The sequence below is a fragment of the Corythoichthys intestinalis genome, chromosome 14 (genome assembly GCF_030265065.1).
Source record: "Corythoichthys intestinalis isolate RoL2023-P3 chromosome 14, ASM3026506v1, whole genome shotgun sequence".
Taxonomy (NCBI): Eukaryota; Metazoa; Chordata; class Actinopteri; order Syngnathiformes; family Syngnathidae; genus Corythoichthys; species Corythoichthys intestinalis.
Genome location: NC_080408.1, coordinates 33,483,651 through 33,555,488, shown reverse-complemented (window position 1 = coordinate 33,555,488; position 71,838 = coordinate 33,483,651). Strand labels below are relative to the sequence as shown.

The following is a 71,838-nucleotide window of genomic DNA, read 5'->3' as shown; positions in this document are numbered from 1 at the left end:
CCACTAATTAAGTTCAGCCGCTTCGACAAGGTTTGAGCCGTTGTCACAGATGGTGATTGCGACTGTCGTTTTCGAATCCAAATATTTTTCCAGACATCCTACGTAGAGTTCTGTCTTGGCACCAAAACCACACAATGAGCGTCGACTAATGCTATACTTGAAATGCCTGTGGCCTGGCTTCCAGTAGCTGTTTCACTATTAACCGTCTCCATCTCGTTCACTTGTAGCGTTAGCCGCTAGCATTAGCGTACCGGGCTTCTGTTAATTTGATTTCTGATAGCCAGTGGACGTCACATGTCAGCACACTGGCTCCTTTCTTAGAGGGGAATGAGCATAGCCGAACAACACATGGTCAAAGCGAGCTAAAAAGACTATTATTCGTTTCATTAAAGAAACGAATTTACCCACATGGTCAAAATTACGTCGGTCATCATGAACCATCTGTGTCCTGGTAAATTTTTGGTAAACCGCCCGGCTGTACTCCGCAGGGAGAACGAAGTGGAAGAAGTCAAACCCGAAGGTCCACGAGAGATGACACTAGATGAGTGGAAGGCCATGCAAGACAAAGAGCGCACCAAGGTGGAATTCAACATCCGCAAGCCCAACGAGGGAGCGGACAGTCAGTGGAAAAAAGGATACGTTCTGCACAAGTCCAAGAGTGAAGATGTGAGTGTCTTGAAGCTTTTTCAAATATGATACAATATGACAAAGATATTGCAATGTGCATAGCAATAAATTGGCTTGTCAACCTTTTTTTATTTGTTTACAGATGAATGAAAAACTGAAAACAATACTATGTATTGCATGCTATTGCCAACAATTTTGCATAACGTTTAGCTTAGGCTGCATCTAACGATTATTTTTTAATTGGTTAATCGGACTATTAATTAATCGATTAATCAGATAAATATCCCTGTTTTTTTTTCAATTGAGTTCACAATTGAACTTAAAGTTGCTTTAGGCATATTGCAAGTAACAATGAAGACAAAATGGATGACTATTTCCCTCCAAAATAATATTTTATTACAGCTTCCTGACTTAACTATACTATTGTCTACAACTATACCGTTTTAAGTACATAAAACTTGTTAAAGTTTTTCATTAAGGTTCTGAGTATAAAACATGAAAATAATTTCTCAGTACACAAAAAAGACGTAATAATAAGCTTTTTTTTTTTTTTTTTTATAAAGTGCTGCTGATTGACATTTTATCTTGTGGGCAAAGCGCTGATAGAAATTGTATCAGTGACTCATTTATTTTCTTTAAACAAACTAAACAACAAAATCGAATAAGGAGGAGGCAGGCATTAATGAATCAGTTTCCTTTATCAACCAGTTGTTCAAGAACTACAATCCAAATCCAATTTCAAAGCACAATTTACAGTTTGAATGGGAGTTTGTGACTTGGACACTAAGAAACTGATTAGCATAATCGCTAACTAGCTAAGTAGTAAAATCTCATCCACAAACAATACAATTGGGTTCACCTCTGATAGAGGCACACTAGAGCTAACAACAAAACAGACAATCTAACTCAAGACTTCATAAAGTTATTGATTCAACAACCCAACCTGAATGTAGCAGAATAGCAGTGAACTCTCTCTTGCTTTTATCACTGGCGAGCTGCCTTACATTACACACAAACAAAAAGCCCAAACCAGGCTGCTAATAGCTGCCGGCAAAAATCTATTATCAAATTAATTAGCAACTAATTTATAAGAGTATATTGCACAACATCCGCACATTATTTCTTGGTACTCCCCAATCCCGGTGACGTGCTTTTAGTGCTGTATCGGTACATATACCAATCGGTGCAACTGTAATTTGTACTAGTTGTTCTTTGCCCTTTTAACTCGTTGGCTGCTATTGACAATTCAGTTTTTACATTGACCACACAGTAATTTTGGCATTACCCCACCTATATCATTGAAACTAAGGGAACGGCTCAACTATCTTCCTACTGTTGTAACTGCTTTTAAGTTATTTTTAAAATTATTTGGCTGGATTGGCAGTGATAGACATCCCATCTTTTCGTTCAGATGCGCTAAATTCACCCCAGAAGGATAAAAAGAGCCACAGCTTTGACTTTTACTATGATCAATGGAGTTCAATTATCCATGGATGTGAATTGTGAAACTGCATTAATATTTCCTGTCTTTTCAGAGGCCTGTCGGAGCTTTGATTGACACCACAGAAACTGAAGTAGACGCACAAACTCTGTACCAAAAGGTGATTTGTAAAAATGCTCATATTCATACATAGTGACTGTTGCTATGTTGTGAAATTAAAATTGTGTATAAACATTGATTTACTCTGAATGTGATCTTGAAATATTTTGCGCAAAGGGCACTCCGGACGAATCTTCCGACCACCACTTTCGCAAACCGGCCAATGATATCACATCTCAGCTAGAGATTAACTTCGGAGACCTAGGCCGCCCCGGTCGCGGACGCGGGGGCCCTCGCGGGGGCAGGGGAGGCCGCGGCGGGGGAGGCGGCAGACCGGCGCGTGGTGGAGGACGCTCTGAAAAGGTAAAGTTCACAAAGGTGAAAATGTGCTCACAACAGCATGATGATACTTAGCGAGTAGAAGCAACCATGTGGAAAAGCTGCTGTGGAACTGACCTTCCAATTCAAATGAATTAGACGTCTGTTCAATTACCTCTAAGGCTGCAGCTATCGATTATTTAGGTAATCAATCAATCTATTAATTAGTTAATTTGAATAATCGAGTAATCTGATCACGATCATTTAATGCGTTGCAGAGCAGAACAACTTTTACAATATGTAATATTTATTTTGGCTTGCTAAGATTACACTTTCAAAAGAGCATTAAATGTGAACACTCAATACAATTTCTGAGTGTTTGTTCAAACTGCAGAATTGCACTTTCATTTCACAAGAGCAATAAACGCATTTAGAAATAAAATACCTGAACTTAGCATCAAACGATATTAATAAATGAGGACCTATGTACAACAACAGAACAATTTGCTAACTTGCAAAGCAAAAATCCACTAGCTTTCATGCTATAAAATGCTAACTTTTTTTACAATGCTCTGAACAAATCGTTCAAAAACATATTCCCACAAAAAACTGATGGATATAAAACTGATGGATATACTTCTAAACTAAACAACGAATGCGTAAACAAACATATTAGCTCAAACTAAAACGTAGCTTATGTTAGTCTTAACACGGAGCAGCTGGATTCAGCCATTTAAGATGAGTTATCTCATATTCACTCTTGCCACTAGGGGGCAGTGTATCCACCCAAATAAATAAAACTTAATTCAACACTTTCAAAACAAACTATACAAGGTCACTCTAATTAAACAAATCCTCGAAGCAGAAAAAATTGACTCGAAGCTTTTTTGTAATTGAATTTCTCGAGTATACGATTAATTGTTCCAGCACTAATTAACTCATTGGCTGCCATTGACGGCGCTGGGCGTCCAAGCCGTTTTGACTGTGTCTACTGCCGTCAATGGCGCTGAAGTGAAAGCATTCACAGCAAGTCCTCCCAGTTTAAATGAATGGGACGTCTGTCGTTGTCAATGTGTGTTAATAAGTTAAGTCTTATAACATTTCGAAGGGAATTTTTGTTTTTCTCATTATTGGTAAACCAGAGTGTACAGTGGTATGAAAAAATATCTGAAAAAGTATCTGGACCTTTTGGAATTTCTCACATTTCTGCATAAAATCACCATCAAATGTGATCTGATCTTTGTCAAAATCACACAGATGTGGAAAACAGTGTCTGCTTTAACTAAAACCACCCAAAAGGTTTTCAACAATGACAGAAGGGGTAAACATAAGTAATGAACCTTCTGCCTAAGGAGACTTAAAGAGCAATTGAAACCAATTTTTACCAAACAATTTAAGTCAGGTGTGTGCCCAATCACTGATGAGTGGTTTAAAGCTGCTCTGCCCACTATAAAACACACACCTGGTAAGAATTGTCTTGATGAGAAGCATTGTCTGATGTGCATCATGGCTCGGTCAAAAGAGCTGTCTGAAGACCTGCAATCAAGGATTGTTGATTTGTATAAAGCTGGGAAAGGATAGAAAACCATCTCTAAAAGTCTGGATGTTCATCAATCGACAGTCAGAGAAGTTGCCTACAAATGGAGAGAGATTGGCAAGGTTGCTTCTCTCCCAAGGAGTGGCCACCCAACAAAGATGACACTAAGAGTTCAGCACAGAATACTCAGAGAGGTAAAACAGAACCCTAGAGCAGGAGTCTCCAACATTTTTTGCACCACGAACCAGTGTGATTTGGGTCTTTTTTTTTTTTTCACAGACGGGTATTCTGTCAAATTTTGCACCCTTATCAAATTTTGCTCCCAAAGCTTTTGCGGCGGTGAAAAAAGCTCTTTAATATTCAGTTGGAATCTCACTGTTATCCAACGGTGCTAAAAAACTATTTACATCATAAACATACATGTGCAACACGAAAATGGCGTAAATTAATGCTTAACGACACAGCAAAGTCGTTAAGTGAGAGAGCTGCGTGCAGTTGTTGTGTGCAACTAACATGGCAAACATAAGTTAATATTCCTTTCTTTAAAGAAAGTTTGTAGTGTGTACATTGGAATCGCTGCATTCACGGTCATTTTAAACGTTACGTGCATGCAAATTTGTCAGAACACCGGCAATGTGCGGCAGAAAAATACAGCAAATATAAAATAACATTTGTTTTTGGCCCCGTTGTGTTAAGTGCAGGGAAAATACAACTCACCCGCTGAATCAGTGCGAAGCCCGAGCTTGTTTCGTTGAGACGAGATGGTCCCTAGATGGGAGAGTGAGTGAAGCCCGCTTCACAAAGATACGATGTTGGAAATTGTAGCACAGTTTTCAGTGCTCTCCTTGCGATATCATGAAATTCCGAAATGACTTTAATCCAGAACCTCAGTAGAGTTGTTGTCTCAAATGTACGTTAAAGGTCGCAGTGATTTGCGATCTCTACAAGCTGATAAGCAGAATTAAAGACGCCATGACTTTTAACAACAAAATATCGCGCACTGACCTTGTTTCGATCCAAAAACTCCATGTAGCTTGTATCACTGAGTGTTAAGGCGCAGCTGTGAATGGACACAGCTGGATTTTGGGGGGATTTTATGGGTGAAACATGGTAATATAACAATGGTCACGACGCAGAAATCGCAGACATCAAGGAGTGGTTGAGATTTTCAAATATTTACCCTTTTAAACTTTTTTTTTTTTTCCCTAAAATTTTCTTTGTTTGGATCGATTATTTATCATCTAACATATCTGTGCACACAACAACTATATGTCAAACTATAGCCAAGAATGGTGTTCATAGGAGGACTCCACGGAAGAAGCCACTGCTGTCTAAAAAAAAAAAACATTGTCGCTCGTTTAATGTTCGCAAAAAGGCTCTTGGACACGCCACAGAACTTTTGGCAAGATATTTTGTGGACTGATGAAACCAAAATTGAATTGTTTGGGAGTAACACACAACGTCATGTTGGAAAAAATGGAACAGCTTACCAAACTCAACACCTCATCCCCACTGTGATGTATGGTGGAGGGAGCATCATGATTTGGGGGTGTTTTGCTTCCTCAGGGCCTGGACAACTTGAAATCATTAATGGAAGAATGAATTCAAAAGTTTACCAGGATGTTTTTCAGGAATACCTGAGGCCATCTGTCAAACAGTGGAAGCTAAAAAAGAGGATGGATGCTGCAACAAGGCAATGATCCAAAACACAGAAGTAATCAACTTCAGAGTGGTTTCAGAAGAACAAAATACGCGTTCTGAAGTGGCCAAGTCAAAGTCAAGACTTGAACCCCATTGAGATGCTGTGGCATGACCTAAAGACATCGATTCATTTCAGACATCCCAGGAATCTGACTGAACTACAGCAGTTTTCTAGAGAATAATGGGCCATGATTAGTCCTGATCGATGTGCCAGACTACTGCAGCTACAGGAAGCGTCTGGTTGAAGTTATTGCTGCCAAAGTGGGGGTTGGCACATATTAAATGTGATGGTTCACTTTAGGCATGTGCCGGTTACCGGTTTCACGGTTTACCATGGTGTGAAAACGTCGCGGTTTCAAAACCACTAAAATTTTCCGTCAGACCGTAGGACGGTATTCGCTATTTTTCTTGTGTCAAAAATGCAGCCAGAAGCGGCTTGGCGCAGCAGCGCTCACCCCCTCCCGTTTGTTGCTGTGTGTGAGAGTGATGCTATCGGCTACACAGCCAGCTAACCCAAAAACAATTACTCCAAACATGAGGCATACTGTTCTTCAATTTATTGAGCTCTCAAATCGTGGTAAGTTTAATATACAAAATGAATACATTTAAAATGTTGTACAATTAGATTTTTCCATGTGAGTAGCTTCCACAGATTAGCAACATGGAAAAAGTTCGCCAAAAACAAAACACACATTTTCCTTTCAAATTCAATATACAAACTAAGTAAAAGCTTACAAAGATGAATGTTAGCCTAGGCTCAGCTGGGAGAGCAACTTCGTTGAGTGTTACAGCCGCAGAGTGAGAAAACAAGCTTGATTCGCTTGAATGAAGGGGAAAAAGTGATAGCATCAAAGATCGCTAATTGCGAACGATGATCTTGCCCTAAGCACAAATCCACGTTCGCTGGATCAAGGTGAGGTCTCACTCCCAATGTGTGTTTTTTTTTTTTTTAGATGAAACCTTTCCACAACAATATTGACATTTTAACTAACTTATACATTTTTACCTAACTTATGAATTCCTTATGTTCTTTTTAACACAAAGGCATGACATCATGTAGACTAGAGTTGACACAGTGGCTGAAAATGGCGAAACTTCACTTAAGCTTTTCCACCCTCAAAAAAAAGTCATGCAGTATAAATTTTTTAAAATTTTATTCAGAAGTGTTTTTACTTTATAGAAATTATTTTGTTCTTGCTGTAATCTTGTGCAACTTGAGCTGTGGCTGTGAGTATAGTCTATAAGTTGTATTTATTTTATTTCAAATATTTTTTTATTGATAATTTATTTATTTTAACAATATATTCATGTTCCAATTTGCAACTATGGTCTGAAAAAAAAATCCTGTTCAATGGGGGAAAAAAAATTTTTTTTTTAACCTATACATCTCAAAATTTTGGGGAGCTATAATTGCAATACCGTGAAACCGCGGTATTTTTGCTCACGGTTATCGTACCGTCAAAATCTCATACCGGCACATGCCTAGTTCACTTACTTACTTATCTTACTAATGTTTGATTTTGACAAAGATCGGATCACATTTGATGGTGATTTTATGCAGAAATGTGAGAAATTCCAAAAGGTTCAGATACTTTTTCATACCACTGTATTTATTTATATTAATTCTATTAATTTAGTTTTTATTTAAAAATTTAATTGTAAAATTATTTACCGGTTTTCATGAAAACATTCTATGCAAATGATATAAAAATATGATGATGATGTATTATTATTATTATGATGATGATGGATAATTTTAAAATAAAATTTATTTTTTTGTCATGCAGGCCACTTCATACCAAAAATTAGCATTGTGGCCGACTTAACATATAATGCGATATCCACGTATGTGGATGACAGGCCTCAATGAGTTGTATTTTTTTTTTAATTAATATTATTATTATTATTCCAACAACATCTCGTTTTTCCACCAGGCAAGCGGCGTGTCTGTTCCCAACGTGGATGACCCCGAGGCCTTCCCCGCCCTGGCTTGAAGGCTACCCTTTCACCAACAACCCATTCATCAGCCCCCCCTCAAATTTACAAGGCCTGCATGTTTACCACCTTCTCATATTTAAGAAATTTCAAGAACAAAAAAAAAATTGCGACAAAAAAGACAGCCACTTGCACCACCAGAGGACTTAAATTTGAGCTCTTTTAAATATGATGAAGACAAAAAAAGTGGGAAAAGGACCTCTTGTTACAGTGACATTTTGTATTTTGAAACATGAAAACAAGGATGTTTTCATTCCTTTTTCTCCCCTAAAGATTATGCATAATTCACGGAGTTTGAAGTTTGTTTGTGCTGCTTGAAATTATGCCTTTTTGCGATTTTGAGGTTTCATGTGTGAGTATCTTGGCAACCAGTATCATGGGGTCCTAGAAGACTTTGACCTGGAGTGCTTTTCTTCCCTCCCAGTGTAACAACACACAACACGACACTACATATGAAACGTGTGTAGGATATCTGAAGTATGACTTCAGTTGCATTTGAAAAGTGTCATTATCCTGACGACCCATCTCCTTTTGAGAGGCACAAAATGAGGACGGGCAACTAGGAAACCAGGATATCCTAAAAAGAAAAAAACTTGGTATTTTTCTGCTCGTTGTGCAGTGAAAGTAAATGCCTCTTTTCCTTTTTTTTTTTTTTTTTTTTTTTTTTTTTTTGAAATTATTATTATTATTATTGTTACATTTTTTGGGGATAGTTTGCCTTTTTTGGGGTGGACCGGTGATTAGTCATGCTTTGTATCCTCTGATCCAGATGTGCCGCCTATTTGCGGGGTGTGTATCTTTAGGCTGGTCCTCTTAGCTCATACGGACTGTACTACTTGTAAATTCAGGACCACTAAGCAAATGCGTTTATTTTTATTTCAAATGTTAAGAATGTGTGACTGTATGTGTGATTTCTAGATACCTTGAAAGTATTTGTCTGCTACGCGTGGTCAAAACCGTCAGCAGTTCTCGCCTAAAGTAGTTAAAACTGTTAAGATGGCAACTTGGGAAAGTGTGTAATGTCCACCACATCTCAAAAATCCCACCCATTTCTAAAGACCATATTTTGTTGTGTATTTTATTATTATTTTATGAGTGCAGCAGCACTACTGCATGTCTGCTGTCGTTGTAGAACAATCTTGATCTACAGAATGTAAACTTGTTGAGCCACCTGTGTTAGCATTGTCAGCAAGTGTCTTATTTTAAATGAAGTGGGTCAATGGGAGAAGCTGAAGTGTAGCAAAGTTAAGAGTACTCTGTTGTACTTTTAAATGCAGTGCTCTGTTCCGACTTGCTGGGAAACACTGGTACAGGTGGCTGCTGAAGCTTTTTATTTTATTTTATTTTTTTTCTTCCCCCTTCCTCGTATGACTGTTTGAGCCACATGGCGGTTAAACTTTGTGCAAACATCCCTGTTCTAATAAATTGCTTTAGACTTGTAAAATACTCAAAATGAAAAATGGACTCTTATTAAGTCACATTTATCTATCTATAAAGCCCTCAATAGCGGCAAGGTCTCCAAGAGCTTCAGAGTTTGCAAAGAAACAGAAAATAGTCAGATGCAATTTTTTTGGGCAATTGTGTTAATTTTTTGGAGTGAAATGCGACACTAATTATGGATTAAACATGAAACATAAAACACTAGGTAACTTTTCCGTTTTGGTCGATTTTAGTGACGCAGGTGGATAAGAGCGGTAGTGTTTTGCAATGGCACAGGTTTGGGCTGAACATTGGTAGGGACGCTATAACAATATAACGCGTGTACAGTTTTTTTCTAGGGAAGGGACATTAATAGGACCAATGAGATTGGGTGAAAACTTAAAGAATAAATGTCTGGATTTGTTAGCAAATTTAAATTACATTTTTTGAACATAAATAACACAATAAATATAAACTTGTTAATAAGCTCTTAACTATCCAGGAATGTAGAAAAATAAACGTTTGTCATAACGGCATTCAACATTATCTGCCTAAATAAAGAACTTACATATAACTGGTAAAACTTCTTGGTCAGGGCCCAGGGGATAACAAAAATAAATGAATATGGAGCCTTCCTTCAGGTAAAACACTACTGCTTTTGTCCACCAGCACAGCCAAACTCAACAAAAATTGGGCTGCTTTAAAGCAGTAATGTGAAGTAAGGTTGGCCAACCATGTTTTTGAATAATATCAATGGCTAAACAATTTTAAGCATATTTTCATTACTTTTTTTAACGCAACCCTTCCAGACTCTTTGTTTAACCCACAGCAACGCCCTTGACAACGAAAATACTTTTCTTCGGAAATCTTCGGAAATTACGTCACACCGGGAAGTGCGAGGGAAGTCCACCATAGAACAGTATTGTTTGTTGCATTGCTTCTCGGTAAGATGCCACGGCGGTGTGTGGTAATGTTTTGTTCTCACTCAAACGAAAAGTTGTATGAGTGGCCAAAGGATAGCAGGGCACGTAAATGGACATTTTTCGTTCGCACGAGGCGAATGAATTTCACGCCATCATCGAGTAGTGTTCTCTGCTGCAAACACTTCGAAGATAGTCTAGGCACATTGTTTGCATCTTGATTAGCGTCTGGCTAATACATATTAGGTCCAACATAAAATTCCAAGCTCCTCTTCTTCCTCCAACTCTTCAAAAACTTGGATCTCCTCCCTTGCGCTCGATCTATTGCTTATATCGCTGTTTGAATCATGGTTTGAAGGGCTTTGTATGGCGGCCGTATGTATGGAGCTGCCATCGCTATTCCCGGTGTGACGTATCACTTCCGGGTTCGTCCCCTTTCAGGCTCGAACTTCGGAAACGCGATTATTTTGTCAAATATACAACATATAAATTATTTTTTCATGCTTTATGGTTTGGACAATGTTTAATTACTTCAATTGTGACCCTATTTTGCATGTTATGAAATTACTTCACATTACTGCGTTAAGACCACATAAATAAAATAAAAATGAAAATTGGGGATAAGGGGGTAAACCTCGGTTCAATACAATTCTCAAAGTTTAATTAACAGTAGAAAACATCTACAGGAGGACACCTCTCTAAGTAGCTTCCTACTCGAGTTTTGTAGGTTAGCACATTCTCACAGTTTAACGTTATGCTAACTTTGATGCAGGTCGGACTTTCAGTTAAAAAATTTGTGGCGCATTCCCCACCTCCACAACATTGACGTCTTTTTACATTACTTACAATGGCTGCCGCTGGCTGAAAGAAACGTCTAATATCCCTCCTCTTTAAAGGGTGCCAAGGAGGCGGCATATTGTTGACATGTTGTATTTCTGTCAGGGCTTTGAGTTGGTGTGTGTGTATTCAAGTCATCAGCCAATCAAACGTGCGTTTGAGGAAAAAAAAAAATTAACAAAAATGAAAGCTCATTTGGGTTGCTTTAAGACCACATAAAAAAATAAAATTCGGGAGAAGCGGGTAAACCTCATTTCACTACATTTCTCACAGTTTAATTAATGTTACAGTAAAAAACATACAGGAGGACACTTCTTTCGAAGCAACTTCCTACTCGAGTTTTGCAGGTTAGCAAATTCACACAATTTAATGTTATGCCACCTCTGATCAGTCGGACTTTCAGTAGCAAAATTAGTGGCGCGTTCCCCACCTCCACAACATTGACGTCTTTTTACATTTCTTACAGTGGCTCGTATGTTTAAGTGTATTGTCGCATCCAAAGCTATCATCTGCCGCTTGACTAATCATCTCAAGGAGAACGCAAGTCTCAGCTACGCCCACCCACTCATCCGTTCTTCTTGGAAGGTGCGAAAACCTCTTTGCTCAAGGCTCTATTTAGGCCAAAACCGCCTCTGCTCATATACCAAACATTGTGCACCCCAGGATGGGCTTTGTGAAGTTTTTTTTTTTTAATTACCAAAAAAATAGTCACTTGCACTATTACCATAATTTTCGCACCATAAGCCGCCACCCACCAAATTTGGCACAAAAACACAATTTGTTCATAGATAAGCCGCACTGGACTATAAGCCACAGCTGTCTTCGCTGTATTGTAGGATAGTTACAGCAAAAGATATTAACCGCTAACACTTTATTTGACAGCGGCATCATACGACTGTCATAAGACCAAATTAACCACCATGAAGCTTTGAACCAAATGGCTGCAAAGCTTCATTGCTTCAAGATACTTCATTTGGTCACTCTGCTACCAACTGCTGTCAACACGGTTGTAGTCCAACATGCCTCCTAGCATGCATTGCAGCGCTACAGATGTAAACAACAATCAAAATTCACATTCTGTGCTAATTGTTTTCTCAGTTACTGTTCCAGTTGTTTCATTAATTGCTAGTTATGGTATTTGGTAACACTTTATTTGACAGTGGTGCCAAAAGGCTGTCATTTGTCATCAGAAAATCACAATTATGACATGACACAGTCATGAGCATTATTGAATGCTTATAACAGATGTCATTTAGTGTTATCCAGGAAATTATCTCACTTTTGAATGGATGTAAAAGATTCGAGCTGGACATAAATGGAGTCTGTGACACAATTTGCCGGAGGATACTTAATGACATCTGTCATAAGCATTCAGTAATGCCAATGATAGTGTCATGTCATAATTATGACGGTCTTATGATGCCGCAGTCAAATAATCTGTTACTTACTAACCCAAATAAATCCATAAATAGGACTATTAGCCGCAGGATTCAAAATGAAGGGGAAAAAGTAGTGGCTTATAGTCCAAAAATTACGGTAAGTGTTTATGACTAATTTTAAAATGGTTATACTACTGGACAAAACAAGCAAAACAGGAATATGATGTTGTAATTTCAGCGAATATTCGCATTTGGACAATGTTGCAAGATGACAAAAAAGGAAAATAAGATTTTGGCCAGCAGAGGGTGCTCGAGATAGTGAACCTTTTATGAACCAATTATATGGAAAGCTTCAAGTTTTAGAAAAAAAAAAAACATCTAAAGAACATCTGCCCTCCACTAAATTTTTTTAATAACGCTGTACTTTTTAACTATCACAATTAAAGCAGTAACGTGTGTGACATCAGGGTCACGTTTGCATAGATATCACATATATAGAACTAGATGTGAATGTCAAAGTATTAGGTACCAGCGGACATCTTAGAACAGTGGACTTCTCGTGCTGTACTGCAAAGAATATGTGTTGGTGAATTCATTGAGGAAAATACACTTTACTTGGCGAAATCTTAACGGGCTTTCAAATGGTTTGTTTTTTACAGCTCGTATTAACTCTGCTATTATTCAGGCTGGATGCTGGAAAATATATAACGTTTTTTAGTATTAGTATTTGGTTAATTGAATGCATCTCATGCGTTAATTAACTACACAACTGTTTACAAATCGGTTGAAAATTGAATAATACCGATTTTAATTTCAAAGTACACGTATCGTTGACTCGTAAATTCTGTTTAGCGAATGGCACTGACATAAAATGGCCAACACGCGATCACGGCCAACCCGGTTAGCTCACGGCGCCCATTTTGCATCTAGTTCAAAGCATTAATGATATCTATGAATGTTGTCTCAAAGGCAACTTTTCGCCAGGATAGGTCCCTCTCGTCATTTCTGCTTTCGTCGACACTCACAGCAGAAGGCGCCCGCTTTCCGCTTCAACTTGAACGTCAACAGTCAAACCATGCGTCGTTTGAAACTGAAGGTGTTTTCATCACAAGCCAAAAATGTCTTTTTCCATGATGGTTCCACAGTGCTCCCCAAACTGCTGGCGGCAGCATTCTATGGAGTCGTTTCCTTTCTCATCGTCGTTGTGAACAAAAGTGTCCTCAGCAGCTACAGGTAAAGTACAAAGTGCGAAAGGGAATGTTACCATGGCGTCTGCTCCCAAACAGGAAGTATTCTGTTGTTTGGAGGAGGAGGAAGAAAGTCATGTTTAATATCAACGTTGTGCTTAAGTTGCCGAGGGGCTTCCAAGCAGAACTCTCCTGGAGGGATAAGTGGGGTTACTTGTCACCCTTGCGAAATAACCCGAGCACCAAAGGGTGTTGTTGCACAATATCAGTATTTAAATAAAATATATAAATTGATATAAAAGTATAAATACATACTTTTGCCCAGAAAAGAGGGGAAAGAGTTTTTGCTGTAAAGTGCCTAATTACTTTACAATGATAGGCATATTTACTATTTTCATCTATTTAAAAAAAAAAAAAAAAATTGTTTGGGGGGGGGGTGTCAAAATTCTAAGGTCTTCCATGTTCTTTTTATGGGAAGTCCATAAGTTACTTAGCCCAATGAAATCAGTTTACTAGTTACCACTAGTTGTGCGCTGGCTACCTCTAGTGGTAGAGGATGAGTAACTGCAGGATCCATCTCATGAATGGTCCCGTTTTGTTTGTTTTTTGTTTTTGTTTTTTTACCTGTCCAGTTCAGCTGCTTAAACACAGACAAAAGGAATCTGAGTGAATGTGAATGGTGTTTTCAATTACAACTAGGGTTGCCAACTCCCCTGAAAGGTAGAGCCGGCTGGTCCGATAACAGTCACACTTTAATTATAATTTTTTGAATGTGAAAAGTTTTTTTTTTCTATTATTATAATATTATAATAATTCTACTCAAAACAGATTTAGGTACATATTTGAGTTGTATAAGCACATGGAAAAAAATAATTTTCAGCAATGTATTTTTAATACAAAATAAATCTAAAAAAATTAATCTGTGCTGCTAAATTTAAAATTGTATAATTTAACGCTTCACGCAAAACCAGGTAACTTTTCAGTTTTGGTCGATTTTAGCGACGCCGGTGGACAAAAGCGGTAGTGTTTTGCCTTAAGGAAGACTGCGTTTCCCATGAGGACCAGTGCATATCCGCACAGTGTCATAAAATCATGATCTCCCTGTTGCCTGCAGATGGATTAAACAACATTCCTGTTTCCTGCAGCTCTGTGAAGGTTGAATAGTAGTAAGGTAATTAATCCTGTTGTGACTAAACAATAGCATTTGACGGTTAGCAACCGTGTGGCTAACCCCCACCACCCAACCTGAACTCGTCAGTAGCCACGTTTACATGCTGACTTTTATTCATACCGATTCAAATCATTCCGAATGGAAATTTCACATCAGCTGTTTACATGTCACTTCATCTATTCCGATCCAGCGTTTACATGTGACTGCCTTTATTCCGAAAGGACGTTTGACAACTGCCGTCTGACATGCGCAGATTAATCAAAACAAAGCGTCACGTTGCAAAACATGGAGATCGATCGTCAGATCAGCTGCTGTTTTAACTTTTCGAGTGGAAACAAAACTTCAGAATGATACGCCGTTCATTTAATTAGTTGTGTGGGTGCGCTGTGCGTGTGCTTGGAAGCCATGTTGCAAGTGACGTTACTTACGTGACCTAGTGACGTCAACACGTCAGTACGGAGCATGCGCAGAAAGAACGTAACCAGACACCATTCCGCTTCCCTGTTTACATGATATAATTTTACTTCTAATCGGTTTGGGAAAAGGAATATTCCACCCCTGTGAATCGGAATGAAATTCCATTCGGTTTGGGCCTGTTCATTCCGAATGAGGTGTTTATATGGAACACATTTATTCGGTTTGAACAAATATTCCGATTGTAATTGGAATATTTGGCTCCATGTAAACGTGGCAAGTGTTGATGAGTTCGGTTTTTTTTCTCCTGTTGCTTTAAGGTTTTGAGTCATGAGGTCTTCGTCCACCTTAAGAACATAGCCCACCTCCGCCCCTCCCTCACCTACTCTGCTGCAGAAACCCTCATACATGCATTCGTCACCTCCAGACTCGATTATTGTAACAGCATTCTTTTCGGATCTCCAGCCAAACTCCTCAATAAACTACAATATATCCAGAACTCCGCTGCACGCCTTCTCACCCGTACCCCCTACAGGAATCACATTACCCCCGTCCTTCACAAACTGCACTGGCTTCCCATCTCACACAGGATAAATTTCAAAATCATCCTTCTCACATACAAAGCACTCAATAACTTGGCTCCTCCTTACCTCACGGACCTTCTCTGTCCCCACACCCCCTCCCGTCACCTCCGCTCATCTAATGGAAACATTCTCGCATTGCCCCCACAAATAACACACCGTACTTGGGGGGACAGAGCCTTCTCCATTGCTGCCCCCTCACTTTGGAACGCACTCCCTAAAACCATCCGCACCTGTTCTGATCTTCCCACATTCAAAAAATTGTTAAAAACTCACCTTTTTAAACTAGCTTTTAATGTGTAATTCTTTCCTCTATTGTTTTGTACTGCTCACGTTGTGTGAGTTTTATTTATTTTTTCCCCTCAACTGTAAAGCGCCTTTGAGCACCGGTAAAAGCGCTCTATAAATAAAATGTATTATTATTATTATTATTAAGGTCATGCGTGTGTTTTTTTTTTTTTTTAATGTTTTTCAATTGCAAACAAACTCTCAGGTAAAAAAAAATTTTTGTTTGTTTTTACAATTTAAATGTGTTCAAAGTCCCCTCAGCAATAACATTTTCTCAAATGATCATTCCAAATACTGCACTATAAAGAATTTAACAAAACACAAAAATATAATACAATTGGTAAAACTTGAGTACCCAGAGAAAAACAAGAAAACAAATGATCATTTTGAACATGCTTTTTACTCTCGCTTCATTCCATTCAAACCTCTTATCTCCCACACTCTTATGTTGTCAGTACAGTTGGCGACAGTATCTCGACCAATGAGATGAGTGGGATTTCGTATTGTTATCGTGGTGTCATCTTATAGGTAAAAAAGCTGGATAGGCCGGGAAATGTGTTTCCCTGCATATTCTTGTAAAGCACCATGCCAGGATTCGGTTGTAAGGGACAAAACACATCCCTTGAAAGCGCAATAAGAGACGCATACTTTTGTTTCTGAATACCGGATGATTACGTTTTTCAAGGGACGGTTGGCAACCTTACTCACAAGCTCAATTTTTTTGTGCCAGAAAATGAAACTGGAATTAGTTTTCAACCAAAAAAAAAACCATGCAATAACATTTTATACCCTAAACCAGTGGTCCACCGGTTTCACATGTGCATTTGCCGAACACTTCAGAATTACCGTAATTTTCGGACTATAAGACGCTACTTTTTTCCCACATTTTGAATCCTGCGCCTTATAGTCCAGTGCGGCTTATTTGTTGATTTATTTGGGTTCATAAGGAACACTTTATTTGACAGTGGTGTCATAAGACCATCATGATAATGATATGACACCATCATTGGCATTATTGAATGCTTATAACAAATATCATTAAATTATGTCACTAACTCCATGTATGTCCAGCTCGGATCTTTTACATAATTCAAAAGTGAGATCATTTGCCGGAGAACGCTAAATGACATCTGTTATAAGCATTCATTAATGCTCATGACAGTGTCATGTTATAATTATGATTGTCTTATGACTGTCTAATGGCGCCACTGTCAAATAAAGTGTTACCAAATACCACAAATAGCAATTAATGAAACAACTGGAAAAGTAACTGAAGAAATAATTAGCACAGAACATGAATTATGATTGTTATTTTCATCTGTAATGCTGCAAAGCATGCTAGGAGGCATGTTGGACGACAACGGTGTTGACAGCAGGTGGCAGCAGAAGTTGACTGTCTCCCAAAAGGGACCAGTGATGGCCAAATTAAGCTTCTTGAAGCAATGAAGCTTTGCAGTCAATTGGTTCAAAGTGTCATGGTGGTTTATTTGGTCTTATGACAGTCTTATGATGCCGCTGTCAAATCAAATGTACAATACTGGTAATATCTTTTGGTGTAATTATCCCATAATACAATGAGGACTGCTGCGGTATATAGTCCAGTGCAGCTTATCTAGGAACAAATGTTGTTTTCGTGTCAAATTTGGTGGGTGGCGCCTTATAGTCAGGTGCACCTAATAGTCTGAAAATTACGATAGATAACAAATCAATTTAAAAAAAAAAAAAAAATCTAAACCTGTTATATCTAAGCTAGCTTCTCAGATTTTGTCACATTTTGAAAGTATGTTTTTAAATAGGTCAAAATTTGAGTCCACACTGTAAGTCTGCTTTACTTCCTCATAGCCAGTGCGAGTCAACCTTCCACTGAGCAAACCAGTTTTTCATCTTATTAGAGGGCTAGCCAAGGGTGAAAGTGGCTAGAATTTCTTGCCGGAACTCCCCGACGTGAAGGTCACCAAGGAGCCAGAATTTTTTTTTTTTTTTTCCTTTCATTTTTGGGGGGGATGGGGGGGGGACCTCTTAAACTACTGAAATGCAAAGAAAACTGTTTTAGACAAGTTATTTCTATAACACATACAAAAACTGATTTTTATTCAAGTTAACAAAAACAGCAATAACCCCAACCTCCATCTCCTAATTTTTATTTTCCCTCATTTCCTCACATACTAAATGCCAAATCTCAATTTAACTACTTAACAACAAAGGATGTATATTTAAATTGAAATTATTGTAAACATTTACTTTTTTTAAATAATAAAGTTATAAGTAACATAAATTCAGAAAAATAAGTGCAAATGACATATTATGCAGATTAAAATGGAATATATTTTGAAGATCGCACATAGACTTTTTTAAATCATAAGGAAATGAATAAATAGCCTAACATAAATGAACAAATTTAAGTCCAATGCGTACATTGACAGTTAAGATTTTCTGAACCTCCGCATCAGAGCAAATAAAACTAAATATGATAAATAAGCCTCCAACACTTTCCTTGCTGTTCAAGATTTGATCCATTTTCTGTTGCATTGCTCTTTTTTTGTCGCATCAATTCAACAAACTTTTTTTTTTTTTTTGCTGTTCCAGAAAACATGCACATTTGAACCAATCAGAGCTAAGTATCTCTGCTGATCACATGTTAGTATGTCAATTGAACCGATAAATGAGTCCAGGCGTTTTGCTTTGCTGCGTGCATTCGCACATTGACGTGACTCATCATTGTCAGACTCAGATAACAGCTGGGCAAACCTCCATGCCGTCCGTGGAATAAAATAAATAATAAATATTGGTGGAAACTGATTACGCTGCACAAGCACTTTATTATGCTTGTTGTTAACACTTGTGTATGTAAATCTGATATTGGTTGTTTTCTTCTTGGAGATGAAATGCATGTAAGGCAGCTTAGCATTTTTTTTTACAATAGCGTTTTGACAGTTGCTGTCATATTTCCGGAATCAAAGCACCGTGTTATGGCCCTGAATCTTATACGGGAACTGCGTTTCTGACTGTTCTGGCCCACTTTCACCCCTGCGGGCTAGCAGTTGAAAGAACTGTAATACAGCCTGTAAATTGGAGGCAAACCAGTCCAAAACCTGGTGTAGAACACAACTTTGCCGAGATTTAGTCAGTCTATGAAAATAGGGCCCTCCGCCGAACCCCTTAAACTTACTCACCACTCCCCTGGGTTCGATCGAACCCAGGTTAAGGACCTCTTCCCTAAACGTTTATCTTCCATTTCAGATTTCCCTCATCAACATGTGTCTGCATTGGTCAGGTGAGTGCATCCCGAGCGCCCCTGATGATCTGGTCAGGTGAACATGCTTGTTTACATTGCCTCGCTTTGTTTGTTTGGTAGATGCTGGCTACCGTGGTAGTTTTAGGGGTGGGCAAAATATTGGGCGTCATTTCCTTTCCAGATATGGACTCAAGTATACCGCGCAAGGTGAGGTCAATATTACGATGCAATGTATTGTGGAAAATGGATTCAGCGAAAGCAATGGTTTGTTTGTTTGTTTGTTTGTTTATATGAATCCCTGCAGATTTTTCCACTTCCTCTACTTTATGCTGGGAATCAGATTACAGGACTGTTTGGGACTCAACGACTCAGGTTGGTTTCTAACAATTAAATATTGCTTCAAACAACCTGCACAGTTTTAACCCTAATTTGGACCACTTGGCAGAAAAACGCACATTCTGACACAATGCTGCTTTCGTGACACTTGTTTTTTCCTAGTTTACCCATGTTTACAGTTCTGAGGCGGTTCAGCATCCTTTTCACCATGCTGTGTGAAGGCACCTTGCTAAGGCGAGTCCCAAAACCAGAAAAATGTGAACGTGTCAACAATTGGCCTGAACAGCTATTTTTTTTTATGTTATTAGAAAGACATATTCAACGGCAATCAAAGCCACTGTGTTCACAATGATCTTTGGCGCTTTGGTGGCAGCCAGGTGAGTTGTCATACCGTGTTTCACAAATGTGACTGGACCATCAAATACCTGATGCACTTTGACTTGATTCATGTGCCTATGTAGCGCCGACCTGGCATTTGATCTGGAGGGCTACGTATTCATAATGCTGAACAATGTGCTGACGGCGGCCAGTGGCGCTTACACGAAACAGAAACTGGATGCAAATGTGAGCAAAGCTGTTCATGCCATTTCTTTATTTATTTATTTTTTATTGCATATTTTTCTGCTGTTCTCACAGTATCTGGGCAAATTTGGAATTCTCTACTACAACGCCTTGATCATGATTTTTCCCACTGCAGCGTACGCATGGTACACCGAAGAGCTGGAAATGGTTTGTTTTGTTAAATAAAACCATAGACCACTATCAGTTGATGGGAAACTGGGCTCGGGGCCGATCCGAAGGGGGCCTATTTTCAAAAACGTAAAATTCAAATATTTTCAAAACCAAAATTTGCATCTCAAATTTTACGCTAGATGCACAAAAGTCACCAAATGGAGAGATAATCACCTATATTTTCAGGATCAATAGCAATATTTAACTTATAAGTTTTTGCCCAAAATAGCAACTTAATTTTTTTTATTTAATGCAAGTTTTCAACAGCTAATGAATCACGCAATTTTCACATCAGAAACTTAATGCTTGAGTAAAGCATGCAGAATCATCTTAATTTTACTCAATAAAAACAAAATTAGCATATTACTAATTACTACAATTACTAATTATGCAATCACAAATTATTTAGGTTGAATTCCGATGTTACTATTGCCTCAGCACGGAGGCACGTCTATATGGCCCTCGTCGTTTTTAGATTGAAATGTTGCATAAAATAAAACACATACATTCGTATGAAAAAGTATCTGGATCTTTTGGAATTTCTCACATTTCTGCATAAAATCACCATCAAATGTGATCTGATCTTTGTCAAAATCACACAGATGAAAATACAGTGTCTGCTTTAACTAAAACCACCCAAACATTTATAGGTTTTCACATTTTAATGAGGATAGCATGCAGACCATGACAGAAGCGGGGGAAATAAGTAAGTGAACCCTCTGTCTAAGGAGACTTAAAGAGCAATTGAAACCAATTTTTACCAACATTTTAAGTCAGGTGCATGCTTAATAACTGATGATTGGTTTAAAGCTGCCCTGTCCACTATAAAACACACGCCTGGCAAGAAATGTCTTGATGAGAAGCATTGTCTGATGTGCTTAATGGCTCAGTCGAAAGAGCTGTCTGAAGACCTGCAATCAAGGATTGCTGATTTCTATAAAGCTGGGAAAGGATCCAAAACCATCTCTAAAAGTCTGGATGTTCATCAATCGACAGTCAGAGAAGTTGTCTACAAATGGAGAGGGTTTGGCACTGTTGCTTCGCTCCCAAGGAGTGGCCGTCCACTAAAGATGATGCCAAGAGTTTAGCGCAGAATACTCAGAGAGGTAAAAAAGAACCCTATAGTGTTTGCTAAAGACTTACAGAAATTAATGGCACAATCCAATATGTGCACATATCAATGATATGTAAAACTATGGCCAAGAATGGTGTTCATGTAAGGAATCAATGGAGGAAGCCACTGCTGTCTAAAAAAAAACTAGTATTGTATATACAAAATATTTTGTGGACTGATGAAACCAAAGTTGAATTGTTTGGGAGAAATGTCATGTGTGGAAGAAAAATGGAACAGCTCACAAGTCCAGACTTGAACCCCATTGAGATGCTGTGGTATGACCTAAAGACAGTGATTCATGCCAGACATCCAGGAATCTGATTGAATTACAGCAGTTTTGTAGTGAAGAATGGGCCAAGATTAGTCTTGATCGATGTGCCAGACTGATCTACAGCTATAAGAATTATTGCTGCTAAAGGGAGGGGCACAAAATATTAAATGTAATGGTTGACTTATTCTTCCCCCTTCTGTAACTGTTTGCATACTATCCTCATTAAAATATGAAAACCTATACATGTTTGGGTGGTTTGAGTTAAAACAGTGAGTTTTTTCATCTGTGATTTTGACAAAGATCAGATCACATTTGATGGTGATTTTATGCAGACATGTGAGAAATCCCAAAAGGTTCAGATAGTTTTTTTTTTATCTTTTTTTTTTTTTTTGCATGGACGCAGAAATGTCTAAATTACTACATTTTTTGCCAAAAATAGGCAGTTGGCAGAACATGGTGGCCATCACAAAACAAAGCTTTTAAGTACATCCTGCAACTTTTATAGATATGAACATAGAACAGTATAGATTCTTGGTTAAAAGCAAAAAAATGGGCAGTTATTATTCACTTTACGTAAATATTTCAAGCTAAAATTATGCTATTGTGTAAATCCAACGTGGCGGCCATCACAAAACAAAGAGCTTTTTAATTTGAAAAATTCTTGTAAATAAATGCGTACATCCCTGAATTTCTATAGATATGAACATAGCACAGTCGGGTTAAAAGCAAAAAAAAAAAAAAAAGGCCAGTTACCATTCATTTTACGTAAATATTTTTTAGCTAAACTTACGCTAATTTTTTTCACAACGTTTCGAAGTGTATGCATGGGGATATTTTATATAATAATTACCTTGAATCGTCGAACAAATCCCTCTTTAGACACTCCTGCCTGATTGTATGCAGTAAAACGTTCGTCCTTTTTCCATCTACAGTAAATCTGCCGTTTGAACGTAGCGTGTGTTTGAGTTTATAACAGTGAAAGCCAAATGCTCTGCCTGGGTCGGCCCCCAATGGCCGCAATGTTTGTGGGAGCTGTCTTGTCAACTGGTGGTAAAGTCTATGATAAAACCTTCATTGTAAACTATAAACCTGCTTCCAATTGTAGTGCTGAGACATTGCGTGTACATTTCAGAGTTTGGATTATGACGGATGGTCCGACCAGATATTTGTGGTGCAGTTCTTCCTCTCCTGTGTGATGGGGTAACTTTGAAGTCATACTTTTAATGTATGCACATACAGTTGTGGTCAAAAGTTTACATCCACTTGTGAAGAACATAATGTCATGGCTCTCTTGAGTTTCCAGTTATTTCTACAACTCGGATTTTTCTCCGATAGAGTGATTGGAACAGAGGACTTTGGGAAGGCCATTCGAAAACTTTAATTCTAGCCTGATTTAGCCATTCCATTACCACTTTTGATGTGTGTTTGGGGTCATTGTCCTGTTGGAACACCCAACTGCGCCCAAGACCCAATCTTCGGGCTGATGACGTTAGGTTATCTTGAAGAATTTTGAAGGTAATCCTCCTTCTTCATTATCCCATTTACTCTCTGTAAAGCACCAGTTCCATTGGCAGCAAAACAGCCCCACAGCATAATACTACTACCACCGTGCTTGACGGTAGGCATGGTGTACTTGGGGTTAAAGGGCTCACCTTTTCTCCTCCAAACATATTGCTGGGCATTGTGGCCAAACAGCTCGATTTTTGTTTCGTCTGACCACAGAACTTTCCTCCAGAAGGTCTTATCGTTGTCCATGTGATCAGCAGCAAACTTCAGTCGACCTTAAGGTGCCGCTTTTGGAGCAAGGGCTTCCTTCTTGCACAGCAGCCTCTCAGTCCATGGAGATGCAAAACACGCTTGACTGTGGACACTGACACCTGTGTTCCAGCAGCTTCTAATTCTTGGCAGATCTGCTTTTTGGTGATTCTCGGTTGAATCTTCACCCTCCTGACCAATTTTCTCTCAGCAGCAGGTGATAGCTTGCGTTTTCTTCCTGATCGTGGCAGTGACAAAACAGTGCCATGCACTTTATACTTAAAAACAATTGTTTGCACTGTTGCTCTTGGGACCTGCAGCTGCTTTGAAATGGCTCCAAGTGACTTTCCTGATTTGTTCAAGTCAATGATTCGCTTTTTCAGATCCATGTATGTATATTTTTGACCCAGCAGATTTGATCACTTTTTCTGTTAACCCATAATAAAGTCATAAAAGAACCAAACTTCATGAATGTTTTTTGTGACAAAGAAGTATCTGTTCCAATCACTCTATCGGAGAAAAATCAGAGTTGTAGAAATAACTGGAAACTCAAGAGAGCCATGACATTATGTTCTTCACAAGTGGATGTAAACTTTTGACCACAACTGTAACTGATAACAACACTGTAACTGTAACAACACTGATCTAATTTGTTAATTGTGCTTCACCAGATTCATTTTAATGTACTCCGTTATGCTGTGTACACAGTACAACTCAGCCCTCACTACATCCATTGTGGGCTGCATCAAGGTAAACGAGAAGGGTCTGACTGCAGCACAGAGCAAAGCGACAGCCGCTACAAACCACGCATCATACAAACCACGCCCCCTACAAACCGCGCCCGCTGTTGGTACGGTGGCGCGAAGAATTCATTTTACAATGTCAAATCCAAAGGGTTTTTGGGACAATAGGCCCTAGCCCATTTCATTACCCTAAACCTACAGTGGTATGAAAAAGTATCTGAAACATTAGGAATTTCTCACATTTCTGCATAAAATCATCATCAAATGTGATCTGATCTTTGTCAAAATCACACAGATGAAAACAGTGTCTGCTTTAACTAACACCACCCAAACATTTATAGGTTTTCATTTTTTAATGAGGATAGTATGCAAACAATAATGGAAGGGGGAAAAATAAGTAAGTGAACCTTCACATTTAATATTTTGTGCCCCACCCCCTTGGCTGCAATTACTTCAACCAGACGCTTCCTGTGGCTGCAGATCAGTCTGGCACATGGATCACGACTAATCTTGGCCCATTCTTCTCTACAAAACTGCTGTAGTTCCGTAAGATAAAAAAAAATGTCTGGCATGAATCTCTGTCTTTAGGTCATGCCAAAGCAACTCAATGGGCTTCAAGTCTTGACTTTGATTTGGCCACTCCAGAACGTGTATTTTGTTATTCTGAAGCCATCCTGAAATGATTTACTTCTGTGTTTTGGATCATTGTCTTGTTGCAGCATCTATCCTCTTTTCAGTTCAAAAACTTTTGAATTCATTCTTCCATTAATGATTGCAAGTTGTCCAGGCCCCGACGCAGAAAAACAGCCCCAAATCATGATGGTCCCTCCACCATGCTTCACGGTGGGGATGAAGTGTTAATGTTGGTGAGCTTTTCCATTTTTCCTCATTACATGACGTTGTGTGTTATATCAAACATTTCAACTTTGGTTTTATCAGTCCACAAAATATTTTGCCCAAAGTCCTGTGGATTGTCCAAGTGCCTTTTTGCTAACATTAAACGAGCAACAATGTTTTTTTTTTTCGACAGTGGTGGCTTCCTCCATGGAGTCCTTCCATAAACACCATTCTTGGCCATAGTTTTACATATAGTTGATGTAATGTTTTTTTTTTTAGACAGTGGTGGCTTCCTCCGTGGAGTCCTTCCATCAACACAATTCTTGACCATAGTTTTTCATATAGTTTATGTGTGCACAGAGATATTGGACTGTGCTAGTGATTTCTGTAAGTCTTTAGGAGACAATCTAGGGTTCTTTTTACCTCTCTGAGTATTCTAGGCTGAACGCTTGGCGTCATCTTTGGCGGACCGCGGACGGACACTCCTTGGGAGAGAAGCAACAGTGTCAGACTCTCTTCATTTGTAGACAATTTCTCTGACTGTCGATTGATGAACATCCAGACTTTTAGGTATGATTTTGTATCCAAACTTTATATAAATCAACAATCCTTGATGGCAGGTCTTCAGACATTTCTTTTGACTGAGCCATGATGCACATCACACAATGCTTCTCATCCAGACATTTCTTAGCAGGTGTGTGTTTAGTAGTGGGCAGGGCAGCTTTAAACCACTCATCAATGACTTAAAATGTTTGGTAAAATTTTGTTTCAATTGCGCTTTAAGTCTCCTTAGGCAGAGGCTTCACTTATTTTTCCCACTTATGTCATAGTTTGCATGCTATCCTCATTAAAATCTAAAAGCCTATAAATGTTTGGGTGGTTTCAGTTAACGCAAACACTGTATTTTCATCTGTGTGATTTTGACAAAGATCAGATCACATTTGATGGTGATTTTATGCAGAAATGTGAGAAATTCCAAAAGGTTCAGATACTTTGTCATACCACTGTAACTAAAAACTGGGGCTTTCCAGTTACAGGGGCGTGCATAAACATAACAAGATTGTAACCTTTGCTATGTTTGGAAGTCATTTATTGACGTGAATCAACCGTTAAAGTTGTTAAAATTGCTCCCAATATTGCATTATTGCTTTAATCCCTTCTGTCAACTTTCGACATGTGAAAGTGTTAAACTCTTTCAGCATTTAAAGATAGATTCAAGTCAAGATTTTGCTGATTTAGGAGTATTTTAGATAAAAAGTTACGTTTGGTTTGCTAAAACAGCTTGCCTGAGAAGTCTACTGCTTTAAAATTTCTTTAAGGCTGTTTACCAATGCCTCCGAGTCTCTCGTTTCGCATCTAGTTCTATATACATGTGTTATCTATGAGACGCATCAGACGCTACCCACCGTAGCATCATGTGGGTGTAGTTTGTAGGGGCGTGGTTTGTACGAGGCAGTGTTGAAAATTCAAGAGTAATTTCATCTAGTTTTACTTAACCTTTACTAAAAAAGTTGTCGTCTGCAAAGTTTTAAAAAAATATTCTAAAATTAATTAACTGTTTCTAACTATCTCGAATGAACATTGACACATATTCTAGCACCTACAAGGACAACGGCAACTTCCTGATAATACACACTCGGCAAGAAAACGTTACATTATTTTCAATTGATTTTATCCACGAGTTGAAGAGGACACCTGCCATTAGCATTAGCCGAATGCTATCTTGTACGCGAATACTACGCTGACGCTATGAGTTACATTTAGTGTGTGATGATCACTCAGCCCAGACCTTTAAAGTGCCTGTGACACGAAAAAGCATGTTTATTTCATAATACACGCGGTATTTTATGCCCCTTAATGATATGGACCGCTTCGATGTGTGTGGAAGCGATCGCTATATTTATTTAGTTTTTTGAATCCCGCGCCATGAAAATGAGTGACTTCCGGCTTCGGTCTTGCATTGAGGAGGAGGGCGCTGTGACGTGTACGGTAGAAGACGTCCTCTTCACTATACAGTCTACTGTTGTGTATGAGGACGAAGGATTCAGCTGATTTTGCGGATTAATACGTTTATTTTTCGCATCACGCCAGCCAAACGGCTGCAGAAAAATCATTCTGTGTGCGGGAGAGTCGTATGCGCCTTTTTGGAGTTTCAAAAGGTTCCCATTCACCGTGGATATTTACTGTGGGACCATTGGACTTACGAGGAAGTGAGTAAACATCTTGTTTTGTATTATGTCAAATACGAATACAGTGATTACAAAGTAAACACTACAGAATTCCTTTAAATAAAGGACCACTTACGTTTGATCATTGATAGGCATGTAAAAAGCTCTCCTCATACTCATTAGCAGTTAGCTGTTAGCACGTTAGCTGCACAACAACTCCAGCCACCCTCCTCCCGGGAACGAACTGTAAATTGCTCTCCGCCGGGCGGTTTGCCGATCCGCGAAGACATTCGACAATCGGGTCGTCATGTCAAATAATCCAGGCTAGTTACGTGTGATTTTCCACTTCGAAGACTTTGAAACATCCCTCGGTTCGGGTTAGCATGTCGGCTAGCTGTCACTCCTTCTGGTTTGTTTACATTCTCCGAAGCCGGGGAAGGGAAATGACATATGTCCGATTTAGGTGTCATAAAATATCGTTCGGGAGGTGCGACAGTAAAGGTGAAGTCGACAGTTTTGACCATTATGGAGTAATTTTGCCATGTCGTCTTGAATAAATGGATTTTTATTATTTCATATTCCATTTAGCACAAGATTGTTATTTGTCATGACCATGCCATTTATTTAGCAATTGGGGAAAATACTTGGATAAAAAGAATATCCTGTAAAAATATGGAAGTAAAGAGACAGAAACAATGACATTTTGCCGCTCTCTTCGTCGCGTTTTCCTCGTTGTGAATAGTTCCCCCTCAACGGGCTGACTGGTCCTTCTCAAGCCATTTATATAGCTATTGGGGAAAAATACTTGGATAAAAAGAATATCCTGTAAAAATATTGGAGTAGAGAGACTGAAACAATGACATTTTGCGGCTCTCTTCGTCGCGTTTTCCTCGTTCTGAACAATTCCCCCTCAATGGGCTGAATAGTAAAACCGATGAGCCCAGTCTACCGCTGACGTCATCCACCTGTTGGGGACGCCAAAGCCCTATAATGGTAGGCGTGGCTAACCGGCAGATTAAAAGACTAATTTCTCGTTATCTGCGCTTTGCTAAATTGTTGTATATAGTCGAATCGTCTCAAAATATGATTCTAATTCACATAATAATGCCATTTAAGACTTTTTTTCTGGTGTCATATGCTCTTTAAATGCCACAGCAACATTGCATATTTTCTCTTGTAAAGATAACACAAATCTTACCATGCGTGCGAACCTGGAGATGGAAAGCAGCAACACGTCACACGATTCACACAACCAGATGTTACTACGATTCAGGCTAACGACACATAAAATGTTACACATTGTTAACATGTGACTGTGAAACTATTGTGCATTTTCGTTTCGTTGTTGTCTTGTCAGACGAAAACTGGCATTGGTCTCATTATGTTTTAGTCCCCCAAAACAAGTTTTTAGCTTACTATCATTTCGTCATCGCCATGAAAAAATTGTTGACGAAATATTTTTGTTATCGTCATCGTTGACGAAAACAATACCGCCAGTGAGATTATGCAATGTTGTTTTATCCTTTTTTGGTTTGTGCCGAGTGATCATCACAAACTAAATGTAACTCATAGCGTTAGCATAGCAGTTGCGTTCACATTAGCATTAGGCTAATACTAATTGCGAGTGTCCTCTTAAACTCTCGGACTTTTTTTTACTAATAGTTTGTGGCGTCCAAGTGGAAATAAATAATTTAAAAATAATGTACTGTTTTCCTGCTGAGTGTGTATTATCACCAAGTTGGCGTTGTCCTTGTAGATATGTGCTGATCTGTCAAAGTTCATTCAAAATCGTTGGAAACCTTTTCAATTATTTTTGGGGAAAAATGTTTTAATTTTACAGACGAAAACATTTTTTGCAAACGTTGTCTAAAACGAGACTAAATTAGAGTTGAGTTTCCGTCAGCGTAAACTAGACAATGGCAAACACATTTCAAGATAACTAAAATATGACTAAGACTAATTACCAGTTATCGTCCAAAAGACTAAGACGAAAATTAAAAGGGCTGCCAAAACCAACACTGGTACGAGGCGTGGTTTATAGCGGCTATCGCTTGCCGCTGTGCTGCAGTCAGGCATTATTGAGGTAAACGAGTTGGTCCAACAAGTGTGATCGTCGCAATTACATACTGATTGGCTATTGTTGCAGAATATCCTGGTGACCTACGTTGGAATGGTCTTGGGCGGAGACTACATTTTTTCTTGGACTAATTTTATTGGTTTGAACATAAGGTAAGAGCACTGAAATCAAGCTATCACAGCTAAAGGGTCATTCTAGAATTGGAAGACATTTGACATACTACCTTTCAAATTTTAAATCATCCTCATACCATAGAGTTCATAATATATTGACGGGACATGGGGCACGGCGCTGTTTATTAGTGGGCCTTTGATTATCTTCGTCAAAGCTGACCGAGTGGAAACACAGACAAAGAGCTTTTTATGTTGAAAATTCCTGTGTATAAATGCTTAAATCCCTGAATTATTTTTCGATATGAACGTAAAACGGGTCTCGATTCTTGGTTAAAAGCAAAAAAAACGGGCAGTTAGCATTCATTTTAGATAAATATGTCGAATGTGATGCTAGTCTTTAAGCTAATGTGGCCCCGCCTTATCACAACAAAGAGCTTTTTACGATGAAAATTATTGTGAATAAATGCTTAAATCCCTGAATTTATAGATATGAATGTAAAACAGTCTCGATTCATGGTTAAAAGCAAAAAACCGGGCAGTTAGCATTCATTTTACGTAAATATGTCAAATGTGCTGATAGTCTTTAACCCACTGTGGCGCCGCCTTATCACTACAAAGAGCTTTTTACGTTGAAAATTCTTGTGAATGAATGCGTAAATCCCTGAATTCTTTATAGATATGAACGTAAAACAGCCTCGATTCTTGGTTAAAGGCAAAAAAACGGGCAATCAAGCATTTATTTTACGTAAATATTAAGAATTATGACGCCAATGCCGAAGTGCTTCATTTCTCCCAGTGATTTTTTTTCATGTTTCAAAATGCATGCATGGCACTAAAAATATAATGATTACCTTGAACCCTCGAACAAATCAATCCTAAGACAATCCTTCCTGTTTGTATGCGGTATAGCTTTCGTACTTTTTCAACCTAAATCCGGCATTTGATTGCTGCATGTGTTGAATAACTGCGACTAACTGCGAATAACTGAAGTGGAGTGTGGGACGGCCCCTTACCTAAAGGCGTGACGCAGTGTCTGTGGATGGTGTCCTGTCAATATAATTATGAAGCGTATGCTCATACAAATAAAAAAAAATAGTTTTTGAGTAAATTTCCCTGCCCTGAAAATAAATTTACCAACAAGTATGAGATAAGAATGCCTAAAAATAGTTTTGAAATTACATCTCAAGTACCACTTGAAATGCTGTTTTCGCTTCCTTCAACCCAAAGAATAAATCTGATCCCAAATAAAACAGTTAAAATCTTTTTTTTTTTTTTTTCCAATTACGGTCTCTACTTCAAATATAAATTATTATTTGCATGGTAACCGTTTTACCATAACCCTTTTTATCGTGACATCATCAAAAAGTTTTCCAAAAGCTTTTGAAGTGGGTCTTTACTCTTTCTTAACAGTGACAACTTAGTTAAAAAGCTAATCCTGAGAAAAAGTTATTAATATAAATTTGCAACCCTGTGAGCAACTCTCTTAGTGTGATTATACTGTGTTGTAAAGACTAAATAATTACCACTGATTAGTAAACTGAGCTGATCAAGCTTTTGGTAGTTTGGTACTTAATGTTGTTGAATACACTGCTGCCCAAAAGTATTGGCACCCCTGCAATTCTGTCAGATAATGCTCAATTTCTCCCAGAAAATGATTGCAATTACAAATTCTTTGAGTAGTGTCTTCATGTATTTTGCTTGCAATGAAAAAAACACAATAATCATTATCATTTTACACAAAACTCAGAAAAATGGGCTGGACAAAAGTATTGGCACCCTCAGCCGAATACTTGGTAGCACAACCTTTAGACAAAATAACTGCGAACAACCGCTTCCGATGGATGGATACCATCAATGAGTTTCTTACAATGCTCTGCTGGAATTTTAGACCATTCTTCTTTGGCCAACTGCTCCATGTCTCTAGCCTCCTCCAAACCGCCATTTTCAGATCTCTCCACAGGTGTTCTATGGGATTAAGGTCTGGACTCATTGCTGGCCACCTCAGAAGTCTCCAGTGCTTTCTCTCAAACCATTTTCTAGTGCTTTTTGAAGTGTGTTTTGGGTCATTGTCCTGCTTTAAGACCCATGACCTCTGAGGGAGACCCAGCTTTCTCACACCGGGCCCTACATTATGCTGCAAAAAGTGTTGGTAGTCTTCAGACTTCATAATGCCATTAATACGGTCAAGCAGTCCAGTGCCAGAGGCAGCAAAGCAACCTCAAAACAACAGGGAACCTCCGCCATGTTTGGCTGTGGGGACCGTGTTCTTTTGAAGGCCTCATTTTTTTCCCCCTGTAAATTCTCTGTTGAAGCATTTTTCCAAAAAGCTCTACTACTGTCTCATCTGACCAGAGAACATTCTTCCAAAACGTTTTGGGCTTTCTCAGGTAAGTTTTGGCAAACTCAAGCCTGGCCTTTTTATGTCTCTGTGTCAGAAGTGGGGTCTTCCTGGGTATCCTACCATAGAGTCCCTTTTCATTCAGATGCCGACTGATAGTACGGGTTGACACTGTTGACACTCGTCAATTTTTCTTTTCCGTACCCATCAGAGGTTGCACTAGACTTTTTCATTGTCTGTCATTTTGACTGACAGGGTCATAAAAATCCGGTCATAATCTATTTTTACCCGTCACTTTTTTAAATGATGATAATGACACTGTGGTGACCCTTTGTTTGGCATAATTCACCTTCCGTACTTGTGTGTCCATTTGGCCGAGCGCGTTAGCGGCTACGACACAGTCACGTGACAGAGACACTTAAGAGCCGCGCGCGTTCCGGCTTGAATAGAGCGTTCACAGAGAGCAGCAGAGCTACAGCGGCTGGACACAGCAATTCGAGCTAACAAGACTCTTAACATTGCATACCGCTTTAACATATTCAATAGTATTTAGTTTTCATTAATTTTAAATTAATATTGTCCGAACAAGCTTAACAGAGAATCCACACCGTGCCATCACACATCAAGCAGATGAATATGTAACTTTTTTCTCCGCAGAGACAAAAACAGCTGACTGTGGCCCCAGTAGGTAGGCTACATATGAAACAATGAAATTAACAGTTCACCTGCTGTGGCCTGAACGAAGTCTTACACCTTCCTCCTGGTGCGCATGGACTTGAATTGCGTGCCCGCTTGTGCAGTCCCTGTTTTTTCACCTCTTTTATCAACACCATCATCGTTTTGGGGCTTTTTGAAGAAACTTCGGACACTCAGTTGTCTTGACATTTTTCAGAGTAAGGCCAACGACGTCATGCATCAAGAGAGACAATAGCTAATTAATATGCTCACTCGCCACCCTGTGGTCTGGGGTGTGAATTGCAACCTGTCAAAATGACAGGTGGACTTCAGTTTTTTCCGTCACCGTTTTAAAAAATCGGTCAATGACGGAAAATATTCGGTTAACGCGACCCCTGGTACCCATCTAGGGAAGTTAGCCACAGTGCCATTGGCTTTACACTGTGCACGGTAGACAGGAACATTGAGGTCTTTGGAGATGGACTTGTAGCCGTAAGATTGCCCATGCTTCCTCACAATTTTGCTCAAGTCCTCAGACAGTTCTTTGGTCTTCTTTTCTCCATGCACAATGTGGTACATACAAGGACACAGGACAGAGGTTGGGTCAACTTTAATCCATTTTACCTGGCTGCAGTTGTGATTTAGTTATTGCCACCACCTGTTATGTGCCATAGGTAAGTAACAGGTGCTGTTAATTACACAAATTAGAGAAGCATCGCATGATTTTTCAAAGGGTGCCAATACATTTGTCCAGCCCGTTTTTGGAGTTTTGTGTAAAATGATGATTTCATTTTTTTCCCCCATTCTCTTTTGTGTTTTTTCATTGAAAGCAAAGTAAATGATCTTACTACCAAATCATTTGTAATTGCAATCCTTTTCTGGGAGAAATTGAGCGTTATCTGACAAAATTGCAGGGGTGCCAATACTTTTGGCCAGCAGTGTATGTATCTGAAAATAAGAATTTTGAAGCCCAAATGTCCTCCTCTTCTGGAATGTATGTCCAATCCATAATCAACACATTTTCGCAAGTTTTGCAATAGTATTACAGTATTTACAAATACTGTCAAGCAATACTGGTAAAACAAATGTAAAAGGTTGAAATTGTCATTGAGAAAATGTCCCCTTTGTGTCCCAAAAGTATTGTAGGCAGCCTTGTGTACTCTTTCATCACATTCACAGAGGTGCAAACAAGTAAGTTTTCAGTGTTCAATTTAAATGCTTCATTTAGATGGTTTTGAATGCCAACTTGAAACATTTCCATATTTCAAACAGAAAAGGCGTGAATCTCAAGACCCACATTGGAAGACGCCCATCAGTGTTTCCATCTTTAGTGCCTTCCATTGATGATTGGACTTTTTTTTTTTAACCCATACGGGGTAAATGTTCATTTCATTGTAATTATTTTTAAAGAAAACCTTGCACTGTCCCTAATAGGGTAAACCACTTATTCCGCATGTGATTGTTTTATTTGAAAGAGCTTTCTCAAATATACCCAATTGTCTAGTAAGCAGTTGTTTTTATTCAGGTGTCATTTACAGAGGGAGAAAGCCAAACATCACTCAAAAATGGGACTAGCTGCATCGATGTGCTCTGTGAAGAAATGACCATTAAGTCAGGAGTGTAGATAGAAACGAAGTGATTTCAAGGCAACTTCACTGAATTAGCGGCGTGGATGGAGGATAGCACCCGCTCAAATCAACCTGCTGTGTAAAGTCAAACATAGCAACTTTAGAACAAAAGACTGCTTTAAATGAACTCAGTCAAATTGGAACGGCTACTTCTATTACATTATGTATATTTCAGAGCAACACAAGCAATACGCTCATGAACCTAAGAACAGACTTAAGAATGTACCAACGGATGTAGGAAATCTATACAAAGCTTAAAAATCACTGACATTCTGACGGGTAAAAGGAAAAATTAAAGCGAGGAAGCAGATTCTAAAGATCCCAAAATGCATTAACAATACAGGACATCACTGATGTCAGCGGCTTGACACAAACAAACCTGCGGTGGTTTATTTCTGAGTGAGTTATGTCATTCTGCTGCTGCTTCTTGACAACCACAGAAATGTACAATGAAAGTGCAACTAAAGTGAACTCGCGACGTAGCCGGCAACATCGGCGCGACGTCATTCAAAACTCTTTGCTGTTCACAAATGTTCAAATGGCTTGAAAAGCAAATACCCATCATAGACTTTTGTTAAAAAATATAAATATCTTGTGTAAAAAAATATTAATGGGAATTGTTTTTGAGTACAGATAGAAAAGATATTCTTGGCAAAATGCTGTCAGTCAGTCGAGTTCAGAGCTACATGGGTGCGCTCGAGAGACCAGACGGGTCGGAATCTTGCCGTTGCTGGAGGATCGACGGCGGGTTTTTTTTTTTGGTCAACTCGTCCCACTGGCGGTCACAGAGACCTCGCTGACCCATTTCCCGCCAAGAAAGTCAGCGTCCTCACAACATGACGGAGGACTCTTCAGTTCTCCTGCGTTCTGGTAGGTTCCAATTGGCTCGGGACCGAAAGCTCTGGCTCCATCTTGAACCTCTTGGCCGGCTTGTCCTGCGCCGCCACGGCCGTGTCTCTTTGGTCTGCTTGAGCGTCGGGGGAGCCGTTTTGCTCGTGACTGGGCGAGCCGGGGTGGATGCATCCGTTGGAGTTGTTGCCCGAAGGGTGAAGGGGACCGTCGCCTGACGGTCCGTTCGACTGAACGGGCTCCCGTTTTACTTGGTTCTCTTGGACACTATGGGCGCCATCTCCTAGATGACTGGGAATGTGGCCTGCGATACCTGTCAAAAACAAAATATTAATTTTTTTCCCAAATCATACATTCACATTTTGCATTCGTGCTATTGGAAAGTGACCTCACCATTGTGACCGCTGCTATCTTCCCTCTCCGAGTGGCTGGCACTGCTGCTGGACGTGGTGGGAGGGGGCGACGCCGCCCTGCTGGAGGCAACGCTCTCCGTTTCGTCTAGTAACCTGTCCATGTAGTCTCTAAAGGCACACAGCAGCGTACGGACACGTTACACAAGCCGGTTTGGTCGGATGACATCATGTTAGCAAAGTCCCAGGTTCGCACAGATTTCAACTTTTGACATACATTACATTACGTATTCCAATTTGAACTGAGTTCAAATAGATTGAACGACTATTGCCATCAATGGCTAACAATGAATTTTCAACCAATGCATAGACTTCATAATGATATTGACGGGCCGCATTCCCCAGAAACTGCGCCACGCCTTCAAGTAGGGGGCCGTTCCACACTCCGGTCGCAGTTATTTTCAAACACGTGCAGCGATCCAACATCGGATTTAGGCTGGAAGAATTACAAAAGCGGTACCGCATACAAACAGGAAGGATTGTCTCAGGAGTGATTTGTTCGAGGATTCAAGGTAATTTTTATATTTTTTGTGCCATGCATGCATTTTGAAACGTTGTGAAAAAAAATCACTGGGAGACATTAAGCACTACGGCATTGGCGTTATAATTCTTAATATTGACGTAAAGTAAATGCTAATTGCCCATTTTTTGCTTCTGGACCAAGAATCGAGACTGTTTTACATTCATATCGATAAAGAATTCAGGGATTTAAGCATTTATTTACAAGAATTTTCAACGTAAAAAGCTCTTTGTTGTAAGGCTGCCGCCACAGTGGCTTAAAGACTAGCAGCACATTCGACATACAGTGGTACCTCTACATACGAATTTAATTCGTTCCAGGACCTTGTTTGTAAGTCGAAATGGTCGTATGTCGAGCAGGATTTTCCCATAGGAATACATTATAATTCCATTAATTCGTTCCAAAGCCTAAAAACATACACTAAATTCTTAATAAATACTGCTGGCACTGTTACAAATGGCAATTAAACATAGAAAAACAAATAAGTTATAAATAAATAATTCAGAATAATATAATAATAATAAGAAGAATTAATAATTATTCGTGTAAATAATGTAACGAATCGGATTCTAATATGGCGGACACTTTTTACTGTCCCCGAACGCACCGCGAAGCTGACGTCTCAGTGAGATAGGTCGGTGCGGTAGAGATAATACTTTCGTTTTCTTGAGAGGACAGTCAACTGCTTAAGACAATGGGCGTTTTGTGTTGGATAAGTTCTTAAATAAATGATAAAAATGTGACGAAGCTGGCGATTTCCTTGGCAATGTTACCACAATAATAATTGTCACCTTAACTTATAAATAGTGGCGAACGGTGGTCGGAAGAGGACCATGGAGCTGTATTGTTGAGCCAGTTCAGGGACGCGCACCCCAAGCTCATATTTTTCTATAACTTGCATCTTCATTTCAAAGGTAAGCATCACTTTTTTCCTTGTTTCTCCAACTGTATCAACTTTTTTTGAAAACTGTGTTGATTTCTCACACAAGAAAATCCACCGTGCGTTCGTTTGCAGTGCTGTCATGTCGTCGTATTTCGAGCATGTCGTCGGATGTAGAAACAAATGGCGAGTCAAATTTTACGTCGGATGTCGAAAAGATCGTGTGTCGAAGCGATCGTATGTCGAGGTACCACTGTATTTACGAAAAATAAATGCTAACTGCCCGTTTTTTGTGTGTTTTCAACCAAGAATCGAGACTGTTTTACGTTCATATCTATAAAGAATTCAGGGATTTAAGCATGTATTCACAAGTTTTCATTGTAAAAAGCTCTTTGTTGTGACAAGGCGGCACCACTTTAGCTTAATGACTAGCATCAAATTCGACATATTTCCGTAAAATAAATGCTAACTGCCCGTTTTTTTTTATTTTAACAAAGAATCGAGACTGTTTTACATTCATATCTATAAAGAATTCAGGGATTTAAACATTTGTTCACAGGAACTTTCTATGTAAAAAGCTGTTGTGATAAGGTAGCGCCATTTTTCGTACTATGAATGCATTTTGAAACGTGAAAAAAAATCAATGGGAGAATTTAACCGCTACGGCATTGGCGTCATAATTCGCAATTCGTTTATTTATTTTTTGTTGCTTTTAACCAAGAATCGAGACTGTTTTACATCCATATCTATAAAGAATTCAGGGATTTAAGCATTTCTTCAAAAGAATTTCAACATAAAAACCTTTGTGGTGACAAGGCGGCACCACAGTGACTTCAAGACTAGCAGCACATTCGACATATTCACGTAAAATAAATGCTAACTGCCGTTTTTTTGTGCTTTTAACCAAGAATCGAGAATGCTTTACGTCCATTTCAGAATTTCAACGTAAAAGCTCTTTGTGGTGACAAGGCGGGGCCACAGTGACTTAAAGACTAGCGGCACATTTGATATATTTACATAAAATAAATGCTAACTGCCCGTTTTTTTTGTTTTGTTTTGTTTTTGCTTTCAACCAAGAATCGAGACTGTTTTACGTCCATATCTATAAATATTTAAGGAATTTAAGCATTTATTCACAATAATTTTCAACGGAAAAAGCTTTGTGACTCCACTCGGACAGCTTTGACGGCCACACCAATAATGCAGACCCCCTGTTAATCAGTCCCGCTCCCCGTAAATAATTATGAAGTCTATGGCACACCTAAAAGCCTTCAATTTTCTCAAAAGCCGACAGTACGCCAATGCGCCTTACAGTGGGGCAAATAAGTACTTAGTCAAACATTAATTGTCCAAGTTCTCCAACTTGAAAATATTAGAGAGGCCTGTGATTGTCAACATGGGTAAACCTCAACCATGACAGACAGAATGTGGGGGAAAAAAACAGAAAATCACATTGTTTGATTTCTACAGAATTTGCAAATCATGGTGGAAAATAAGTATTTGGTCAATACCAAAAGTTCATCTCAATACCTAATAACGGAGGCCAAAAGTTTTCTTTAACTCTTCTCAAGCTTTTCACACACTGCTGCTGGTATTTTGGCCCATTCCTCCATGCAGATCTCCTGTAGAGCAGTGATTTTTTTGGAGGTGTCGTTGGGCAACATGGACTTTTAACTCCCTCCACAGATTTTCTATGAGGTTGAGATTTGAAATGCATCTTAGGGAGCCACTCCTTTGTTGCCCTGGCTGTGTGTTTGGGATCATTGTCATGCTGAAAAACCCAGCCACGTCTCATCTTCAATGCCCTTGCTGATGGAAGGAGATTTTGACTCAAAATCTCTCGATACATGGCCCCATTCATTTTTTCCTATACACAGATCAGTCATCCTGGTCCCTTTGCAGAAAAACAGCCCCAAAGCATGATGTTTCCACCCCCATGCTTCACAGTGGGTATGGTGCAATTCAGTATTCTTTTTCCTCCAAACAAGAGAACCTGTGTTTCTACCAAAAAGTTCTATTTTGGTTTCATCTGACCACAACATATTCTCCCAGTCCTCTTCTGGATCATCCAAATGCTCTCTAGCGAACCGCAGACGGGCCTGGACGTGTACTTTCTTCAGCAGGGGGACACGTCTGGCAGTGCAGGATTTGAGTCCCTGGCGGCGTATTGTGTTACTGATAGTAGCCTTTGTTACTGTGGTCCCAGCTCTCTGTAGGTCATTCACTAGTTCCCCCCGTGGGGTTCTGGGATTTTTGCTCACCGTTCTTGTTATCGTTTTGATGCCACGGGGTGAGGAGGGAGTTGAAATTCTGTGTTGCCTAACGACAGCCCCAAAACATCACTGCTCTAGAGGAGATCTGCATGGAGGAATGGGCTAAAATACCAGCGTGTGTGAAAAGCTTGTGAAGAATTACAGAAAACGTTTGGCCTCCGTTATTGCCAACAAAGGGTACATAACAAAGTATTGAGATGAACTTTTGGTATTGACCAAATACTTATTTTCCACCCTGATTTGCAAATAAGTTCTTTAAAAATCAAATAATGTGATTTTCTGTTTTTTTTTTTTTTCCACATTCTGTCTCTCATGGTTGAGGTTTAATATTATACTAATATTTGCAAGTGGGAGAACTTGCACAATTAGTGGTTGACTAAATACTTATTTGCCCCACTGTATATATGGATCAACATTAGTTATCCATGGCATGACATTCCCTTTAACACAGCTTCATTTAGTGGATGCATAGTGCAACCCCAACAACTACTACGCCTTATAATGCGATGCGCCCTATATATAAAATCAGTTTTAAAATAGGCCATTCAGTGGAGGGTGTGCCTTTTACTCCGATGCACCTTATAGTGCAGAAAATAAGGTAATTTGTTTTGAGTTTTTTTTTTTTCTCAAAATATAAAACTGTGCAATACAATTTTTGTTGAACTGTTTTTAACTCATTTTTGGGGGTGTAAAATCCAAAACTGATCATTGTTTCTTTGTCTTAAAAATTCTAAACTAAAGGATATATTCTCTTAGTAAGACAAATAATGCTTAACACACAGTGAGGAAAATAAGTATTTGAACACACTGCAAAGTTCTCCCACTTAGAAATGATGGGCGGGTTTGAAATTTTCATGGTAGGTGCTTGCTTGCTCGCAGGGGTGTTCAAATACCATAGACTTCATAATGATATTGACGGGACACAACCTGCAGACACTGCGACACGCCTTCAAGTAGGGGGCCTGCCCACACAAGATTTATTCTCAAACACGTACGCAGCCACCTAGCCCCGGATTTAGGTTGAAAAAGTAAGAAAATTGTTCCGCATACAAACAGGAAGGATTGTCTGAGGAGTGATTTGTTCGAGGATTCAAGATAATTATTAGATTTTTCGTACCATGCATGCATTTTGAAACGTTGTGAAAAAAATCATGAAAGAAATTAGCCGCTTCGGCATTGGCGTCATAGTTCGCAATATTTACTAAAATAAATGCTAATTGCACGTTTTTTTTTTTTTTTTTGCTTTTAACCAATAATATAGACTGTTTTACGTCCATATCTATAAAGAATTCAGGGATTTAAGCATTTATTCACAAGAATTTTCAACGGAAAAATCTCTTTGTGATGATAGGGCGGCGCTACAGTGGCTTAAAGACTAGCAGCACATCCGACATTTAAGTAAAATAAATGCTAACTGCCCGGTGCTTTGCTCTTTTAACAAAGAATCGAGATGAGTTTTATGTCCACATCTATCATCTAGAATTCAGGTATTTACGCATTCATTATACAAGAATTTTCAACGTAAAAAGCTCTTTGTCTGTGTTTATGCACTATAAGGTCTATAGTACTTATTTTACTCACAGTACATGCTAATTTTAAAAAAAAGACATACAATCAAATATTAAAAGATACATTACTGCAATGTTTAAGAATATTTTGTTTTTACAAAAGAATATGGCTACTCTAATTATATTATGGAATATTGAAAGTTCATTCTGTTGTTTATTTGGGGAAAAAAAAATCAAGATAAGCAGTTCAGGCTTTTCAAAACTTCAGTGATCGGCGTAGCTCAATAAAAATGACTGCAATTTTGGAATTCTCATGCTAATTTTAGTTTTCATCATTATAAAATCTATTTCCAACATTTTCTTTCCAATTTGTCCCACGTACGTATCAAACACTTTATAGCTAAAATTCCCATTTTGTAAAGCAGTAAATTGCATTTTCTTGTCTAGAAGCATTTTCAGTGGATAAATTTCACACACACACACACACACACACACACACACACACACACACACACACACACACACACACACACACACAGTTTGGTTTAACCTAGCATTTTGTAAAGCATTACTGCATTATTGTTTTGGTTGACATTAAAAAAGACAAAAAACACCTACATATATCAATTCTCAAAATCCAGTGTAACATTTTAAATCCAAATTTCAACACCCACGTCGTAAATTTCACCCGCCCAAAAAGGAAGATAAACTCACGTGACACCAGGGTGAAGGTTGTATTTCCTTTTTCCAAGTCTGGTTTGCTGTGCAAAGAAATCATAACGCTCAGACTTCTTCCACATGTAATAAAAGGCCACACATTCTCCTACAGACCTAGTTCTCACCTGAAAGATTTAATTCAGCAAAACACGAAATCACCATTAATACAATTGTCAACACCGCATACACAAGGAGACAACATCAGAAATCATGTCACGCTTAGAGGTAATCAAATCTATCCAATGTTTTTGTATTGAATTGAACATCAAGTGAAACTGTAAACTGGATTTGGATTTTCAGCCTATTTTTCATACAGCTTATAATTCAGAAATGTGTAACATGAGTTTCCCCCCACTTCTTTATAAGCCAGGCTTTGCTAGTTTCTGGGGGGAACCCTGAAACAGGAACACACAATTGCAACAATTTGTTGTGGTTCATCAACTATGAACCTACCTTGTTGGCCTGTATTAAATGAAAGTCTTTTCCATAGGATTTTAGTCCTTGTTCAAAATTTCTACATTCCTCTTCAGTCCAGACTGAAAGCTCCTCTGCAGACAACATAACGTAAATACTCAGATTCCCATCAAAACGTCATCATTTCTGTTTCAGAGAGGCTTACCTCTGGCTGCTTTTACATTAAACCTAAGTCTTCTTAAAGCTTCTTCTGTGTCAAAGTCACATTTCACGAGTTCATATAATGCCTGGAAGGAATAGGTTTGTATTAGTGGCAACAGAAACAAAGGGTATTATATTTTCAATGTTGACATGTGCTGATTACCGGTTTCAAGGTATACCGTTGTATGAAAATGTCACAGTTTCAAAACCGCAAAAATTTTCCGTCACACTGTCGCTAAAGTATTAGCTAGTTTGTTATGTCCCAAAAATGCAGGGAGAAATATCTCGCTTGAAGCCCCAAGGCTCGACGCTCCCCTACCGGTTCTTGCTCAGTGTAAGTGAGTCAAGCTGTGCTACACTTTGGTGGAAGAGGTGAAACTCCTCAACTTTTTCCCCCATCGAAGAAAACGAAATGGCTGGCAAGGGAATACTTTGGCTACAGAAAAGTTAGAGACTGCCGCGGCTTAGAGGAGGAGGGCCAACCGACATGTAAAACATGCTTGCGGAGTGTGGGTGCTGAGAAGGCAATACCTCCAATATGATTTTACATTTTTACAAAAGTAAAGGTTGGTAAACACTATTATAAATGTTTCCCACCAGTACGAGAGTTAACTTCAGCATGTTTAGTGTGTCTAGAGGTGGTAAAACATGCCATTTTTTTTCTCTGACAACAGTCTGTGTTGTGAAAGACTGTGTGTGTATAACGTAAACATGTTACGGGTCATACACACGTGTTTTTTATGGAAAATAATTATTTTTGTTCTGATGGTATCAATGTTGTGCTGTGGCTGTGGGTTTAGGCTCACTTAAAGAATATTTCAGTTACTTTTGTTATTTCTTTATTTAACTTAACATTATTCTTATGTTCCAATTTACAAATATGCTTTGAAAAATAAAAATTTTGTTCAATGGATTTTATTTAAACCCAGATACAGTGGGGAGAACAAGTATTTGATACACTGCCGATTTTGCTGGTTTTCCCACTTGCAAAGCATGTAGAGGTCTGTAATTTGTATCATAAGTTCTCTTCAACTGTGGGGGACGGAATCTAATACAAAAAAAAACAGAAAATCACGTTGTATGATTTTTAAATAATAAATTTGCATTTAATTGCATGAAATAAGTATTTGATACATCACAAAAATCGAACTTAATATTTGGTACAGAAACCTTTGTTTGCCATTACAGATACCAAACGTTTCCTGTAGTCCTGGACAAGGTTTGCACACACTGCAGCAGGGATTTTGGTCCACTCCTCCATGCAGATCTTCTCCAGAGCCTTCAGGTTTCGGGGCTGCTGCCGGGCAACACGGACTTTCAGCTCCCTCCATAGATTTTCTATCGGGTTCAGATCTGGTGACTGGCTAGGCCACTCCAGGACCTTAAGATGCTTCTTACGGAGCCACTCTTTAGTTGCCTTGGCTGTGTGCTTTGGGTCGTTGTCATGCTGGAAGACCCAGCCACAACCCATCTTCAGGGCTCTCACTGAAGGAAGGAGGTTGTCAGCCAAGATCTGGCGATACATAGCCCCATCCATCCTCCCTTCAATACGGTGCAGTCGTACTGTACCCTTGGCAGAGAAGCAGTCCCGAAAAAATGATGTTTCCTCCTCCATATTTCACGGTTGGGATGGTGTTCTTGGGGTTGTACTCATCCTTCTTTTTCCTGCAAACACGACGAGCCGAGTTTAGACCAAAAGGGTTCAATTTTGGTCTCATCCGACCACATGACCTTCTCCCATTGCTCCTCTGGATCATCCAGATGGTCAGTGGCAAACTTCAGACGTGTCTGGACATGCACTGGCTTCAGCAGCGGGACCTTGCGTGCGCTGTAGGATTTTAATCCATGACGGCGTAATGTGTTTCCGATGGTTTTCTTCGAGACTGTGGTTCCAGCTCTCTTCAGGTCATTGACCAGGTCCTGCCGTGTAGTTCTGGGCTGATTCCTCACCTTCCTCATGATCAGTGATGCCCCACGAGGTGAGATCTTGCATTGAGCCCCAGAACGAGGCAGATTGACCGTCAACTTGAACTTCTTCCATTCTCTAATAATCGCTCCTTCCATTTTCTAATAATCGCTCCAACAGTTGTTACCTTCTCACCAAGCTGCTTATTTTCCTGTCGCCCATCCCAGCCTCGTGCAGGTCTATTATTTTATCCCTGATGTCCTTACACAGCTCTTTGATCTTGGCCATTGTGGAGAGGTTGGAGTTTGTTTGTTTGAGCATGTGAACAGGTGTCTTTTATACAGGTAACAAGTTCAAACAGGTGCAGTTACTTCCGATAATGAGTGGAGAACAGGAGGGGTTCTTAAAAAAGAACTAAGAGCCGAAATATTTACTAGTCGGTAATGTATCAAATACTTATTTCATGCAGTTAAATACAAATTTATTATTTAAAAATTATACAATGTGATTTTCTGGATTTTTGTATTAGATTCTGTCCCTCACAGTTGAAGAGAACTTATGATACAAATTACAGACCTCTACATGGCTTGCAAGTTGGAAAACCAGCAAAATCGGCAGTGTATAAAATACTTGTTCTCCCCACTGTATCTCAGAGTAACACATTTAAGACAGTTTACATGGCGACTCTGCGACACCAAGACGCAATGACTGTGTTTGGAATGTCCTCGCCTTCATATGGTGTCGGCGAAAGCGGAAGGCGAAGACGCAAACCACTGAATCTGGGCTCCAAAGTGGAAGGATTCCATTGAGGGAGATTGGGGGGGCTTGCTCTGCATCCACATCAATGGAAAGCTCCCGCGCGGACAACGTCAGAAGTCGCACACGTCACATTGGGCGTGCGCAGCAGTGCTACTAAACATTAAAAGCTAGGGTTGACGCAAACCACTGAATCTGGGCTCCAAAGTGGAAGGATTCGATTGAGGGAGATTGGGGGGGCTTGCTCTGCATCCACATCAATGGAAAGCTCCCGCGTGGACAACGTCAGAACTCGCACACGTCACATTGGGCGTGCGCAGCAGTGCTACTAAACATTAAAAGCTAGGGTTGTCCCAATCCGATATTTGGATCGGATCGACCGTCATTATTGCGCAAAAAAATGCGCATCGGTATCAGATTGGCTGACACGGAAAAATTCCGATCCAGACCCCCGATCCAGTTTTTTTGAGTGTTTGTGTTTTCCAGTGCACCAATTTACATAATCCATTCCAGTTTTTGCTTTGGTTTCTCTACAATCCGGTCCGCATTTTACAGCACACCTTCATTTTTTTAAAGCCTTGGTACAGTTGTTCAAGAGCAAAGAACTGATGCTGAGTTAATAGTTTATTTTCCACGGAGATTGTTTGTGTGTTTTGCTTTTTTAAGACAGTTTACAATATTATTTGCACGTTTTACTGACTGAATATGCCGTTTCTGTTTGTTATTTATAATGTTTTGTGTTTATCACTGAATAAACAGGTCAGTTTTTTGTTACCAACCATCCATCCATCCATCCATTATCTTCCGCTTGTTCCGGGGTCGGGTCGCGGGGGCAGCAGCTTTAAAGTGATCCTCTAGTTTTAAGACAAGTAATTCTTAAAAGATACATCTTAGTATGAGTTATAATAATTTGACATTAAATCCCTCTTAATGTTTTCGTTTTAATAAAATTTGTAAAATTATTTTAACTGATTGTTCGCCATGGTTGTTGACGTCGCAGTGCTGTGACGTCACAAATCCCACTGCCGGACTTCTCTCGACTTCAGCGTGTCATTCATTAGCAACATCTCGTCAGTTCGTCCCTTCCAATTTGAACCAGAGCGGAAAAGTGAAGAGCAGGACAGCACTGTCGGTCGTTCACAAGACGAGCAGCAAAGGCGAAATGCAGAGCAAGAAATACCTGATGAGGCAAGAGTTGGGCTAAACTTCTGGTGTACTTGCGGCAAGTGCATCTCGATGACAACGGAGCGAGAGAGCGTATGTTGTCGAGAACTCAGGTTTTTGTCAGCAGATCTTCAAGGTGAGTTATTGCGTCATCAAACTCATTCCAATATAATTGTGTAGATTGTTAGCATCCAGAGCTGTCGTATGCTTTACATACAGTACAGGCCAAAACACATTGGCATTCGTGCCTTTTTATTTTCTTGACCATTGACATTATAAACTCTCACTGAAGGCAATAAAACTATGAATGTGTGGCGAGCTAAGGAAGGATGCGGAGTATCAAACCACGGAGCTAATCCGCGTTGTTTTATTGACATTTAGGCTGCAAGAAATAGCAATGTCTGTCTGGCATGCGACCCGCGGAAGGTAACAGTTATTTCCAGCTGTTCCCTTCACAAAGTACCCCCCCCCCCCAACCACACAACGTGCCAACATAATTTCCGCCGGTGAATTCTGTTATAACTTGCTACAATGCACACGTGTGTATTGTGTACTTAGAAAAAAGGTGAAATAACTAAAAATGTGTGATATTCTAGTATCTTCAAAGTAGCCACCCTTTTCTCTGATTACTGTTTGGCACTCTTGCCATTCTCGCGATGAGCTTTCAGAGGGAGTCCCCTAAAATGGATTTTGACTTCACATGTATGCCATTCCGGCGATGAGAATTTATTGCTTTATCAATGGGGTTGGGACATTTGTGTTGCATTGAATGAATTGCATTGGACGTGCTTTGATCAGTTTGAGTGGCAGCATCACTCATATTAGCTGAATACTGAACACACACTGCCTGATGAACTGACAGTAGAGGTGAATTATTAGCTTCCTCTGTGACTAGCGGTACGCCCGAAGGTTCGCCTCCCGCTGTAGCGACAGGAGCGGCTTGGGTGCTTAAGAGGGCGGCCAGAGTGTCTCGTCCGTCTCGCTTCATTGCGCGCATTTCACTCGATATCCGAGCAGGCTGAGGCTTCTTGTGCGGGAAAATAGTTGCAACAGCATTTGGTTTTAGTCTGCGCTTATATCTAGCCACTCCGGTGAGATCTTTCATTAGTTGTCATCTACTAAAATCCTCAAACGCGGTAGGAGAAAAATGGCGACAACAAAGCCTTGGTTGTTTGGGAAGATTTGCTTGTCTACAGGCATTTTCCCAAACCTTTCTCCTCTTCTTGTCAACAGGAAATTTGTGGAGACTCGCATCACTCTCCTTGTTTCCATTTGACTCGAAATTGCATCCATAAGCAGCACATCGTGGCATTTTACTTCGCGAGTTAAGCCAGTAATACACAGTTGTTGTACACACGCTACACGATTGGAAAAATATCATCTACGTCATCACTCCGCGCCCGCAGAACATGGCGCCAACTATCGGTCAAAATATGCACTAAATATTATAAAATATTTCCATTGATTTAACATTTTATGTGTTTCTAACGACATATTTTAATACAAGAGAACAATTGTGATTTATTACAGCCTACATGTCTTTAAAATCGAGGATCACTTTAACAGGGAAGCCCAGACTTCCCTCTCCCCAGCCACTTCAACCAGCTCCTCCGGCGGGATCCCAAGGCGTTCCCAGGCCAGCCGAGAGACATAGTCTCTCCAGCGTGTCCTGGGTCGTCCCCGGGGCCTCCCGCCGGTGGGACATGCCCGGAACACCTCTCCAGGGAGGCGTCCGGGAGGCATCCGAACTAGATGCCCGAGCCACCTCAGCTGGCTCCTCTACGCGGAGGAGTAGCGGCTCGACGCTGAGTCCCTCCCGGATGACCGAGCTTCTCACCCTATCTCTAAGGGAGAGCCCGGACACCCTGCGGAGGAAACTCATTTCGGCCGCTTGTATCCCGGGATCTTGTTCTTTCGGTCACGACCCAAAGCTCGTGACCATAGGTGAGGGTAGGAACGTAGATCGACTGGTAAATCGAGAGCTTTGCCTTTCGGCTCAGCTCCTTCTTCACCACTACGGACCGGTGCAGAGTCCGCATTACTGCAGACGCCGCACCGATTCGCCTGTCGATCTCCCGCTCCCTCCTACCGTCACTCGTGAACAAGACCCCAAGATACTTGAACTCCTCCACTTGGGGCAGGATCTCATCCCCGACCCGGAGAGGGCACGCCACCCTTTTCCGACTGAGGACCATGGTCTCAGATTTGGAGGTGCTGATCTTCATCCCTACCGCTTCACACTCAGCTGCGAACCGCTCCAGTGAGAGTTGGAGGTCACGGCTTGATGAAGCCAACAGCACTAAATCATCTGCAAAAAGCAGAGATTATATGCTGATGTCACCAAACCGGACCCCCTCAACGCTTCGGCTGCGCCTAGAAATTCTGTCCATAAAAATTATGAACAAAATCGGTGACAAAGGGCAGCCTTGGCGGAGTCCAACCCTCACTGGGAATGAATTCGACTTACTGCCGGCAATGCGGACCAGACTCTGACACCGGTCGTACAGGGACCGAACAGCCATTACCAAGGGGCTCGGTACCCCGTACTCCTGGAGCACCCTCCACAGGATTCCCCTAGGCACACGGTCGAACGCCTTCTCCAAATCCACAAAACACATGTAGACTGGTTGGGCGAACTCCCATGCACCCTCGAGGACCCTGCCGAGGGTGTAGAGCTGGTCCACTGTTCCACGGCCGGGACGAAAACCACACTGCTCCTCCTGAATCCGAGATTCGACTTCCCGACGGATCCTCCTCTCCAGCACCCCTGAATAGACTTTACCGGGGAGGCTGAGGAGTATGATTCCTCTATAATTGGAACACACCCTCCGGTCCCCCTTTTTAAAAAGGGGGACCACCACCCCGGTCTGCCAATCCAGAGGCACTGTCCCCGATGTCCACGCGATGTTGTAGAGGCGTGTCAGCCATGACAGCCCTACAACATCCAGAGCCTTTAGGAACTCCGGGCGGATCTCATCCACCCCCGGGGCCTTGCCACCGAGGAGCTTGCCAACCGCCTCAGTGACTTCAACCCCAGAGATCGAAGAGCCCACCTCAGAGTCCCCAGACTCTGCTTCCTCAAAGGAAGGCGTGTCGGTGGAATTGAGGAGGGCTTCGAAGTATTCTCCCCACCGACTCACGACGTCCCGAGTCGAGGTCAGCAGTACACCATCTTCACTATACACAGTGTTAATGGTGCACTGCTTTCCTCTCCTCAGACGCCGGATGGTGGACCAGAATTTCCTCGAAGCCGTCCGGAAGTCGTTTTCCATGGCCTCAACGAACTCCTCCCATGTCCGAGTTTTTGCCTCGGCGACTGCCGAGGCCGCAGTCCGCTTGGCCAGCCGGTACCTGTCAGCTGCCTCCGGAGTCCCACAGCCCAAAAAGGCCCGATAGGCCTCCTTCTTCAGCTTGACGGCATCCCTTACCGCTGGTGTCCACCAGCGGGTTCGGGGATTGCCGCCACGACAGGCACCAACCACCTTATGGCCACAGCTCTGATCGGCCGCCTCAACAATGGAGGTGCGGAACATGGCCCACTCGGACTCAATGTCCCCCACCTCCCCCGGGACAAGGGAGAAGTTCTGCCGGAGGTGGGTGTTGAAACTCTTTCTGACAGGGGATTCTGCCAGACGTTCCCAGCAGACCCTCACAATACGTTTGGGCCTGCCAGGTCTGGCCAGCATCTTCCCCCGCCATCGGAGCCAACACACCACCAGGTGGTGATCAGTTGCCAGCTCCGCCCCTCTCTTCACCCGAGTGTCCAAAACATGCGGCCGCAAGTCCGATGACACGATTACGAAGTCGATCATCGAACTGCGGCCTAGGGTGTCCTGGTGCCAAGTGCACATATGGACACCCCTATGTTTGAACATGGTGTTCGTTATAGACAAACCGTGACGAGCACAGAAGTCCAATAACAGAACACCACTCGGGTTCTGATCGGAGGGCCGTTCCTCCCAGTCACGCCCCTCCAGGTCTCACTGTAATTGCCCACGTGAGCGTTGAAGTCCCCCAGTAGAACGAGGGAGTCACCAGAGGGGGCGCTCTCTAGCACACCCTCCAAGGACTCCAAAAAGGGTGGGTATTCTGAACTGCTGTTCGGTGCATAAGCGCAAACAACAGTTAGAACCCGTCCCCCCACCCGAAGGCGGAGGGAGGCTACCCTCTCGTCTACCGGGGTAAACCCCAACGTACAGGCGCCAAGCCGGGGGGCAATAAGTATGCCCACACCTGCCCGGCGCCTCTCACCATGGGCAACTCCAGAGTGGAAGAGAGTCCAACCCCTCTCGAGAGGATTGGTACCAGAACCCAAGCTGTGTGTGGAGGAGAGTCCGACTATATCTAGTCGGAACCAACCATTACCAACCATTGTGTGTTATTCAAACCCACCAAATTCAGGTGGCGAGTTGTTATCAAGAGTACTAAAATCCTTTTCAACATGAGTCTGACAACTAAGTAAGTAGGCTAAATAACTTTAAACTTTAATACATGCTCAGATAGGCCGGCATCGGCATCGGCCAGTATCAGTATCGGATCGCAAGTGCAAAACAATATCGGTATCGGATCGGAAGTGCAAAAACCTGGATCGGGCCATCCCTATTAAAAACATCCAATATGGCGGAACGTCGGCTTTAATTTACATTTTTTAGAATATTTTTAATTTAAACATGTTGAATGCTTCCATTTTTGTGCCTTTTGGAGCAGATGAAAAATGCCATTGCATGGAGTGGGCGGGTATATTGTCTTCTGGGTTGAGGAGGTTGTTGGGGTCAAAGTGCATCATTGGCTTTCACCTTGTAAATCTGCACTGCCTCGTAGCGCCTTGCATGAATACTACATTGTTATCATGGGGAATTGCGACTTGTGAATTGTCTGGAGACGAAACCATAAATATGCAAATTTAAAATTTTTCATAGTCTCGGAGAGTCACCATGTAAACGGCCCCTTAGAGCTGTATTGCAATACAATAATACTGTTAAACAAGTGATATTTGGGCTTAAGGTTATCATACCGTCAGAATCTCATACCGGCACATGCCTAGTTCAGTGTAACAAAACGTTTACATTACATTACTCCTGTTGGGTCTCACCTGCTCATTGTCCTTGATGTGGGAACCTTCAGGGATGGCGTCGACTCCCTTCTCCTCTCCTGTACGTCTTGATGCCTCTATCAAGAATGCCACTACTTTGTTTTCAGGTACACACTCGGGGTTCCATAACAGTTGGTCGTCATTTTCATAAACTACTCGAAAAATTAGCAGAAAGAGGAGAGATTCAAATTCACTTCAATACAATCACGAGAGCTCAATTTTTAAACAGCTTTACCTTTTTCATTATCTTTATATTTACACAGGCCAGTGGGCGTTTCTGCTTGGTACATAGACCCCACCATGATTTCCTGTTGGAATTTTATTTTTTAAAAAAAGTTAAATCAGGTGAAAGTCAAATTGGGAATTTAAAAACAAGTGGTTCTGTCAGGAATAATTTAAACCTTTTTCCAGTCTTCAGATGGAACATAATCCTCATCTTCCTCTGACTCTTCCTCTGCATCGTTATTACCTGACAAACATCCCATTTTATTATACTCCATACAAAAACGCATTCATTTGAAGGGGAAGAGACAACATACTTTCAAAGTACTTGTGTTTCTGCGGCCGAATAAGTTCCGACGTGCCGAGAACTCGTACAGAACGCGCATGGCCATCGGCGGTCTGCGGGGCCTCGTCCTCCTGCGTCGCAGAGTTCTTTACGACTTCTTCATCCTGAAAAGGAAATCGAATCATGACTTTACAACGCTGTTTTGCCGAGATGGTACCGAGCAGGTCAACGCACTGCATTTCTTTTGAGCTCGCCAGTGCCTCTGCTGCTTTCGTCATTGTCCATCTCGTCATCCTCGTCCTCTTCTTCGTCCTCTTCTTCGTCCTCCTCATCGTCCTCGTCTGCAGGCGACGCGCCGCCATAACCATAGAGACTCAGGAGTTCGTGGATGGGCATTTCTCCTTCCTAGAAGGCGACAATGTTGTTTGCAATAAACGGGCAGCAACAAAAAAATAAAGACCGGGCACAATCTGGACACTTACACGTGCAAGATCTTCAATCTCATTAGCGTTGGCTTCATCGGTTGCTTCCAGCATTTCCTCCTCTTCCATTGTGCGTTCGTCATCAAAATCGTGGACGAGCATGTCCGCCGATGGATCAAAGTCACGGTCGACGGAACCCCCTGAGCCTCCTAATTAGGCAACATTGAGACAGATTTATTTATGACAGAGGAATTCAAGTTGTCCAATTTTTTCAGCTTTTACAGTTTCTTTTAACTTAGACAAATGGCAGTAAGAATGGGCCAATAACAGATTTAAAGGTATGCTGAGGTTTTTAAAAGTCAATGTATCAGACACCATTGAAACACGTCATATTGTTGATGAGCTATTTTTGGAGTATTAACACAAAATATACACCGGTGGCCAAAATGTGGGTTCGACCTGTTTCACTGGAATCACAATACCAAAATTGGAAGTTGCATTGACCCAAGCAAATATCTTGGCAGCATTCACTTCTCTTGCTACTAGAAGCAACATGTCCAGTGAATGAGGCTTTGTTGGCACAGGACAGCTATTATTATTACACGTGATGATTCGATTACGATTCATAGATGATTTTCACTCATAACTTTATGACAGCCGCTCGTTGCCAAACGAAATTCAAGACACGTCTGCCACCCGGACACAGTTAACAGACGCACGCACAACGTTATGATTGATGCTCCCAGTTACTGGGAGAGAGAGTTATTCCTTTTTAAAAGACTGGAAAATAAATTTGTGTATGAGACAGGCAGGAACAGGAGACGGTCGTGCTTTTGCGCGCAAGTTATTTTTTAGAGCGAGAGGGGAAGAGAGATAGTTCGTTGCTCCTTGTCTTTCCAACTGTCCAGCAGTAGTTCTAAGGCATTTCAATTGAAAAATGTCCTGGTGAGTTGCTAAGACCTGTGTGCGTCTATAAGAGGCGAGTACACGAACCCTCTTGTATTGTTTAGCCTTTATTGTTGTTGTTTTTGAGATGTTAATAGTTAGCGCCAAGCGCTAAGCTAATTAGCTAATTCGCTAACGTGTATTTCATATGCAGAACGTATAAAACCATGATTTAGTACAGCGGTAACCAGGGGTCGCGTTAACCGAATATTTTCCGTCGTTGACCGGTTTTTTAAAACGGTGACGGAAAAAACTGAAGTCCGTCCGTCATTTTGACAGGTTGCAATTCACACCCCAGACCACAGGGTGGCGAGTGAGCATATTAATTAGCTATTGTCTCTCTTAATGCATGACGTCGTTGGCTATTCTGTCAGAATATTGTAGCGTCACCGGGGTCTGGCGGCGGCACCGTGATTGACACATCAACGCGAGGTTCTTATTGGTGCACCCGGTGTGCCAGCGCATTATCCAATTGGTGGACTAGATTGCCGCCTGTGTATAGACCCCAATCACATGACGTCAAAACTCCACCCCCCTGACTGGAGCCGCCAAATTATCCGTCAGCTCGTCTTGTTTACACATTACCGCTAAGTACATGCCTCCTATTACGGCGTGTTTTTCTGCTCGTTAACATTAACAATAAAAATGGTGAAGGCGTGTGTGGCGGTTGGTTGCAGTAACAGAGAAGATAGACGGAGAGACTTGAAGTTCTACCGTATTCTGAGAGACCCGAAGTGGAGAGCGAGATGGACTGCTGTAATTCGACAAGAAATCTGGGCACCAAACGATCACCACAGACTATGTTGTAGTCATTTTATATCTGGTAAGATGCATTTAATATATATTTAGAAGATTTTGGGCTGACAACCACAATTAAGATCATTGTGTGACGTTGGTGATTGGGGTCTATATAGTTGCCTCTTTTTCTTTGGGGGTGGAGTTGTTGTTTTGTTGGTGTTGTTGGCGGTAAGCAGAGTAAAAAGAGGGAGAAAAATACCACGACTTCCGTGTCTAATTTTTCGCCGCCAAGCAAGCGTTACAATATTAATTAAAAATGAATGAAAACTAAATACTATTGAATATGTCATCATTATCGTTTTAAAAATTTAAGTGACGGGTAAAAATAGATTATGACCAGATTTTTATGACCCTGTCAGTCAAAATGACAGACAAAGAAAATGTCTAGCGCAACCTCTGGCGGTAACACAAAAAACATGCTCATTTTTTATTCCTCATCACTGTCCATATCTTTTTTGAAGGGCAGATTTTTCTTGAGGAAGATCAATTAATCCATATGTTCATGTTTAAGTAGACTGCATTTCGTGGAAACAATATGCCGCCCTTTCCACCATTGTAGTGGGTTATTTTTCAGGGTTAAAAACTCACGATCTCCGTACCGCTCCACACTTACACAAGCTCTGTTCCATGCGAACATATTTGGCTGCCTTCATCACTTCAAAGTCCGACTTTTGTTTTCCTGGGTGCATTGAAAATCAATCGCTGCACTTCGCTGGCGTCGGTGATCACACTGTCCATTGTTTTAGCCTGTTGCTTCGTTGCCACTACTAGTTTCGTTTTGGGTTGTGAAGAAAATGCTATGGAGTGTGCGTTGCAGTGGTTTCGTTAGCTCTCGCGTTGTTATGACACGCCCGTGACGATCAGGTAATGACGGCGACTAGTAGCAGTTCTGCCGAAATGCATGGGAAGTTAAGGCAACCACGACTGTGAGTAGTGCTTGTCCATATTATATCATGCGTGCGGTCTCAATCTAAGTGCGCTGTGTGGTGATTGACACAAGCGCAGCATGTGAAGTAAAAGCTAAATCATTATCATATTACGCAATGCATTGAACTAGGCATTACAAGCCGACTCATGTGCTCGCGATAGCCGAATTCTATCTCTACTATCGGTTCATTGAATATTTAATGGCTAATTACTGTCGAATGGTAACATTACTATCGATACATCTGTATCTCTCACCTGTAAAACCGGATATCCGGTCGTATCGGTTTATCGTTCTAAAGCTTACTGGGAATTGGAATGAGTTTATCACTGATATCACAAATTACATGCGGATAAAGTTTAGAATGGCGGGCGCTCGCGATGCAAGCGGTGAAAAAAAGCGGACCAAAATGGTAAGAGCCTGGAATTACTTGAAGGAAAATATAGAGAGTGCCACTGAGTGTACTCTTGCTAAGCTGAGCTCACATACCCGCACGTCGCACGTCGGCTATGAACGAACACTTGAAGCGCCGTCACCCAAGTGAAATTTTGGAAAACAACAAGAAACAACAAGCTAGCACAGTGTTTTTCAACACTAGTGTGCCAACAGTGCCATGAGAGATCGTCAGGTGTGCCGCGAGAAATCGAGCGGAGGTGCAATAAGAGGGAAGGAATGAGTAGGTAGAGAGCTCTCGGTTGTTGCAGATGAGCGAGGTATTGTTCGTGCCTCGTCCAAGAACTGCTCGGATTTCTAGCTATCAGCGACCTTGTTGTCCGCGACAATGTGGACCCCAACACGTCTACTTCACATCATTTGGTTAGACTCGTCGTGTGTCGATATACTCAAAAGTGTCCAAGAAAAACACTGGCGGATTGTAAGTCCATACAACTTTCTAATGATTTTTTTTAATTGAAATTGCCTTTATGTGCGTCTTATCAACTTGCATCTTTAAGTTTTTTCCCCACACGTACTTCATGGTTTTAATCTACTCTGCTGATGCTCCTGAAAACTGTAGATCTCGACATCTCTGTGCACAGCATGCAGATTGTATTTATTAGGATCATGGAAGCTCCCACTTGGGGGGGAATATATATATATATATATATATATATAGTATAATAAAATTTTTAATGGAAACAGCACTGCCCTGCTTACTATAATCCATGACTGCACTAATGTTAGTTACTTTATATTATAAAGTATTATTGTGAATATACATATCGTAGTATACTATCAAATTAATACTATATATTTAAGTTTTGTGACTATGACTATGTGTGCCTTTTATTCAAAATAATTGTGGTAATATTTCAGTGTGCCCTCTGCTTTATCTATTTTTAAATTAAAACAAAAGTTGAACAGTTTTACCCTTCCCCAAAAAATGCGGAATGCGCACCAGAATTAGCATCTGAACTCACACAAAGTATTCTGAAAATGATTGTCCGGGACATTGCAATTCATTTTAACATTTATAACAATATAGACATACCACAAAAAGAGCAAGAATTGTTTTAACTCCTGTTAAAAAGGTTAAGTTACAGTGTTTCCGTTTACATTTTTTGCACTAGTTAATGACAGCAGCATTTGACCTCATTGTTTGTGATTTATTATTGATATTTATGTAATTTATTTATAGAGGTGGGAATCTTTGGGCACCTAACGATTCGATTACGATTCAGAGACTCCGATTCGATTATAAATCGATTAATGTCGATGCCCCCCCCATTTTTTTTTTTTAATATGTTTTGTATATTTGTTCCAAAATTGTTCAAAAATCCTCTCAGGCTAAATAAACCAAACTACTATTTTAGTATCAAGTTACCGGTTAAAAACAGTAAATTAAATACTCAAGTCCCCATTCTGTATCAGCAGCTTTAAAACTACATTCAATTAATTTAATGTTGTGAATCAACCGTTAAAGTTGTAAAATTGCGCCCGTTATTCCATAATTTCCCTCATGTCTACTTTCGACATGTTAAAGTTTTAAAACTGTTTCATCATTTAAAGTTAGATTCAAGTCAAGATTTTGCCGATTTAGGGGTATTTTAGATAAAAAGTAATTAGGCTCTCTATAACAGAGCCTTCTAGAGAAGTCTACTGCTTTAAGATGGTGCCTGTTTACTAGCGCGGGAAAGTGTCATTTCACACTAGTGTAGATATATGTGATATCTACCATAGCCGTATGTTGCCGTATGTTTGTAGCAACTACCAACTGGGCACTGTTTGTAGCGGCTGACGGCCGCAGTCAGGTATTATTGTTTTTTTTTTTTTTTACCTAGCGACATTAGCTGCACATGATATTTACTCTCGGTCCGTTCCTCATTGCGTCCCGAAGACCGCGCTGACTGCGTTTTATTTCCGCTTTACCTGGTATAATTCAATAATCGGAATTTGGATGTTTGTGAATCGTTCTCGAATCTTCCACGGCCGAATCGCGAATAATCTAAGAATCGGAAATTTTGCACGCCTCTATTTATTTATACGTTAATAAAGAATTTAAGTGTTCCAAAATGTTTTTTGTGAATTAATAAGCTCCAACAAAAATATTCATTATTAAATTAGGAAACAAACAAAAATAATAATTAGATTAGTCGACTAATCGTAAAAATAGTCGGCTGACTAATCGTGAGGAAATTAGTCGTTTAGGACAGCCCTAGTCCAATCCATTTTAAATTGGACCTTTACCTCCCAGTAAAACTGGATTGGACGTCTATCACTGTCGATTGCAGCTAAACAAGTTTAACACATTTTTAAAAGGTCTGGCTTCAGCAACAACAAATAATAATAACAATAATAATAATAAACTTAACATACCTGGGCTTGAATTCCCAAGGGAGGACTGCAAGGAAAGACAAATGTAGTGAACACTAAGAGAAATCTCACAAGAAATTTTCGAACAATACGCATTATTTTTGCCAAACGACGGAAATGAGTCCACTAAAAAGCGCGCCTGCCACTAAATGGTCCGTGAATACTGCCACCACTTCCTGCTAAGGCTTTTATTGTATAAAAACATGGAGCGTAAAAAAATCGTAATTTAGTTGCATTAAAAGTGCTTCGTGTGCGTTTTCGGAACCAAACTCCTGAGTAAGTTAAACGCTAATTCCATTTAAATACCCGCCAACCCTTTCAAGTTCCGCGTGCTAACAACGACACTACCCGCACATAAACGGGAGGGAAAATCACCCTTTAAAACGCACACGAACACGACACCCCGACGGTAAATTTTCCTAGAATAGCTCGTGCAGGAAAAATGAACAAAACCGCAAAGTCGCTAACGCCGCAGCTAACGCTAGCCAAATCCGAAGTTTACTAAACACGTCAATATAAGAAGAAATTAGAGAGATCTGGAAACGCGAGCGACGTGCTGATGGTTTGACGTATTTCCAACGAATAAAATACACGACGTGAATAGGCGACTGAAAGCATTAATTTTGGCTAAACATATTTTGGTATTTTTCCGATTATTTACTTGACTTTCTTACCTCCGCCATGTTTGCTCTCCTGCAGGGTCACGCCAGTACCCGGATGGAAAACCCCGCCCACCTGAACTCCAGAACCCAACAGAACCGTCAACGACTGACGAGCGAGGTGCGAGTCCGACCCGTCTGCCATTCTGAGTGGCGTCATGGATCGGTCACAAAAGGAACAAGGACCTTCATTCACTAAAAACGTAACAATTCTACAAAATAAAAAAACAACAACAACAACAATTTTGGTAGGCTAGTAGTAATTATTATACATCAGATCTGGCCTGAAGAAAAATGTTATATCCTGGTCCCCCTATTTCTGCCAATAACATACAGCAGGGGTGTCAAACTAAATTCCATATTTATAGTTGGGCCAACTCTATACTATATGTCATATACAGTCCATGACAAAAGTCTTGTCGCTTATACATTTTGTAGAAAAAATTGCTAATAACTAGGGCTGTCAAACGATTACAATTTTTAATCGCGTTAATTACAGCTTAAAATTTTATCGCAATTCAAATCATCTATAAAATATGCCATATTTTTCTGTAAATTATTGTTGGAATGGAAAGATAAGACACAAGATAGATATATACATTCAACATACGGTACATAAGTACTGTATTTGTTTATTATGACAATAAATCAACAAGATGGCATTAACATTATTAACATTCTGTTAAAGTGATCCATGGATAGAAAGACTTGTAGTTCTTAAAAGATAAATGTTAGTACAAGTTATAGAAATTTTATATTAAAACTAGGGCTGTCAAACGATTAAAATTTTTAATTGAGTTAATTACAGCTGAAAAATTAATTAATCGTAATTAATCGCAATTAATCGCAATTCAAACCATCATAAAACATGCCATATTTTTCTGTGAATTATATATATATATTCTGTAAAATAAATTGTTGGAATGGAAAGATAAGACACAAGATGGAGATATACATTCAACATACGGTACATAAGGACTGTAGTGGGCATTTCACTCTACTGTCATTTAAATCTGTCTATGCTGTCCTCACTCCGAAGCGTCTACTTTTTCCAAAGCTAGACAGCTAGTGAAAGACGCCTTATTAATCAGACTTCTTCCTTTTTCATCTGATTTATTAATAAAATGGCCTCAAACCATTGTCCTCTTTAGACCGTCGTAAAACTACAAAAAAAAAGTACACAAGCATTGCATTAGCAACAACGTTAGCTTAGCACGCTATACAGGTTAACTAAACATAAACAAAAAGTGTCTCATACAAAAAATATAACATTTCGTTTATTAACATAATATGTACATTCTTTACAACAACCATACTTACGGACAAATCTTGTCCAAGGATCATATAAGCACAACAGAGACGTCGTGCAGCCATATTGAACTGGCAAGAAAACAATAAACCATGTCGCAAAGCGACCACAAGAGTTCGCTGTTAAACAGCACAAAAAGCCTTGCTGTAAAATTTACCAAAAGGCAGCATACTGTCTGAGCGGGACATGTGCGTTAATTGCGTCAAATATTTTGACGTGATTAATTTAAAAATGTAATTACCGAGCGTTAACGCGTTAATTTTGACAGCCCTAATTAAAATCTTCATCTTAATCTTAATGTTTTCGTTTTAATCTAATTTGTAAAATTTTGAATCAGAAAATAAACTAGTAGCCTGCCATTTTGATGTCAATAATTACACAATGCTCATGGATGCTGAAGCCCATAAAATCAGTCGCACTCAAGCGCCAGCAGAGGGCGACAAAACTCCAAAAAACACAGGTAACAAGTGGACATTGCACTGTGCTGTCATTTTAATCTGTTTGAGCGGGGCATGTGCGTTAATTGCGTCAAATATTTTAACATGATTAATTTAAAAAATTAATTACCACCCGTTAACGTGGTAATTGTGACAGCCATACTAATAACCTGATTTTTAATTATTCAAATGATTTCAGAAATGGCTCATATGAAAGCGAATACCCTCCCAAATGATATTGAATGTGAAAAAATATATTTGTTTCACTGAAAAAAGATTCATCATTTAATGAAGACATTAAGGTCAAATTTTGGCAAGACAAAAGTTTTGTCGCCTACAGAAAGTAGTGTGACAATTGAACAAAAAATGTACTTCAAATACAAATATGTTACATAACATAAGCGAATTAAGTAGTGGTGCTGTGAGATCCAAATTTAATATTTTGTATGACTTCCATGGGCTTGAAGGACTGCATCCATGTGGTTCGGCAATGATTCATACAAATTATTGATGAAATAATCAGGAACATCAAAGAAAGCAGTCTTGCATTCCTCCCAGAGTTCATCAACATTCTTGGGTTTCGTCTTCCATGCTTCCTCTTTCATCCTACCCCAGACATGCTCAATGATGTTCATGTCTGGTGACTGGGCTGGCCAGTCCTGGAGGATCTTGATCTTCTTTGCTTTGAGGAACTTTGAGGTAGAGATTGAAGTATGTGATGGTGGAGCACCATCCTGCTGCAGAATTTGTCCCTTTTTATGGTTAGCAATGTATGAGGCTGCTAAGATTTGTTGATATTTCAGACTATTTATGTTGGCTGGATAAGCGACAAGACTTTGTCAGGGACTGTACTATATGAGAATATAACGTCCACGTCCGCTCTGAGAACCCCAATATGGCCAAATTTCAAAATTGGCCAAAAAGATCTCAATTTTCTGGGGGAAGAAAATTTTGGACAGGAGGGCACTTAAAAAAATAAATAAACAAACAAACCCCAAAAGCCTAACTCGAGGTGAGGGCATGAGAGAGCATAATTAAAGACACCATGATTTTAATGCGGTATTATCGCGTACTTACCTTGTTAAATTCCAAAAACTCCGTGTAGCATGTCTCACTGTGTCAAGAGTCAACTGTGAATGGCCACAGCCGGATTTTGGGGGCATTTCATGGGGGAAACATGGTAATATAACAAGGGTCGCAATGCAGAAATCGCAGACATCAAGGAGTGGTTGAGCTTTTCTTTTTCAAATAATTACCCTTTTAAATTGTTTTTTTATTATTTGTTTGAAATGATTATTTATCATCTAAAGTATTGCGGATAATGCGACAGTAACTTAAAAATACAATTAAGCGATCTTATGAGGTAGATATCCAAGACCTATTTGCGAACACTATTTTTTTCAGTGTGAGGTAATTTGTTTTAAAGTTTAAAATATGCAAGTGAATAATTTTATAAAGTCTTTTTTTTTAAACTAAATATTCAACATCAATGAATGATTCTAAGCTAAAAATGATAGATATTTCGGATAACAAATATTATTACTTACCTTGTTTTTATGGCTGGGTTGAAACAAAAGCGGTTGTGCGGTGTCTCCGGGGTAAAACGGACATATTAAAAATAGTTCAGGGGCTTCATGTGCCATGACACTGCTATGGCAGCATATAACCATATTGTTCTATCAAACACAACAGTTCTTTTAGCTCAAAGTACAGCGGTTTATTTTAAAGAGGGGTGCAAGAGTAGAAACTGCTTTTTCAGCCTTGTCTGTGTTTTCCGCCATATTCATACAGAGAGCTGAGTCAGTATTCAAAGAAGAACCATAAAATTCATTCACTGCTCAGGTTTATTCAAAACTTTGCAAAACGGAAAAAGAAAGCAATAAAATTGACTGCACTCTAAACTGAAGCTGAACAAGTTTAAAAAATCCCAAATTTAGCTTAATGGCGGACTGCAAGCAACTATCAGGTGCATACTGGCACCTACTGTACAAGAGTGTGCAGCACCCATCTGAAGGCGCGCTGCTCTCACCGTAGGTTTGTATTGGTCAATATCTTGTTCACCTGTCTAATCTTGCTTGTAGTCGTGTTGCTGCCTCAATTATGGTATAGTTGCACGGGGCTTATCAATTGTGCCGGAGGCATGAAAACGAAACTATCAATTTAAAATGAGAAAAAAAGCCAACAAACAAAAGTATTGTGTGATACAGTCGACAATTTGAAGCGTAATGGATTTAAAAGTACAGATATGTGCCGTAAAATCTAATGAGGCTAAAGTAAAAAAAATACCACTTCATGTTTATACTCAAGTACAGTACAGATACATAAAAATGTACTTAATACAGTAACGAAGTACTTTTACTTTGTTACATTCCACCACTGAGTGGCAGCCAATGAGTTATTACATATACAGTACGCAACAAACTGAATATTACCCGACACATACCCTGAAAAATATGAAAACCAGAAAAAAAAAAAAATTGTTGATATTTTTGTTTTAGTCGTTCTGGGCACTCATTGGCTGCCACTGACGACGCTAAACATCCAATTTTTGTTGAATGGGAGTGGAAATGAATGTTTTTGTTGAATGGGAGTGGAAATGAATGAATTTGGATTGGACGTCCAGCACTGTCAATGGCAGCCAATGACAATGCCCCAAAATGAGTAGTAGTAAGTAGTAAGTTATTAAAAATCTGCAGAAAGTGAAAAAGAGCAAAACATCCTCATGCAATTTCTATAGAAATTATATCTTCTAATCCTTAAAAAAATGGCTTTACTCAAAGTAAACAGCATAAACACTGGCCACGCCATACAGGGAGGTGTTCTTGAAGGACCACGACGCAAAGGTGTCGGTTGCCTGGTCCCACAAACAACGGCTGCTGATCTGCATGCTCTGTCCTGCGAGTTGGCCGATGTGAACCAAGACCACTATCTTGTACCTGCGGATCATGAGGTCCTTCACGCGGGCTCGTATCACCTAAAAGGAGAGATACCGATTGGAACTAGAAAACGCAATTTTGGGGCATTTTCGGGTCACTTCCTTTTTAACTCATTAGCTGCCATTGACGCGCTTCATTCATTCGCGCCTCCTAGTCATGACTACCAGTAAAGGCATTAGATGTCTAGTGCCGTCAATGGCAGTCAACGATTGCCCTAAATAACGACTAAAACATTTTTTTTGTTTTGTTTTGGTGGGTATTTTTGTATTTTTTGCCATTTTTCACAGTTTTGCTATTCTTCCAATTTTTGCAGTTGAGTGTTCTGTTTATTGCATGTTTTCACAATTTTTTTTGAATTGCCGCCGTTTTTCGCCTTTTGCAGGCTTCTTTTTCACGGTACACTGGTACCTCGACATACAATCGCTTCGACACACGATCTTTTCTACATAAAATTTGACTCACCATCTGTTTCTACATCCGACGCTCTAAATACGACGATCTATGACAGCGCCGCAGTTTGTTTTCCCGCAAGACGGACGCACGGCAGATTTTCATGTGAGAGAAATCAACAGGAGTTCCATCAAAGTTAGTGCAGCTTGTGAAAAAAGTTGATGCTTACCATTGAAATGAAGATAGAAATGATAGAAAAATATGAGCGTAGTGTGCCCGTCCGTGAATTGACTCGACCATACGGCCGTAGAATGTCTACACTATCTGTCTACCTTTTGCCAGTCTTTGTAAGTTAAGGTGAGAATTATCATTGTGGCAACATCGCCCAAAAAATCGCCAGCTTTGTCAGGTTTCTAATCATTTATTCCATCAACTTGTGCAACGCCTACTGTCCCCCGCAGCTGAACAAAGTATAAGTAAAAAGTCCCATCTCACTCGGGCTCACTCTGTCAAGTTAGCCACACGATGCGTTCAGGTACACCACGAAAACCCATTTGCCCCATTAGAACCTGATTCGTTTCATTATTACTAGGGCTGTCAAATTTATCACGCTAACGGGCGGTAATTAATTTTTGTGATTAATCACATTAAAATATTTAACGCAATTAACGCATGCGTGGAACGACCCGCTCACGCATTACCGCAAATCGACTACAAAGGCGCTGTTGTGCGTGTATTCAGATCTAATACGCTGCGTCAAGTGAATAGAGTAGATAGAAGCATTCATTAGCGCCGTGCTTTTAATTGGTAAAAGCTTTGATATCTCTTCCACAACAACTACAACTATTGTCGTAAGTGAGGTGGGTAAGACTGGCAGGAATTTCTTTTTCTTAACACCCTGAATTGCTCCCAACGCAGAGAAGATACACTGTTTGCAGCCACCACACACAGTCATGGTTGCACCACTTCCCATCATGCATTTGGGCAGAACAGTTAAGTCGCTACAGCAGTACTTCTCAAATAGTGGGGCGCGCCCCCCTGGGGGGGCGCAGAGCAATGCCAGGGGGGGCGCATGTGACCTCAAGGAACATGTTTTATGTGGTTTTTTTTTTTTTTTTTTTGCCGTACTGGAATAAAGTGTACTTGCACATCCACTCAGTAGGTGGCAGTGGCGCTCTCATTTTCAGAGTGCGCGCAGTATTTTTGAACTAAGGAAGAGCACTCAGCACACACAGACAACAGATATGAAGAGCAGTGTGCCACCGCCGTTTTCGAAAGCCGTTTTCCGACCGGACTCACTCACGCAGCGACCCACTGTCTTGTCCGGTTCTCACGTCGCCGCCCGAGAAGTGCCATTTTCGGCTTGGGATCGTCACGACGACTGCCCTCACCTACGGTTCTACCTCGGCCGCCGTGAATGCGCTTTTTTCGTGCCGTTTGCCTTTTAGCTTTGACTTTTAATACAGTGGGTGATGATGAAAGACCACTGTTTACTGTGTCTAAAAATAATTATAGCAGACAGCAAGAAGCCAAATCAATCATTGTTAAGCCGCTTGATTTTTTCAGTGAAAACGTGCCGTATATTGCCAACAATCGTCCTGCTTTGTCAGTGTTATATCAGTAAGCCAGTGAGCATTGTTAGCATGCTAATTGAAAAATAACTCCACATCATTGCAAAGGAGGTAAATACTGTGAGCAGCAAAAATAAAAACTGTCCTGTCCAAGCACACTTTTTCCCCCCCTTTTATTCAGATTTGTTTTTTCGGTCAAATTTTTTGGCACATTGTCCTCATGAGTGAATGTTTCTAATCAATTTTAATTTGGTATTATTTACTGATTTTATTACATTTTATTTTTCTGTATCAAATGGTCAAAAATGTACCTTGAGTGTATTTTTTAGTTTGGATGTGAATTTTTTTTTTTAATTCAGGCAAATTGATGCACATCAAGTCTTCTCTGTTACAAACAAAACAATGTTTATAATAAAGTTATACTTTATTATAAGTTGATCTATGTTACTTTTTTTCTTTATTAGAAAAAAAGGACACAATGTTAGGCAGATGCGTATTTATAATAGTAATTTTATAGAGAAATGATACTATTTACAGTGGCGGCAGAGAGTTTGGGGGGGCGCGAAACATTTACGTCTTCCTTGGGGGGGCGTGACAGAAAATAATTGAGAAGCACTGCGCTACAGTATCATTTACTGAAAGCTCAACAAATACACTAGATGGCAATATTTAGTCACAATATACAAACTCACATTTATCCTGTAAGAAGAAGTTTTTCTATCCATGGATCCCTTTCACAGAAAGAATGTTAATAATGTTAATGCCATCTTGTGGATTTATTGTTGTAATAAACAAATACAGCACTTATGTACAGTATGCTGAATGTATATATCCGTCTTGTCTTTCCATTCCAACAATAATTTACAGAAAAATATGGCATATTTTAGAGATGGTTTAAATTGCGATTAATTACGACTAATTAATTTTTAAGCTGTGATTAACTCAATTAAAATTTTTAATCGTTTGACAGCCCTAGTAATTACAGGTATTATTATTATTATTATACTATTATTCCAATTTTTATTCATAATTTATTTGTTTTGCTCTGTGTAATTGCTATTTGCTATAGTACCAGCAGTAGTTGTTATGGATTTAGTGTAGGTTTTCGGGCTGTGGAATGAATTAATGGAATTATAATTAGTGCTGCACGATAATACATTTCTCAACCGATTACCGATAATTTCCTCCTCGTTCCAACCAATAATGTCAAGCTGATAATTCTATTAAAAGATTTATGTAAAATTTTAAAGTATACACAAGAGAAAAAGGAGAGGAAGGCGAGGTAGCAAGCGACAGCCGGTTGGATTGAGCGAGCAACTTGCGGAATGAAATACAACATCAACTCGGGGAAGAGGATGGACCCGATTTGTCGTTGTTTCCTTCGGATGAGTCGGCGAGCGAAAAGAGTGAAGGGCTGACAGCGGTGCGCAAATGGCGGAAGACTGGGCTGTGTGACGTTGTGAATGACCTAGCCCTGTGTATTGTTCAAGGGGAAACTGAGTTGCATGCCTGAAAAAATTGAACGGAAGTAGTTTATTGTCAATATTTTTAAAATACTTTTTTTCAATGTTAATTTAGATTTTTTTTCCCCCCAGCTATCAATCTTTTCCAATTTTGTATATATATTTTCCACTATTTTGCACTTTTGATCTACTGTATATAACATGTTTTGACTATAGTATTTGTAAAGGCATAAAACGCCGATGACCATGCCTGCTGTTTCTGTTGAATTATCAAATATACAACTATTCAGTGTTATTTTTTTCTGTTAAATGTTTATCCTAACAAGTTGAATAAATATTATCAAGCTTCAAAACGGTTCAACAAGCATGTTTGGTTGTCAATACGACATCAATATTACCAATTTTGACAAATATTTCTGGGATTTTTTGTTGTTGTCTTTTTGGGTTCAAAATGTTGATTATAATTGTTTGATGAAGAACACAACAGTTTAAACATGAAGGTTATGGTGTCCTGAAAGAAGGGACTCAACCAGGCCTTTGTGAACAAGGCAACATCAAAGGCATGCAAAATCAGACAAAATAGGCCCGGACCTAAAAGGGTTAATATCTGGTCCGTTTTTTTCTCATTGGAAATATATGCCGATGTTTTTGTTAAATTTTGGCGCCATCATACTTTTTGGGCAAAAACTATTTACTTTTATGTGCTTTGATTTCCTGACTTTTCATATTTGTAAATTATGTGAATTTAATTTTTTTCAAATGTAGGACGAGATACATTTTGAAATGTGAAAATTTATTTATTTTTTGCTACTGGAAATGCTTGATTTTTTTAGTCTGGAAAAACCCACGTTTTTGCTGCAATCGTAAACGTGAGGGGCAAATTTGATAGAGCCGGCATTGTGTGAATTTTTAGAATGGACGGCGTGCCAAAAACGTGGACCAAAAATACACTGCTGGCCAAAAGTATTGGCACCCCTGCAATTCTGTCAGATAAGGCTCAATTTCTCCCAGAAAATGATTGCATTTACAAATGCTTTGGTAGTAATTCATTCATTTATTTTGCTTGCAATGAAAAAAACACAAAAGAGAATACAATTTTTTAAAATTACTATCATTTTACACAAAACTCCAAAAATGGGCCGGACAAAAGTATTGGCACCCTTTGAAAAATAATGTGATGCTTCTCTAATTTGTGTAATAAACAGCACCTGTTACTTACCTGTGGCGCATAACAGGTGGTGGCAATAACTAAATCACATATGCAGCCAGTTAAAATGGATTAAAGTTGACTCAACCTCTGTCCTGTGTCCTTGTGTGTACCACATTAAGCATGGAGAAAAGAAAGAAGACCAAAGAACTGTCTGAGGACTTGAGAAGCAAAATTGTGAAGCAGCATAGGCAATCTCAAGGCTCAATTTCCAAAGACCTGAATGTTCTTGTGACTACCGTGCACAGTGTCATCAATAAGTGTAAAGCCCATGGCACTGTGGCTAACCTCCCTAGATGTGGATGGAAAAGACAAATTGACGAGAGATTTCAACAAAAGATTGTGTGGATTGTAGATAAAGAACCTCGGCTAACATCCAAACAAGTTCAAGCTGTCCTGCAGTCCAAGGGTACAACAGTATCAACCCGTACTATCTGTCGGCATCTGAATGAAAAGGGACTCTATGGTAGGATACCCAGGAATACCCCACTTCTGACCCACAGACATAAAAAAGCCAGGCTGGAGTTTGTCAAAACTTACCTGAGAAAGCCAAATATGTTTTGGAAGAATGTTCTCTGGTGAGATGAGACTTTTTGGGAAAAGGCATCAACATAGAGTTTACTGGGGGGAAAAAACCAGGCCCTCAAAGAAAAGAACACGGTCCCCACAGTCAAACATGGCGTAGGTTCCCTGATGTTTTGGGGTTGCTTTGCTATTTCTAGCACTGGACTGCTTGACCGTGTGCATGGCATTATGAAGTCTGAAGACTACCAACAAATTTTGCAGCATAATGTAGGGCCCAGTGTGAGAAAGTAGGGTCTCCCTACACACTTCAAAAAGCACTACAAAATGGTTTGAGAGAAGAGCACTGGAGACTTCTGAGCTGGCCAGCAATGAGTCCAGACCTGAATCCTATAGAATACGGGTGGAGAGATCTGAAAATGGCAGTTTGGAGAAGGCACCCCCTTCAAATCTCAGAGACCTGGAACAGTTGTCCAAAGAAGAATGGTCTAAAATTCCAGCAGAGCATCGTAAGAAACTCATTGATGGATACCGGGAGCGGTTGTTCGCAGTTATTTTGTCTAAAGGTTATGCTACCAAGTATTAGGCTGAGGGTGCCAATACTTTTGTCTGGCCCATTTTTGGAGTTTTGTGTAAAATTATCATGATTGATTTTTTTTCCGTTCTCTTTTTTTGTTTTTTCATTGCAAGCAAAATAAAAGAAGACATTACTACCGAAACATTTGTAATTGCAATCATTTTCTGGGAGAAATTGAGCATTATCCGACAGAATTGCAAGAGTGCCAATACGTTTGGCTATCTGCGTATATATCTGTGGAGGTGGACCAAAAATATTGTATATGGAGCGCTTTCCTTTGCTAAGCATCCCTACATTCAGAGATGTATCTAGGTAGCCAGCCCGACTGGTTGTTTTATGTCTGGTTTACCTCAGATAAGTTTTTGCTCATTTGCCGTGACCACTCCACTTCATATTTCTCGTCTTCGAGGTAACTTGGGAGTACATCCTTCAGTATTGCCAACACAGCAGGAGCGGGGAAGCGTTTGCGAGGTCCTATTATACCAAAAACACATTTAAAAAAATACTTGTCATTTTGAGGGAGGGGCTAGAATCAATTGAAAAAGTGATTGTACTCGTATCTCAAGCCGGTAGCTTGAGCTTGAGCAGCAAGCTGTTACACCCAAAGAATACACAGTATTGTAAAAAAGGCCCAATTTTTTTCCAACACACATGACTAATAAGTTTTTGTGCTCATGACAAAGCAAGACAAGTGTTGCTGTAGCGCCACCCTGTGGTATTTGGTGTCTATGAACTGAGAATGTCATATCAACTAAAAAATAATGCTAAGCTTTGTCGTTTTAACCAGAGCTTTGAATTTCAATGTGCGTATTATTAACACTATTATTATTTCAAATGGGTAAATCTACCTAGCTGGTAGGTGTTCTCAAGCGTGACAACCAGGCCGTCTTGCTCATCTAAGCAGGAAATATTGCTTAACGAGCTGAAAGACATGTTTCACTAATCATTAATGAGAAAACTTTAACGGGACACCCGTGAAAATGTCTCTGTTAAGATGTGTCGAGTTGTCTAGTCGACTTACTCCTTGTTTTTGCCAGCCGTGTATTTGACTCCGTGACTTCCCTCTGACGGCACCCTGCTTGTCTTCTTGTCTTTTCGGGCAGCTTTGTCTTTCTGCACTTCAGACATCTTCAAAAAACAAAACTTTCTTCCAAAAAAAACAACATTTCAAATCAGCATTTTGGCGTTTGTATTTTCAGGTCCTTTTGGTGCTGGGCTTTTTTAAAAATCGTTCCTCCAAGAACGTCGATGTTTACGTTGTCCTAGCAACGAAAAACATCAGATGGCGTACCGCGCGCTATACGTCACTCCCGCTCATTAATATTCATGACGTTAGCTAATGTTGCTGAAATGAATGGAAATCGTGTACGAAGGAGATGTTTGGTGATGAAGGAAATGATTGATGTGAAGGAGCCATTCTGTCCGAAAATGATGTCCCTGCATAAGCGGATTTTAAGGGGGGCGGGGCCAGGACCCCCCTGGTGACCGAAAGGTGTCATTGCATGAAATTGACTTTCCTATATATATATATGTGTGTGTGTGTGTATGTATGTATGTATGTATGTATGTATATGTATATATATATATATATATATATATTTATAATCAGGGGTGAACGTAATTTTTTTGCCCAGGTTCTCAGAGGAGGACCTGGAGATGTGACTTGGTCCTCATTGAGCTTGAGAGCCGACCCGCCTGATGCGATAAATTTATGACAAGCTTTACTTAGAGCCAATTAACTTTAATTAATTATATTAACAATTAATGCTTGATTAACATCAACTGGCCCAACAAAATTGCCATTACTTTGAAGTGAAATGTAAAGAAATAAACATAAAAGCACCAATTCAAAATAAAGGGCATTATGCGGCTGCCACATTAACTCGAAGCCTTTTTAAAAGTGGGATGTCCTCCTCATAAGACTTCATTGAACGCGCATGTTTACCTTTGTAAAATGCGAGCAAAAACACGTTTGTCAGTGCATGTCGCTGTTCATTACCTTTATTCCGCCCTATTCCGACACTTGTCTGGCATCGATAGTTTGCTTAATTGCCACATGCTCTGTTTTTTTCGTGCTTTTCAAAGTTTGGATGGCTGAAATTCTTTGACCCTACATAAAATGCGCTGCTCTTATCGGCGAAATTGGGATTCTCACTTCATTCACATTTTGTAACGCATTTCCACGCGAGCATCATTTGCTTCTAGCCATGGTACCTCCTGTAGCCACTTTTCAGCAAAAGTCCTTTTTTTCGGTAGCTCCGGTGACGTCTCTGTCGTCTGTCTGTCTTTTGACGGGGGTGGGGGAACACGGAAGTAGTTACTCAGTGTGGCCTGCCTCTTCGACATTTTGAGAAGGTATTTTCTCGTGTCCACTGCAAATACAGTGGTCAGCCATCGGTACGCAAAAGCGTATGGAAACCGTTGAGGGCCAGCGCGTTTGTCTACGTCCAGTACGCATGCGCGCATGCGGACCACTTATGTGCACCCCTGTATATAATAGTTGTACAGCAATAAAACTGCAAAAAATGAATGAAATGAACAAAAAAAAAATTTTTTTATAATGGGTCAAAATTATTTTTCATACAGATCATGTGACTAGCACCTTAGACGGTCATTTGCTTTGCATATAATTTTCAACAACAACAACAACAAAAAATTAGCGAAGGGCAATTTTATTTTTCAAATGATTTTTTTCTTTGATCGAAAAAAATTTTTTTGGATTGAAGCAACTTTTTGGGGGATTGAATGATTTAGACACAAATGTCCTACTCATAATATGGCCCAAACACAAAAAGGATTGCTTCAATCAAAGAAAACTTTTTCAATGAAAAATTAAAGTGTTCAAATGCAAATTTTTCAATCTCAAATATTTTTCGCATTCGAAAATGTTTTCTATGATTGAAATTTTTCGTTTTTTGATTGATTTTTCTTCTTGAAAAAATACATATATTTTTGAAGCAACTTATTTTTTGATTGAATAATAAAGACAAAAAGGTCCTAGCCAAAATGTGGCCCAAACACAAATCAACATTACTTCAATCAAAAAAAGTTGCTTCAATCAAAATAAATAAATAAAACTTGACTCCAATAAAAAAAAAAAAAAATCAAAGAAAAATAGCTTTTACATGCATTTTTTTGAGTTCCAAATTTATTTTTGCATTCAAACACATTTTATTTTTACTGAAGCAACTTTTTTTTATTGAATAATAAAGACACAAATCTACCTCCATATGGCTCTGCCCAGGGGATACTATTTTGACTGGGGTAACTATATCGGCACGACACCAGCGGGTGTACCATAATCAATGGATGACAATCTTGGCGAAAAGTATTGCTTTAGCAGCCTGATTTAGAATTCCCTTCAAGAATGATGGGAAACAAACAAACAAAAAACGCTAATTGTCAACTTATTATTATAAATATTCTTTTAAGTTAATTTTATTGCTGACACTGCGTTTTGGGGTCATAAGCATGTTGCGCCCCCCCCCCGCCCCAAAAGTCAAACTCCGCCAATGTGTCCCTGGTGCCAAATTGACTGGTAAAGATGTGGAAGAACATAAAAATGTTCAGTTAAAGAGATGGCTTGAGTGTCGAGAGCTGAATAAGAAGAAAAAAAACGAGCCGACCTAAGCATAGCCTCAGCTTTTTTATTGACACCTTTTTCTTGCGCGATTGACAATGACATTCTCCTGTTTTAACAATCTATACTTTGCCACCACATACCCTGTCTAT

At 39.9% G+C, this 71,838-nt stretch overlaps 4 protein-coding genes across 5 annotated transcripts in view; 2 read left to right on the top strand and 2 right to left on the bottom strand.

The window, feature by feature from the left end:
- The window catches only part of LOC130930299 (plasminogen activator inhibitor 1 RNA-binding protein-like), a 24,504-nt gene extending 15,333 nt beyond the window's left edge, over positions 1-9,171 (top strand). The window contains exons 6-9 of the mRNA XM_057858161.1: positions 489-666; positions 2,163-2,228; positions 2,345-2,530; positions 7,658-9,171. Of these exons, the coding sequence (XP_057714144.1) occupies positions 489-666; positions 2,163-2,228; positions 2,345-2,530; positions 7,658-7,717 (490 nt within the window). The 3' untranslated portion in view covers positions 7,718-9,171. The remainder of the gene's footprint in view (positions 1-488; positions 667-2,162; positions 2,229-2,344; positions 2,531-7,657) is intronic.
- A 4,076-nt stretch (positions 9,172-13,247) lies between these two features.
- On the top strand, positions 13,248-33,815 carry LOC130930098 (UDP-N-acetylglucosamine/UDP-glucose/GDP-mannose transporter-like). The gene is made up of 13 exons (XM_057857821.1): positions 13,248-13,506; positions 19,155-19,188; positions 19,270-19,356; positions 19,454-19,521; positions 19,648-19,719; positions 19,794-19,862; positions 19,947-20,049; positions 20,122-20,214; positions 22,735-22,802; positions 24,029-24,107; positions 29,252-29,334; positions 33,447-33,499; positions 33,581-33,815. The coding sequence occupies exons 1-13, from the start codon at positions 13,349-13,351 to the stop codon at positions 33,589-33,591; spliced, it is 978 nt and encodes a 325-aa protein (XP_057713804.1). The 5' UTR covers positions 13,248-13,348; the 3' UTR covers positions 33,592-33,815.
- Positions 33,043-57,830, bottom strand: mier1b (mesoderm induction early response 1b, transcriptional regulator). Of its 2 annotated transcripts, none has more exons than XM_057857820.1 (13): positions 57,710-57,830; positions 57,039-57,063; positions 51,617-51,765; positions 51,369-51,539; positions 51,166-51,298; positions 51,028-51,095; positions 50,862-50,934; positions 50,627-50,778; positions 41,713-41,794; positions 41,547-41,641; positions 41,091-41,137; positions 35,179-35,306; positions 33,043-35,098 (listed from the first exon to the last, which is right to left on the bottom strand). In XM_057857820.1, the coding sequence occupies exons 1-13, from the start codon at positions 57,716-57,718 to the stop codon at positions 34,788-34,790; spliced, it is 1,443 nt and encodes a 480-aa protein (XP_057713803.1). In that variant the 5' UTR covers positions 57,719-57,830; the 3' UTR covers positions 33,043-34,787. The 2 variants fall into 2 exon arrangements, with proteins under 2 accessions (XP_057713803.1, XP_057713802.1); XM_057857819.1 differs by having other exon boundaries at positions 33,046-35,098; positions 41,091-41,218.
- Positions 57,831-61,278: 3,448 nt separating this feature from the next.
- Positions 61,279-69,377, bottom strand: dynlt5 (dynein light chain Tctex-type family member 5). The gene is made up of 4 exons (XM_057857835.1): positions 69,128-69,377; positions 68,955-69,028; positions 68,456-68,580; positions 61,279-62,414 (listed from the first exon to the last, which is right to left on the bottom strand). The coding sequence occupies exons 1-4, from the start codon at positions 69,232-69,234 to the stop codon at positions 62,211-62,213; spliced, it is 510 nt and encodes a 169-aa protein (XP_057713818.1). The 5' UTR covers positions 69,235-69,377; the 3' UTR covers positions 61,279-62,210.
- Between the last annotated feature and the right edge of the window lie 2,461 nt (positions 69,378-71,838).

Excerpts from the sequence above, each read along its gene's own strand:
- LOC130930098 (XM_057857821.1), top strand. The coding sequence starts at position 13,349 with ATGCGTCGTTTGAAACTGAAGGTGTTTTCATCACAAGCCAAAAATGTC. Across the intron at positions 19,357-19,453 it reads ACTCAAGTATACCGCGCAAG|ATTTTTCCACTTCCTCTACT; the intron begins GTGAGGTCAATA and ends GAATCCCTGCAG. Across the intron at positions 19,863-19,946 it reads GGCGCTTTGGTGGCAGCCAG|CGCCGACCTGGCATTTGATC; the intron begins GTGAGTTGTCAT and ends GTGCCTATGTAG.
- mier1b (XM_057857819.1), bottom strand. Across the intron at positions 51,299-51,368 it reads GCGAGCTCAAAAGAAATGCA|GATGAAGAAGTCGTAAAGAA; the intron begins GTGCGTTGACCT and ends TTTCCTTTTCAG. Across the intron at positions 41,219-41,546 it reads ATTTAATACAGGCCAACAAG|GTGAGAACTAGGTCTGTAGG; the intron begins GTAGGTTCATAG and ends TAAATCTTTCAG.
- dynlt5 (XM_057857835.1), bottom strand. The coding sequence starts at position 69,234 with ATGTCTGAAGTGCAGAAAGACAAAGCTGCCCGAAAAGACAAGAAGACA. Across the intron at positions 69,029-69,127 it reads ACGGCTGGCAAAAACAAGGA|CTCGTTAAGCAATATTTCCT; the intron begins GTAAGTCGACTA and ends CATGTCTTTCAG. Across the intron at positions 68,581-68,954 it reads TGAGAACACCTACCAGCTAG|GACCTCGCAAACGCTTCCCC; the intron begins GTAGATTTACCC and ends TTGGTATAATAG.